This window comes from Acomys russatus, chromosome 31 (assembly GCF_903995435.1).
Source record: "Acomys russatus chromosome 31, mAcoRus1.1, whole genome shotgun sequence".
NCBI classification, from domain to species: domain Eukaryota; kingdom Metazoa; phylum Chordata; class Mammalia; order Rodentia; family Muridae; genus Acomys; species Acomys russatus.
In genome coordinates, this window is record NC_067167.1 from 579,801 (window position 1) to 651,203 (window position 71,403).

General features: G+C 50.0%; 2 protein-coding genes and 1 pseudogene across 2 annotated transcripts; 1 reads left to right on the forward strand and 2 right to left on the reverse strand.

Annotated features, from left to right (window-relative positions):
* Window positions 1-22,049: 22,049 nt before the first annotated feature.
* Plpp2 (phospholipid phosphatase 2) lies at window positions 22,050-28,465 on the reverse strand. Its single transcript, XM_051139779.1, has 6 exons — window positions 28,301-28,465; window positions 25,850-26,001; window positions 25,444-25,718; window positions 22,735-22,792; window positions 22,382-22,558; window positions 22,050-22,218 (listed from the first exon to the last, which is right to left on the reverse strand). Exons 1-6 carry the CDS (start codon window positions 28,350-28,352, stop codon window positions 22,102-22,104), a joined length of 831 nt encoding a protein of 276 aa, XP_050995736.1. The 5' UTR covers window positions 28,353-28,465; the 3' UTR covers window positions 22,050-22,101.
* A 6,766-nt stretch (window positions 28,466-35,231) lies between these two features.
* Mier2 (MIER family member 2) lies at window positions 35,232-54,162 on the reverse strand. The gene is made up of 14 exons (XM_051139652.1): window positions 54,133-54,162; window positions 49,071-49,161; window positions 48,346-48,488; window positions 47,947-48,072; window positions 47,473-47,596; window positions 47,050-47,138; window positions 46,646-46,715; window positions 43,496-43,647; window positions 42,468-42,549; window positions 42,297-42,391; window positions 37,446-37,570; window positions 37,253-37,341; window positions 36,512-36,920; window positions 35,232-36,198 (listed from the first exon to the last, which is right to left on the reverse strand). Exons 1-14 carry the CDS (start codon window positions 54,139-54,141, stop codon window positions 36,177-36,179), a joined length of 1,626 nt encoding a protein of 541 aa, XP_050995609.1. The 5' UTR covers window positions 54,142-54,162; the 3' UTR covers window positions 35,232-36,176.
* Window positions 54,163-63,755: 9,593 nt separating this feature from the next.
* On the forward strand, window positions 63,756-65,557 carry LOC127212625 (replication protein A 70 kDa DNA-binding subunit-like; annotated as a pseudogene).
* The last annotated feature ends 5,846 nt before the right edge of the window (window positions 65,558-71,403 follow it).

Genomic DNA, 71,403 nt, shown 5'->3' on the forward strand with positions numbered 1-71,403 from the left:
AAAGAAATAGAAGATATCAGAAAATAGAAATATCTCCCCATGCTCATAGATAGGTAGCTAACATAATAAAAGATGGCCATCCTACCAAAAACAATCTACAAATTCAATGCAATCCAATTAAAATCACAACACAATTCATTATAGAACCTGAAAGGACAATTCTCAGTTTCATCTGGGGAAAAAACAGAATAGATAAAATAATTCTGAAGAATAAAACAACTGCTGGAGGTCATATCATTCCTGATCTCAATGGTACTACATAGATACAGTAATAAAGACCACAGGGAATTGGCACAAAAACAGACACATTGATCAATTGAATTGAATCAAAAATACAGACATAAATATATACATATATGGACACCTGATTTTTGGTGAGGAAGTAAAAAACACAAAGGAAAAACAGCATCTTCAACAAATGGTGCTGGTCAAACTAGACATCTACTTATAAAAGAATGCAGATAGATCCATACTTGCCACCCTGCACAAAATTCAAGTACAAGTGGACCCAAGACCTCAATGTAAAATCAGACATACTGAACCTGACAGAAGAGAAAGTGGGGGATAGTCTTGAACTCATTGGCATAAAAGATAGCTTTCTGAACACAACACCACTAACACAAGCATTAAGATCAGCAATTAATAAATGGGACATTGTGAAACTGAAAAGCTCTTGTAAAGAAAAAGATACTGTCATTTGAACAAAGCAGCAACCAAGAGAATGTGAAAAGTATTTTCTACCAACTTCATATCCAATAGAGGTCTAATATTCAAAATATATAAAGAACTCAAGAAACTACATATCAAAAAACCAAATGATCCAATTAAAGTGGGATACAAAGCCAGGTGTAGTTGTTAGCATCTTTTATCCTAGCACTAAGGAGGTAGAGACAGATGGACTCTGTGAGTTTGAAGCCACCTTGGTCTACAAAGTGAATCCAAGACAGCCAGTGCTTTTATACAAAGAAACCTTGTCTCAAAACAAAACAAACAAAAAACAAAAAAAAGGAGGGATGTATATCAAAACAGAATATTTTCAATAGAGTAATTTCAAATGGCTGAGAAACACTTAACAAATGTTCAACATTCTTAGTCATCAAAGAAATGCAAATCAATACTACTTTGACATTCCATCTCACACCTATCATAATAACTAAAATCAATAACACAAGTGACAACTCATGCTGTCAAGGATATGGAGCAAGGGGGACACTCCTCCATTGCTGGTGGGAGTATTGACTTGTACATCCACTGTGGAGATCAGTATGGCGGTTCCTCAAAAAGTTAGAAACTGATCTACTTCAAGATCCAATTTTACCACTCCTGGACATATACCCATATACGCTCCATTCTGCCCTAAGGACAATTGCTCAACCATGTGCAGACTCAATTTTCTTAGCAAATATATTTTATTACAAACTTATTAACCAAGAGTACCTCGCTTATGACTTGACTAACCTAAATAGGAAAAGAAGATTAAAGAATACAATAACAAAACCATAAGGATATCAGTTCTGAGGAATTGTTCTCCTGGCGTAATCAGCAGGATATCTTCTGCTGGAACGTGGAGCAACCAGAACCGGGAACCTCAGCAGGAGCCAGGAGCCCCAAAGCCTTCCCTCAAGCTGTTCTCTCTAGGAGCATCTCGAAGCAAAGCAGTGAACAGCCAAAACTATCCCAAGTCTCCAAAGGCCCTGCCTCTTGTTTTTGGCTCACATTTATTCCTCCTCTCAGAATTTGTTCAAGTATGTTTTTCAGCTGGTTAATAACCAATCTTCCCCACACGGTGGTTCGACTTCTAAGGGGATAAACATCACCTGCTCTCTCCCAAGTCTTTTTCTCATCTCCCACTTGTGATCTAAACAAAAAACATGTTTATCTCTCCTTCAACCATGTTCATTGCTGCTCTATTAATAATAGCCAAAAATTGAAAACAACCTAGATACCCTTTAACTGAAGAATGGATAGAGAAAATGTGGTCCATTTACACAATGGAGTGTTACTCGGCTATAAAAAAAAAAAAAAAAAAGACGACATGAAATTTGCAGGCAAATGGATTGAACTAGAAAAAAAAATCATCCTGAATGAGGTAACTCAAACCCAGAAGGATAAACATCATATATATTTACTTATGTGTGAATATTACTCATTAAATAGATAACAAAGCTACAATTTATAGAGCCAGAGAGGTTAAGTGTGGTGGAAGGCACTATAAGAGACAAATGATCTCCCTGGGAAGAGGAAATGGAATAGATTTTAGGTGTGATCTGGGGGAACTTGGGACAGGAATAGAAGGAATAGTTGTGGGGGTTCATGGGAGGAACTCAGGGAGAGGTACTAGGATTAAAGGGCATTTGGGGGTGGTATGGAAACCTAGTACAGCAGAATCTTCCTAAAATAAATGAAGGCAATCTTCATGAGGTCTCAGAATAATGAGGGAGACAGAGTCCTGACCGACCATGTCTTGTCACCAAATGAAGCTTTCCGATATTGGGACTGTGTTGTGCCAGTTGAGTTGTTGCCCAAAAGGGTCCCATGGAAACTGTCAAACAATCCAGGCTGTAACAAGGACTGTAGGTTGCTCTCCACAAACTGACTGCAGTGCTCCATTTCTGAAGACAACAGAACACAACTCATGGAACATTGAGAGTTCACGCTGGTAGCTACATAAAACCTTCACCCCAGTGTCTTTGCTGTAGGATGGTCCTCTGCAGATAAAAAAAAAAAAAAGTCAATACCAACCCAGCCACAAAACCTTTGATCTACAGTGCTGTCCGGACTGCAAAATATGCTAGGGCAATGCTGGCACAAAATAGTGGGAGTAGCCAACCAATGTCTGATTTGACTGACTGAAGGCCCACTTGTGGGAAAGACTGTAAGCTTTGTCACAGGTAAAAGCAGTCTTTGTGGGTTTCATTCTTGGGCACCCCATGGATCCCTTGTGATAGACTGAGTGGAGCCATCCAGGGCCTGGAATTCAGTAAACAGACCTGGGGACTCAACCTGGACTATTGTTTTTCTAATCAACCCTCAATGGGAGAAGGAGACCGCCCTTCCCACATGACACAGGCAGGCGGGGAGGAGAGAACAACAGGTTGAGGTGAGGCTTGAGTGCACATGGATCAGGGAACAGGCTGGACCAGCACACAGGCCAGAGACACCTAAGACATCCCATGGAATGGATATCGGAAGGTTCACTCTTTTTTCCCTTTAACCTTTTTCCCCTCTTGTGTAAGCTAGTTGGGTTGTATAATAAAGTTTAATTGTTAAGAAACAGAGTCTACACCCACTCCACAAGATGGTACCCATACCTGACACTGATTGGGTGACCAAGAACAAGAGACTTGACAGCCAGAGACCTAGTACAAAACCAAATACTATTGGTCTTTTAAATTTAAAAAAAAAAAAAAGATAGTAGTAAAGTGACTCCTAATACTCCTAATAGTATTCTGCTACAATCATAAATCTGTGCCTTATTAGGCAGCAGCAGATAAGAACAAATACAGAGACCCAAAACCAGACATGCAGGGGTGGGGGGTGGCGGCGCCATGGATGACACAGCTTTAAATGGTTGTCTCCATTAACTCCCTTTTCTCAGAGCTCAGAGAAGCATGGAAGATGACTCAGAATGAGTGTGGGAGCCACAGGTAATAGAGGACACTGGGAAAACAAGTCTCTCTGAGTCACCTGAACAAGGCCCGTATGAACTCAGACACTGAAGCAGCAAGCACAAAGCTCATACAAATGTGCACCAGGTCCTCCTTCTGGATTCTTCTCCTTCTGTTGGTTTGTATTCGTCCAACTTCGATGTGATTTTATCTTATTGTGTCTTATTTTGTTGTGTTTTGGTATTATTTCTTAGAGGCCTGTTCTTTTCTGATGAGAGCTAGAAAGTAAGTGGATCAGGATGGAGAAGGAGGTGGAAAGGAACTGAGAAGAGTACAGGGGTGGGGACTCCAATCAGGAAATATTGTGTGAGAAAATAATCTGTATTCTATAAAATGGAAATTTATTATTATTATTATTATTATTATTATTATTATTATTATTATTATTATGCTAGTTTCATTAGGGACCTTTCATATATTGAGGGTAAAACTAGAGGAAATCTGCTCCTCTGGCTGCCTTTCGGGGTATACACTCCTTTCTACAGAAATAAATATCTTCAGTCTTCTAAAACTACATTACAGGGCAAAGTGTAAGGATTTTTAACACCCTATATGCTTTCTCTCCTGCCTTTGTTTACAAAGAAGCTTTTCCTACACAGTATCATTAATATCTTGCTGGTAAAAAGAGGAGTGAGAAAGTCCAAGAGAAGAAAAGTTTTGCTTGAAACACAAAACAAAAGCTTGGTGAATAGAAGTAAATTTGCAGCTGGGTGTGGTGGGGAATGTGTTTTATTCCAGCACTAGAGAAGCGGGGGGCATTTGGATCTCCCTGACTTTGAGGCCAGCTTGGTCTATGTATCAAGTTCAAGGACAGTCAGGGCTACATAGAAGGACCCTGTCACACACAAACAAAACAAAAATATGTTTACAGGTAATCTTCTGTAATTTAGATTCATCTCTTTTTAAGGAAACGAAATAAAAACATAATAAACCCAGGTGTGGTGGTGCACGCTTTTAATCCCAGCACTTGGGAGGCAGAGGCAGGTGAATTGCTGTGTGTTTGATAACAGCCTGGTCCACAAAGTGAGTCCAGGACAGCCAAGGCTACACATGAAACCCTGTCTAAAAAAAAGAAAGAAAGAAAGAAAGAAAGAGAATAATGAGGTGAGAGAAAGAGAATTGTTGAGAAGGAAATAAGTGGGGCTGGAGAGACAGCTCAGTGGTTAAGAGCACTGTCCGCTCTTCCAGAGGTCCTGTGTTCAATTCCCAGCAACCATCTATAATAGGATCTGATGCCTTCTTCTGGCATGCAGGTATACATGAGATAAAGCACTCATATACATTAAATAAAAAATTTGTTAAGCATGAGAAGGAAATAAGTATGGGAGTTATAATATTTGGTGAAATTTATTTAAAAAAAAATATTTTAGAAAAGGGTGTGTTTTCTGTAGTAAAATAATATTTTTGTCCTAAGAATAAGAGTTAAAATGTGAGGATAGAACAGAATCACAGAAGGTCTGAGTAAGATGTGTACTGTTTGGGGGGAGGGGAGTGGAACTTAGCGGTGATACATGTATAAAGTTTATTCACCTTTCTGAGGTTATACAATCAATCTGTAGTAACATCTTTCTGAAGTGGCCTAAAATAAGAAAAATGTGTGTGGCTTGTCCGTGCAACTTTGTGGCTTCTCCTTGTTCCCTCCTTTTACCCTCCCCCCACCCACACCCACCCACACCCACCCCCACCCCCCGCTTGTCCGTGCTACTTTGTGGCTTCTCCTTGTTCCCTTCCTTTGCCCTCTCCCCAATTTCATTCCCTATTCACCAGATAGGACAGGAACAAGGATGGAGAGGAAAGGAACGAGATCTCTGAGTAAAGTGAGAAAGTGGGTGGGGTTATTGTTAGACTACTTCTTGCTGATTAGGGTCATCAAGTTCCTTGGGGGTAAATTTCATTTTCGCTCTCACAATATCTGCTTTCGTCTTACTGTTTCTTCTTTGTCCATGACTACTTAATGAACCACGGCAAAAGATCAGTGATGGCTTCTCCAGGGCCTTGCACAATCTTTGTAAACTAGGTGGATTTACTCCCAGGCTCCTCCAGTTTGTCCCAAGCTCTTAAAGCCACTAAGCAACATAGGTCTACAGCAGTGCCATCAAATTGAATCTGTTCTTGTATATCACAGTACTGCCCTTCACCCAGCAACTGATATTTACCATATCCATCCCCCCCTCACTCTATTTCACAGTTCAGTATTCATAGCTTCTTCTCCCTACCATGTTAACCATTGCAACTGTGGGTCAGCCTCTAGGACAGCTTCCCTTCCAGTCTTGGAGAACAATACTATTTTGAATATCCCAGTTATTTAGAATTTGTTTCACACAAGGTGAGTGCACCCCATATGGTATCATGGCCTCTTTAAAACACCTTAGATTTTAAATCAAGTTTCCCATTTGGCCTATAGCCCATTTGGGCACCACTTGTAGCTGGTCCTCATAACTTTGTGGGTTCTTTTCCTCCCTTCCCCGCCTCCACCAGTTTTACCCCCTATCACTACAAAGGAGAGAAACAAGGATAGAGAGGAAATGAAAGACATTCTTGGAGAGCCAGGCGTGATGGCGCACGCCTTTAATCCCAGCACTCGGGAGGCAGAGGCAGGCGGATCGCTGTGAGTTCGAGGCCAGCCTGGTCTACAAAGTGAGTCCAGGATGGCCAAGGCTACACAGAGAAACCCTGTCTCGAAAAACATATATATATATATATATATATATATATATATATATATTCTTAAATAAAGTCAGAGTTTAAAAGGGGGCAACATTATTGTTATGCTACTTCCTGATAAGTAGGGGTATCAAGTCCCTTGGGACAAGTTTGAGATCTCTAATTTCTTATTGTTGCTTTTTCTTTGTGCATGACTACTTAACAAACCATGTCTGAAACCAAAAACTGTTCCACCTCTCAGAATCCTAGCATTTATGTACCCTCTGAAAAGTCCCCAGAATTCCAAATGTCACACAATCACAGAAACTATCACAGCTGAAAAAATCACACCCCAGCCAGATCATGAGAAAAATCATAGTCAGCCGATGCAAAGCTAGCCTCATATCCCCACACCTGGGATTAAAATGAAAACATATTCTTATGATAATTCTGTGTCTTTTTTAAAGAATTCAAAATTCCAAAATTCTCACTACAAATGTTCTCTGCTCCCCCAGATCCAATTGCCCAGCCTCATCTTCAGCTCAGCAGCAGAGCACCTGTGTCAGCCTTCCATGCCCCCAAACTCCCATTTCCCATGGATCCCACAGATTTTCCCTTTCTGACTGACCTCCCTCTACTCACTCCTGTATTGCATGCCCCAACTGCAGAAGGCACCACCTGATAACCCAAGGGCTGCCTCAGCCAGGGCAACAAGTAGGTGACAATGAATCCATGCTTCTTCTGCTCCTCAGATCCCCCAGGCTCATCCTTATCTCTGCAGCACAAAACCAGTCTCCAACAAAAGATCTCCCCCAAACTCTCTTTCCCCAGCTCATTCCATCATCCCAGCCTCCAACACCAGCATGCCTTCACTGTGAACACACAAGCTGAGCAGGCCAGGGAAGCAGGTAGATAACTGAAAACCTCCACCTTTCCCTCCTCTCTCTTATCCACATGGATATACTAGACCATGTAAGGTGACCTCTCTTTGCTGTCTCTTCACACTCCAAGGATAGTAAATAAGAAAATTCTAGTTAAACATTCTGTTCTCCTCCCACCTGTGAGCCACTCAGATCCCTATCCAATGCTCATTCCTAAGTGCCAGGCCCCAGTAGCAAGAAGCACACTTTACCTGGAATTGTTAGTGGACATAACTATCAGGTCCAAATAAAATTTCCTACTAGGAAATAAACAGATATCACATTCTCTGAAAATGGAGAGAGGAAACAGAAACCAAGAACAAAACATTTATCCAGTGAAGACAAATCCTGACATCAGCACCTAGACCCATAATCCTCCTGGTCCCAGATGCACAGTCACCAGCATAAAAGCAAAATCAATAACACCCAGGACAGTGTGTCTCACTAGAGCCCAGCTATCCTACCACAGCAGGCCCTGGTTATTCCAATGTAGCTGAAGCACAAGAAAAATACCTTAAAGCAGCCTTTATGGTAGGGGGTCCTTAAAGAAGAAATGAGTAAATCCCTTAAAGAAATTAAGGGAAACACAATCAAACAGTGGAAGGAAATGAATAAAACCATTCAAGACCTCAAATGGAAAACACAGTCAATAAAGAAAACCTAAACTGAGGGGATTCTGGAAATGGAAAATTTTAGGAATTCAAGTGGGAACTAAAGATAAGCTTCACCAACAGAACGGATGAGAGAGAAGAGACGAGAATCTCAGGCATGGCAAATACCACAGAAGAAATGGATACATCAGTGAAAGACAGTGTTGCATCCAAAACACTATTGAAACATACTTCTAGAACATCTGGGACACATAGATATGAAAAGATCATATCTATGAATATGGGATGAAGGAAAAGAAGAAAGGAAGAAAAGGAGGAAGAGGAGAAGGAGGAGGAGGAAGAGCAGTAGGAGAAACCCAGTTCAAAGGCCCAGAAAGTGTTTTCAACCAAATCATAGAAGAAAATTTTCTAAACCTAAATAAAGTGATGCCTATAAAGGTACAAGAAACACACACAGTCAGGCAGTGGTGGTGCACACCTTTAGTCCCAGCACTCAGGAGGCAGAGACAGGTATATCTTTGAATTCAAGGCCAGCCTGATCTACAGAGTGAGTTCCAAGACAGCCTGAGCTACACAGAGAAACCCTGTATCAGGCAAATGAAAAAGTATACAGAACACCAAATAGATTAGGCCCCCTCAGCACATAATAATCAAAACATTAAACATACAGAACAGAACAAAAAAAAAAAAAGAATATTAAAAGCTGTAAGGGAAAAATACCAAGTAACATAGAATGGCAGACTGATTAGAATTACACTCAACTTCTCAGTGGAGACTCTTAAAACCAGCAAAACTTTCAGCCTCCATAGATATTATTTCACGATAAAGCCAAATTCAAACAATATCTATCTACAAATCCAGCCCTACATAAAGTGATAGGAGGAAAACTCCAACCTAAGGAGGTTAACTATATTCATGAAAACACAGGAAATAAAGAATCTCTGTCCAGAAAAGTCAAAATAAGGAAAGCGTGGGTACACACATACACAACAACAACAATAACAAAATAACAAGAACGAACAACCGTTGGTCATTGATGTCTCTCAACATCAGTGGATTCAATTCCTTAATAAAATGATACAGACTAACAGAATGGATGCAAAAACAAAATGCGTCTTTCTGCTGCAAACAAGAAACACACCTCAGCATCAAGGATAGACATTACCTCAGGGTAAAGAATTGGAGAAAGATAGTCCAAGCAAATGGAGCTAAGAAACAATCTCATCAAGAAGAGATAAACCTGTTTTTGTTATGATCCCAAGTGTGGGATGGGGAACAGACTTGTGAGAAAAGAGGTGATGTTAATCCACTAGAAGACAAACCACCTCATCTGGGAGCTTGATTGTTGCCAGCTGAAAAAAATCCACGAACAGACTCTGGGAGGAGATATATATATATATGAGCCCAAAAGAGGAGGCAGGGCCTTTGGAGACTTGGAATTCTTTGGCTGTTCATCACTGCACTTCTCCCCGGCAGTTAGTGCTGAGAGTGCAAGAGTGTGTGCTCTGGGCTCAGAACACACATTTATTATTTTTTAAAAATAAAAAAAAATAATAATTTGAAAAAAAATTACAAAAATCCAAGTCCCCCCTGCCAGAGACTTTCTTTTCTTCCTCTTTTATAAAATAACCTGGAGAAGCAGCTGAGACTGACCTGCCTGCCTGGGACCCCACAGCTCCAAGCAGGAACACAGAGACTGAGGCCTTCCTGCCAGCCGGACCCAGCACCACCAGCCTCTCTCCCCTGGAAAGGTCGTGGCCTGCAGCCCCGAGATAAACCCCAGCACTCCCCAGCTACCCCATGGCCTCTCTTACATGGGGGACCTGCACCCCGACGTGACCCAGACAATGCTCTGTGAGAAGTTCAGCCCGGCCGGGTCCATCCTCTTCATCCGGGTCTGCAAGGACATGATCACCCGTCACTCCTTGGGCTACACAAAAGTGAACTTCCAGCAGCCTGCGGGGTCCGGCTGGCAGGAAGGCCTCAATTGAGAAATGCCTCCATATGAACAGACTTCGGGCAAGACTGGGGCATTTTCTTTACTAGTGGTTGATGTGGGAGGGCCCAGCCCACTGTGGATGGTGCCCCCCTTGGGCTGGTGCTCCCGAGTTTTATAATAAGGCAAGGTGAGTTACCCATGCAGAACAAGAGTAAGCAGCACCCCACCGTGGCCTCTGCATTGGCTCCTGACATTGGCTCTGCATGGTCGAATTCCTGCCTTGACTTTTGTCAGTGGACTGTGACTCAGGATATGGAAGCCGAATAAACCCTTTCCTCTCCAAGTTGTTGGTGGCCATGATGCTTCATCACAGCAATAGTAACTTTAACTAGGAAAAATAATTATAGAACAATGTTCAAGAGATAATTGGAGATGCCAGAACGATGAATGTTTGATTATTAAAGATAATTTAGTTAACCAAGAAGAGACTTGATACCCTATGAGCATATAAAGGGGGAGGAAGTCATAGGGGAGGGGAGAAAGGGGAAAATGGAAGGGAGGGAAGAATGGGAAGATATAAGGGATGGGATAACCACTGAGATGTAACAAGAATAAATTAATAAAAAATAAAAATAAAATAAATCTATTTAGGGAAGTTGAGAAAAAAATGATACAATATTAGGAACTGGGACAACATCAAGCTTTCTGTCTTTCTAGGAGAAGTCTGGGGAAGCTTAAATTTTTTAAATAAAAAAATAATGTGTGTATCATCAAAAAAAAAGATAATTTAATTAAAGATAATTTCACCAATCAGGCATAGTAAGGCCATATGACTGTCATATGAAAGAGCTCTTACATTTCCAAGACATACTAAAATCATTTATGCATGAAAATTTATATGATATATAAAATTGGCTTCAAAATTGGCTTCAAAATAATCTCTATGTGCAGAAAAGTGGACCTGAAGTCTGCACTAAGATGCAAGGAGAGTTCCATGCACAGCGGTCAGATTTGATTTGCTAATCCTATCTGTGGTCTGTTTCCACCTCCATGTCAGCACATTCACTTTGCTTTGAATCAAAACTCCCAGTGAGATCAGATAGGAGCCTAGTCCAGGACAGGCCTTGAAATGATAATGAACTAACCCCAAGGTGGTGTTTATATACTAGTAAACCAGTCCCAAGTTGTGAGCCTTGATAGCCAAAGCCACCACTCAATGAAATGATACAAAATTGTAATTGTGGAATGCTCTCTAGGATCTCGCTGTGGTGCTCACACAGATTCTGTAGCCTCTGCATTGATACCCATCAGTGAGAAGGCTTGAGACTCTGAACGGCCCTAGCCTCAGTGAACTTTGAACTTCTGACACCATCACAGGCCTGCAGGTCAGTGCAAGCCATTGGCCTCTGCTTTCGAGAATTTCCTGGACCTCTGTTAGTGCCATTCCCCGCAGCCTGCCACAGCTGAAGGACTTCGCAGTGGGCATGGATCAAGCCTGCAAGCTTCCAAAGCACCCTCACCAGAGAAGATTCCCCAGTGGAAGTCTTCAGCAGCCATTCTGCCCAGACAACTGTGTCCTGCTTGGTGAGATGTCTGCTTAACTTTTATATTAGCATGATACTATAAGGAATGTTTGTGTGAATAAACTAAGCATATTTGAAAGAAAAAATATGGGTGTGGCTGGTTATGACCCTGATAAAATGACTAAGGTGGTCGAAAGCCCATTTACCTCTGTTCAAAAATCAGAATTATATGCTATCCTATGGTACTGTTGGATTTTTCTGAATCTCTTAATATAATCACTGACTCTCAGTATGCAGAAAGAGTTGTTCTGCATATAGAAACTGCTGAATTTTCTTCTGATAACTCTGAATTAACTACATTATTTATAGAACTGCAACCGGTCATCTAAAGTAGAAACTATCCTTTGTATATTACTCATATTAGATTCCATACAGGTTTACCAGGGCCATTGGCACAAGGAAATGAGGAAATCAAACAATTATTAATAGGGAATGTGCTCGAAGCCTCAAAAATTTCGTGAAAAACATCATGTTAATGGTAAGGGTTTGAAGAAATGTTTTCCTATCACTTGGCAACGAGCCAGAGAAATAATCAATAGGTGTCCTACATCTTCTTTGTATAATCAAAACCCTTTACCTGCTGGAGTTAACCCTAGGGGTACAAAAAGGAATGAAATCTGGCAGATGGATGTGTTTCATTTTGCAGAATTTGGAAAACTAAAAAACATACATCATACTATCAATGCCTATTCAGGATTTAGATGGGCAACTGCCCTAAGTTCTGAAAAAGCTGATTGTGTAATTACTCATTCATTGGAAATAATGACAATTCCGGGAATACCTGCACAAATAAAAACTGATAATGCTCCTGCATATGTGTCCCTTAAGATGAAAAAATTCTTTACATGTTGTAATATTAAGCATATTACTGGTATACCACACAATCCAACAGGGCAGGCAGTTGTTGAAAGAGCTAATCATACCTTAAAAGAAATGCTTATTAAACAAAAGGGAAGGGTAAAGACCCCCAGAGACAGAGTAAACAATGCTGTGTTGACTTTAAATTTTCTGAATGTTGGTGCATATCTTGCATATTCCATATATAAATATAGAAAAATACTTATACTAATACTTGTAAAAGTTTGGTTATTTTCAGAGCAAAAAATAGATAATTATGAAGACAAAACAGGTAGCACGGGAGATTCAACATGAAATATTGCTTCAGCTACTGTTTCCTTAAGAAATTGTGTGCATATCAACTTTTAAAAGGGCTTACTGAAAGGATCAATCCCAAAAAGACTGGACAAAAATAGATACAGCTAGCTCTTCCAGATATTGGTCAATATCTTATTTTGCTAAGGGTACCCAAAAGATGCTTTTACCCCCAAACGGCAAAAAGTAATTTTAAGAGAATGACACCCCCATTCCTAAAGGTGGGGTGGCTGTTTTTGGTGGGTTACCAATGTTCATTTTTGCCTAGGAGGGTTAGTTATAAGTTAATAAAAGTTGCACTTAGGGATTTCTTTCTTCTATCCTTCTTTCTGTCTTATCTTTCTACCCTATCTAACATTAGGGGAAAGGAGGAGAATAAGGGAAGGATATAAGGGATGGAGAGAAGGGAGGATATAGATTTATAGAATAAAAAGTAGATTATTGAATCTGCTGGCCTGAAATAATTTACATTGGTACTCAAATATTTCACATTGGTATTATAGATTAATGAAAATTTAAGACTATTTTTTCAACTTTTGCTTTATGTATTGTATTTGGTATGTTGATGGAAACTTAAACTGTATATTTTATGTTGGTTGAAATTTAAGATCATTTTGTTCAATGTTTACCTAATGTATTATACATATACAACTTATTTTAAAAGGTGAAAGATAACTGTTATAACTTGTGCAGGATGGTCGGAGATAGAAATTGGTAGTTGGTCACTTATAAGTTTTACTAGATACTAAATTGCTTAACTATAGATTAAGCTTTCTTTAGTTTTTTGTATATGTTTTCAAAGGAATAGATAGCTAGTGGATAGGATAGATAGATGGTCTTCAAACACTTCAGAGATCCACAGAAAATGGTATTTAATAATAAAGGGCTTCTACGGCAGAGAGATACATCCATTCCTGGCAGCACCTCCAGTTTAATTATGAAGACATCAAGAAACAATATTGGCAGAATAGCCACTGGACTGAGGATCTCTACTGCTGATGACAGATTGACCGTCTACAATGATCAAGCCTGATGCTGAGAAATTGGCTGCCCAGCCTTGCAGAGACTAGGTGGGCCAGTCCTTCAGGATTATGGCTTCACAAAGCAGTCTGTGGGATTTTGGTTCTGTGGGCTGAAGACTGGATGCCCTGACAATGGAGAGGAGCCTGTGACTGTCCAGGGAGGCAGCTCTCTCTGTCCTGTCAACACGTTTGGAAGTTGTTTGTCTGCACTCCCTTCATATTAGATAGTTTTTCCTTCTGGGGTCTCTAATGGGGTTGAAGACTAGATAGCCATAGTATTGCTATAAGCTTTAGCTTAAGAGTAAAAAACAAAAACAAAAACAAAAATTTGGACATTAGGATAAGACTCAGTAGCATAGGCTAGATAGTGGAATAATTTCTCCAAAATTGTCAACTACAAATGGTCCGTCTGGTCCTTGTAAATGTGACTTACTGAATAATTCTTATAATTAATTTTGTTGTATATCACTTATTTTATTTTTTAAAAAGGGGGAGATGAAGGAGAGATAAATCTGTTTTTGTTATGATCCCAAATGTGGGATGGGGAACAGACTTGTGCGAGAACAGGTCATGTTAATCCACTAGAAGATGAACCACCTCATGTGGGAGCTTGATTATTGCCTGCTGAAAAAAAATCCGTAAACAGACTCTGGGAGGACATATATATATAGGACCAAAACAGGAGGCAGAGCGGTTTTGGAGACTTGGGATTGTTTGGCTGTTCATCGCACCCCTTTGAGATGCTCCTCAAGAGAACCGCTTGAGGGAAGGCTTCCGGGCTCCGGCTTCGGCTGCTGCTCCGGGTTCCAGTTGCTCCAGGTCAGAAATTCTGCTGACAATGCCAGGAGAATCTTTCCTTGGAACTGATACCCAGACGATTTCATTTTTGTGTTCTTTAATATCCTTTTCATCTTGTTTAGGTTAGTCGGGTTATAAGTGAGGTACATTTAGTTGATAAGTTCATAATAAAATATAATTGTTAGGAAAATTGAGTCTATGGGCTGGAGAGATGGCTCAGTGGTTAAGAGCACTGTCTGTTCTTCCAGAGGTCCTGAGTTCAATTCCCAGCAACCACATGGTGGCTCACACCATCTATAATGTGATCTGATGCCCTCTTCTGCAGATAAAGCACTCATATACAATAAATAAAATAAATTAAAAAAGAAAATTGAGCCTATGATCTGGTGTAGCCACTTTGATATCTTGTTAAAACAGACTTCAAACCAAAACTAACCAAAGGAGATGGGTAAGAATAGTACATGTTCATCAAAAGAAAAACCCACCAAGAAAATGGCACCTTATTTCTTATTATCTATTCCCCAAACATAGGGCATCCACCTTTGTAAAAAGAAACACTATAACAGCTTGTGTTACATACTGACCCTCACACACTGACAGTGGGTATCTTAGTATAGATTACCATGCTGTGAAGAGACACCATGACCATGATAACTCTTATAAAGGGAAACATTCAACTGAGGCTAGCCTACACTTCAGAGGGTTAGTCCATTATCATAGCAGGAATATGGTGGCATCCAGGCCGACATGGTGCTGGAAATGAGCAAGAGAGTTCTATATCTGGATCCTTAGGCAGCAGGAGAAGACAGCAGTCCAGTGGGCCCATCTTGAGTTTCTGAGACCTCAAAGCCTGCCCCTAGAGACACTCTTCCTCCAACAAGGCCACACCTCCAATAATTCTACTCCCTAAGAGTCTGTAGGCGCCATTTCCATTCAAATCACCACAGTCAGATGTAGGCGTAATGGTTCTCTGTACTATGCAAAGATTCAAATGCTGATTTCTGTGCCCCTCGTATCTGGTTGCAGTCCTTGTTCTGAGACTCTGCTGTCTCAATGTTGTATAAACACTGCTCCTCCAATTGTTCCCTGATATGTCAATAAAGAGGCTTGACAGTCATTGGCTGAGCAGGGGAGAGAATGTGGTTGGACTTCCTGCCAACCAGGGGAGGAAAAGATAGACAGAGGAAGTGGGGACTGAGCCATAGGCAGAGGGCCAGGAGACATGAGGAGAGAACATCTGGCAAAGAGAAAGGCATAAAGTGCAAGTATCTCTGGAATTTACCCTGAGAGGAAGGCAGACTAGCTTAGAGGTTAAGAATAGATTAATACTGATCAGTTCTTGTGCCAAAAATCATGTTAAATAAAATAACATACCTCGGCCTCAATTCTTTGGGTGCTATCTGGGTTTAGAGAGAAACCATAACACACAATTTTAAAACAGCCATTGACAGAGACTTCAACACCCAATTCTCCCCAGTGGATAGATCATCTAGACTTTTGTCTAAAGAGAGAAATTCTGGAGCTAACAGGTATTTACAGAGCATTTACCAAACACAAAGGAATAAACCTTTTTCTCATCACCTCATGGAACTTTCTCCTATATTGATTGCATACTCGAACACAAAGCAAGTCTCAACACATATAAAACAATCGAAATAACTCCTTGTATCATATCAGATCACCAAAATTTAAAGCTTAGCTTCAACAACAACAGAAAGCTTACAAATTCGTGGAAACTGAACAACTCTCTATTAAACGAAAGATGGGTCAAGACAGAAATAAGAAAGAAATCAAGGACTTTCTAGAATTCAATGAAAATGAATACACAGCCTATCCAAACTTATGGGATACAATGAAAGTGGGGCTCGGGCAAGATCATAGCGCTAAGAGTGTACATTTTTTTTTTTTAATCATCAAGATATCTTATACCAGCAACTTTACAGCACACCTGAAAGCTCTAGAGAAAAAGAAGTAAACACACCCAAGAGGAGTAAATGGAAAGAAATAATCAAACTCAGTGCTGAAAGCAATAAACTAGAAACAAAGAGAACAATACAAAGAATCTACGAGGCAAAAAGTTGGTTCTTCACTCGGGAGGCAGAGGCAGGTGGATTGTTGTGAGTTTGAGGCCAGCCTGGTCTACAAAGTGAGTCCAGGATGGCCAAGGCTACACAGAGAAACCCTGTCTCGGAAAAAAAAAAAGTTGGTTCTTTGAAGAAAATCAACAAGATCAATAAACCGTTTTCCAAACTAAGTAAAAGACACAGAAAGAAGGGCCCAAATTAACTAAATCAGAGATGAAAAGGAGGTCGCTACAAAAAACACCAAAGAAGTCCAGAGAATAACAAGAACACGCTTTAAAAATCTGTGCTCCACCAAACTGAAAAACCTAAAAGACCAACTAGTGTAGGTTCAAGAGATATATCCAAGGCAATTTCATACTATCAGAAAATGGCCTTGGAGGCCCTGCCTCAGGGCCCTGCAGCAATAATTTGGGGCCATTACAGACAAGAGCAGCCGAGAGTCCCAAGGTTATAGAAAAAACTATGGAATTTAATCAGTCTATATACTATAAAGATGTGTTGACATCAAAATGGAAATCCATGAAAGTTTTGCATTGGGGACAGAGGTTTGTTTTTATTTCCTGTGGAAATATCAACAAAACTGTTAGAGATTAGAATTGAGCAAAACAGGTCTCCTGAAAACCTTGGCCACTGATCCAAAAAGTGTTTATTTCGCTGACAATGTCTCTGTTTATAATTTCCCACTGCATACAGTATAATAAATGCTTAAACAGAAAAGGGGGAAAAGTAGTGAGAAGACACCCCTTTTCCTCTCTAACCTTGTTTCTCTCCTACCCTGTGTTAGGGTGTTGAAAGAAAGGGTGGAATGCATGGTAAAAAGCAGGAGAAAGAGGAACTCACAATATAGCAAATGCCGGCTACACCCAACAAAGAAAGAGAATTATAGACCAATTTTCTTTATGAGCAAATATAATCAATAAAATACTTGCGAAATGAATCCAATAATATATCAAAAAAAATCATCCACCATCATCAAGTAAGCTTCATCCTAGAGATATGTGGATGGTTCAATATTTTTTTAAAAAACCAATAAATGTAATCTACCATATAAACAAGCTAAAAGGGTAAAAAATGCATGATCATTTCACTTTTGGTTGTGAGCCTAGCCTTAATGGCTGAGCCATTGCTCCAGGCCACACATGATCATTTCATTAGATGCAGAAAGACCTCTGACAAAATCCAACATTCCTTCATAATAAAAGACCTGGAGACATCAAGAATAGACAGGATATACCTAAACATAATAAAGGAAAGCAATTGACAGCAAGCCAATAGCCAACATCAAATTAAATGGAGAGAAACTCAAAGCAATTCCACTAAAATCAGAAACAGGACAAGGTTGTCCACTTTCTCCATACCTATTCAATATAGTACTTGAAGTCCTAGCTAGAGCGATAAGACAACTGAAGGAGATCAAGGGGATACAAATTGGAAAGGAAAAATCAAAGTATCTTCATTTGCATATGATATGACAGATACATAAATTCCACCAGAGAACTCCTACAGCTGATAAAACAGTTACAGAAAAGTACCTGGATGCAAAATTAACTCAGAGAGAGAAAGAGAAAGAAAGAAAGAAATCAGTAGCCTTCCTACATGCAACTGACAAACAGACTAAGAAAGAAATCAGGGAAACAATACCCTTCACAATAGCCACAAATAATACAAAATATCTTGTGGTAACTCTAACCAAGTAAGTAAAAGACTTGAATGACAATAACATCAAGTGTTTAAAGAAAGAAATTAAATTAAATATCAGAAGATGGAAAGCTCTCCCATGCTCATTGCATAGCATTAATATAGTATTAACATAGTAAAAACAGCCATCTTACCAAAAGTAATCTACAGGTTCAGTGCAATTCCATCAAAATTACAACAAAATTCTTTTTTAAAACTCACTTCGCATGCCAGTGGCAGCCCCTTCTCTCCTCACCTCTCAGTCTCACTCCCCTCTCCCAACCCACCCACCCCAGCACATCAAGTCAAGCTAGGATCAAACATCCCTCCCTCCCTTTGGCCTGGCAAGGCAGTCCCACCAGGAGGAAGTAATCAAAAAGCCAGCAAGAGAGTCCATGGCAGGGAGAGCCCTGTTCCTCTCAAGACAGGACCCACATGAAGGCAGAGCTGTCCATCAGCCAGATCCCTGCAGGGAGCTTCAACAGTACTTTGCAAAGCTTGAATGGACAATTCTTAACGTCATCTGGAGAAAATAAACAAAAGCCAGGATATCTAAAACAATCCTGAACAATAAAAGAATTGCTGGAGGTGTCACCATCTCGATTTCAAGTTGTACCACAGATGTATAGTAATAAAAAAAAATACATGATCAATGGAATCTAACTAAATCACACATCTGTGAACACCTAATAAAGAAGCCAGAAAAAAAAAAAAAAAAAAAAAGACAGCATCTTCAAAAATGGTGCTGGTCAAGCTGGATGATTACATGTAGAATGCAGATAGATCTCAACTTATCACCCTGCACAAAACTCAAGTCCAAATGGATCAAAGACCTCAACACAAGCCCAGACACACTGAACCCAATCGAAGAGAAAGTAAGGGATAGCCGTAAACTCCTCAGCACAGGACACAGCTTCCTGAACAGAACACGGTTGGGATGGCTAGTCTCATGTCAACTTAACCCAGACCAGGGTCATCTGAGAGGAGGAGGCTCGGTTGAGAAAATGCTTCTATAAGATCAGGCAGTAGGCAAGCCTGTAGGGCACATTCTTAATTAGTGATTGACGGGGGAGGGCCCAGCCCACTGTGGTGATGCCAATCCTGGGCTGGTGGTCCTGGGTTCTACAAGCAGGCTGAGTAAGCCATGATGAGCAAACCAGTAAGCATCACCCTCCATGGCCTCTGCATCAGCTCCTGCCTCCAGGTTCCTGCCCTGCTTGAGCTCCTGTCCTGACTTCCTTCAGTGATGAACAGTGATGAGGAAGTGTAAACCAAATAAACTCTTCCCTCCCTAACTTGCTCTTGCTGTTTCTTAGCAGCAATAGAAACCCTAGACGACAGCACAGGCACTAAAGTCAACAATAAATGGTAGCTGGTGTGACTGGAAAGCTCCTCAGCATGCACAGGGCCTGCCGGTCTCTGTACCAGGTCCTCTGTGCATGTTTTCCAGGTTGGTGTTCTTATGGAATCTACGCATGTGCAAATGTGTGGGTCTCTGACTATTGTGACTTCTCTTTGGCTCTTTTCCTTCTATTTGACCTTTCCACCTCTGACATGTTAGGTTTTTTTTTATTTATATTATCGTATTTTATTTTATTATTATCCACTAGAAGCCTGCTCTTTTCTAATAAGAGACAGAAAAGGGGTGAGTCCAGACAGGAGAGGATGTAGGGAGACGCGCTAGGAGGGAAGGGGATGTGGTCAAGACATATTGTGAGAAAAAAAATATTTTCTTTTTTTTTTTTTTCTTTGGTTTTTCGAGACAGGGTTTCTCTGTGTAGCCTTGGCTGTCCTGGACTCGCTTTGTAGACCAGGCTGGCCTCGAACTCACAGCGACCCACCTGCCTTCGCCTTCCGAGTGCTGGGATCATGCCTGGCCGGGGGGAAAAAAAATGTTTTCAATGAAAGGAATAAAGAAAAATTATATTATATTATATTTTCTTTTAAGTGTGTGGGGTTGGCAGGGAGGTATGTGCACATGTGTGCAGTACTCATAGTGGCCAGAAAGGGGCATCAGATACCATTGAAAACGGACTTCCAGGCAGTCATGGGTTGTCATACACTCTAGCCACATTATTTTGTTGCTGCTTAGTAACTGTAATTTTTCTACTGTTATGAATCACAATATAAATAAATGATATGCAGGATGCCCGGCATGTCATCCCTGGGGAATCCACTCAGTGAGAACCACTGAGAAGTGTGCCATCCACAGACACCTACATTGGCCTATTTGGTGAAGTTCCAGGCCAATGAGAGACCTTGTTGGCGGTGAGGGGCGCGAGGGGGGTGGGGGAGTGGGAGCATCTAAGAATAGACTCCTTTGGTAGCCCTCTGACCTCCACATGCATATGCACCATGAACAGTCACAGACACGCATGGAAGAGTCATTCCAGCCCAGGCTGGTGTCACACTCATCATCCTCCCACCTCAGCCTCCCCTAGTGCTGCTGTCACAGGTGTGTGCCCCACACCCACCATCTCTGTGCTCGCTAAACTGAGTTCCTGGCCAGCACCCAGCACTATGTCTGACAGGCAGACATGGGTGCCCGGTAGAGGCTCAGCTAGAGCTCTACACAGGCGGAAGCTCACTGCGCTCGGGACATGAGCACACCGTCTCACCTGGACCTTCTGCCTCTAACAGCTGGTCCCTGTGGGGGCCCTGCTATACAGGATATTGGCTGGAGGATGCTGGCAGGTAGTCACGCAACCAGGATGCGCTCCCCATCTCCATCCCCATGAGGATGCAGACTGTGCCAGTGGCCATGTTACCTACCCAGCATGCTCTTCGGGTTGGCATGAACTCCATTGGCCTGCTAGGGCTTTCAGTGTCTGCCAGTAGCATCCAGGACCCAATCCCGGGGGTGGGGGTGGGGTCTTCTGACCATCGTCCCCACCCCCCATGCTCCAAGACCCTGAAGAGTACAGAAGGAGACTGCCCATGCCCAGAGAGAGACACATGACTTATTCTAGGACATAGTGATATAGTGTCACCACTCCTGCTGCCCCTGGGAGACTGGCCAGGCACCCTGAGAACATCCTCAGACATGAAGTGTCTGTGTTCTCAGGTGTACCTAAGGTAAGCGTCCACCAACCTGGAGGAAGGATGCGGTGGCTATGAGGCCTCTGTCTGGCCTCCGTACAAGATACCCAGGCCGGGTATCTGTCCTCCAAGTCTCTGCTAAGACTGACAAGTCCAACACAGCGCACTGGGGAGCAAGGTGGGTGTGGCAGCATCATCTATCTTACTAAGAGGCTTAAAAATCAACACGCAAGGCAGAAGCATCTGGTACAAGTTTATAACTCACCGTCCCATGAACAGTAGTAACTGGACGCAGTCCCAAAGCCTGGCTACGCATTTGGCGGGTATAGCCCACATAGATTGCAAAGGCCACCAAGAAGAACTGAACAGTGGGCCTCAGCAGCCGTGCCCTGTGGGCAGGGTGGGGGCAGGGCTGGACATCAGGCTTGAAGGAGAGGCTTAAAGCAGTAATCTTCCCAACCAACGCTTGAGAACATCAGACCAAAAGCCACACAGGACCTTTTAGGCAACCCAGGCTCCTGGGCAGCCCAAGGGTTGGCAATCCTCTTCACACCTGTGCTCCCTGCCCAAGGCTAAGGCTAAGTGCCCCACCCAGGCAAGCGAAGTGTTCCTCCCCCACAGGGCTGTCAGGGAGGGTGCAGGCTTTCGTGAACAGTTTCGGACCCATCCAATCCTGGGGCCGTGCAGGGATAGGCCTCCTCGAAAACCCTTCGGTTACGGAAGACAGCCCTCAGAGCAGGGCCGCATCCTTTGAGGCCATGGGACACTCGAGGAGGAGCGATGAGGACGGGCCGTGCCCCACACTCAGGGCCAGCCAGGCGCACTCAAGAGCCTGGTCCACAGCCACCAGCTGGGACCCTGGGGCAGCTCCAAAGCCAGTAGTGCCTGATCAGGACCAAGCGGCCAGTGCACGACAGGAGGCTTCCTGGCTTCCAAAGCAGGAAGAGATGGGGTCCTCACAGCAGCTAGGGTCGGTCACCGAGGGTCAGCGTCAGTGACAGACTGGGCTTGCGCTCTGGCTCCTCGTCCTCCTGGCAGGGCTGGGGCTGCCGGGATTTGAAGAAGTCTGAAACGTAGCGGACCTGAGGGAGGGAAAGGAGGTAAGTAGGGTGCCCGGAGCGGAGCCTTAGAGAGAGGTGGGGGAGGGGTGTAAAGTAGGTGGGTGGGGCCAATGGTGAGGGGCAGACCAGCAGGCAGAGGGGTCAGGCAGTGCAGATACTGTAGGAGGAGGCGAACAGGGCTCACCGTGAGGCAGGCCACCAGGGCTCCCTGCAGGAGGCCGACGAGGACGTCACTCCAGTGGTGCTTGTGGTCAGACACGCGGGTATAGCCCACATAGATTGCAAAGGCCACCAAGAAGAACTGAACAGTGGGCCTCAGCAGCCGTGCCCACTTCCAGCAGAGCCGGGCCTGCACGTACAGCTGTCGGGGCATCAGCCTGCATCAGTTGCCCAGGCCAGGGCAAGAGTCACAAGCCCCCCACTACCACACACCCCTAATGCCTCCTCCACATACCCCCTTTGTGCAGTGAGGAAGACCAAGGCCCAGGGAAGGGAGGGGTCCCCATGAGCATCTTGGGGAAGAAGGCGAACACTCACCGCCAGGAACAACATGCAGTACATGCCAAAGGAGGAGTGTCCGGAGTAGAAGGACAGCCTGCGGGGGGGCGGGGGGGGTGGAGACCGGGGAGGGGGGGCGGGGGGGGGGGGACAGCCGGTCAGCAGATTCGGGAGGCAGAGCAGAGGCAGGCGCAACTTTAAACTAAGGGAAGTGGGGCTGGAGAGATGGCTCAGCAGTTGAGAGCCCTGACTGCTCTTGCAGACCAAGTTCCGTTCCCAGCACCTACATCTTACTGCTCACAACTACCTGTAACTCCAACTCCAGGAAACCTGATGCCTCTGGCCTCTGGGGTACCTGTATCCATGTGCATATGTGTGCACGCGCACACACACACTTAAAAATAATGAAAACAAGTCATCTTTAGGGTTGTTTGTTTGTTTCGTTTGTGGGTTTGGTGGGGGTTTTTTTTGTTTGTTTGTTTGTTTTGGTTTTTGTTTTTTCCCCAAGACAGGGTTTCTCTGTGTAGCCCTGGCTGTCCTGGACTCACTCTGTGGACCAAGCTGGTCTCGAATTCACAGAGATCCGCCTGCCTCTGTCGCCCTGAGTGTTGGGATTACAGGTGTGTGCTACTGCAGCCGGCGTGTTTATTTTTATTTTACGTGTGGGTGTTTTGGGCTTCCGGCTGTCTTTGTACCACATGCATGCAATGCCTGAAGATGCCAGAAGAGGGCGTCAGATCCCCTGGAACTGAAGTTACAAATGGCTGTGGGCTGCCTTGTGGGTTCTGAGAGTGTATGTAACCCAGATCCTCTGAAAGAGCAGGCAGCGGTCCTAACCACTAAGCCATCTCTCCAGACCTAGACCTACCAAAAATAAATTTAACCTGAGGGAAGGCTTGCACACCAGACAGTCTGGTGTGCCCTGGGGAAACCAGCTCACCTCCTCTCTCTCAGTTCACAAATTCCAACCTTTGCCAGGAGCTCCTGAAGCAGCCATGGCCAATAGGTCCACATTGTCAGGGGTGCTAAGCAGCACCTCATCTTACAAAGATATTAGTCACTGCCGCCCTGGCACTCGAACAGCAGCCAAGGCCTCAGGGGAGCCGGGCACCCCCAATATGCTCCCAGAGCCACTTCACAATCTTGGAAGACAAAATAATGCTAAGGCAGAGCACCCAGCTCCACCCCATCACCCCAGCACCCACTCCTGCCGACTGCTCTGCTGACAGTGGACCCTCAGAACAACATGGAGGTCTACCGTTCCCTCAGGGAAGCCACTAAACAGAGAGTACACACTGTCCATTCTCTGTGGGTTTGATCTTCAGTACAGCCACAAACAGACAAACAGACAAAAACCAGTTTTGCAAGGAAAAAAAATATAGAAGGCACGGAGAGTAAACATACAAGCACACACATGGCGTGGCTAAGGAGCTGGGGAGATTGCTGTGTGCAAGCGTGTGCAAGCGTGTGCAAGCATGATGACCTGCACTACATCCCTAATCAGCGTGTAAAAAGAGGTGTTGGTGCAAGCGTGTGACTGCAGGGCCGGGATGGCGGGTGGAGACGGAAGTGGCCCTGAAGCTCGTCAGCCATTCTAGCAGAACTGTAGTAACTCCAGGGTCAGTGAGGGACATTGTGTCAAAATACAATGTGCAGAAGGACTGGAGAGGTGGCTCTGGGGCTAAGAGCACTTAGTGCCCTTACAGAGGATCCGAGTTCAGTTCCCAAGACCCACATAGCAGCTGACAACTGTTCAAGAAGATCTGGTGCCCTCTTCTGACTTCCATGGATTCTCACAGGAAGCTGGTGTACATACATACAAACATACATACATACATACATACATACATACATACATACATACACATGTTTTAAGAGGGGGAGACTTTTTGAGACAGGGTTTCTCTGTATGATAGCCCTGGCTGTCCTGGACTCGCTTTGTAGACCAGACTGGCCTCGAACTCATGAAGATCTGTCTGCCTCTGCCTCCCAAGTGCTGAGATTAAAGTGTGCACGAAGAAGACCCTTGCCATTGACTGAGCACTGGCCCACACACGTATGTGGACACACACACACACGAAGCAGTCCATGAGAGGGTACAAGCACCAAGCGTAGGACACTGCGACCGCTGACTTGAAACATCCAGACATGAGACCATCCATGAGGGCAGAATGGAGGGACAGAAGCCAAGCCATCCTAAGGCAGTCACAGCAGCACAGACCTGTCGCCCCGGCACTCAAGAGACCGAGGCAGAAAGATGAGGAATTTGAGGTCCTTCTGGGCTACATGCTGAGATCCTCTCTGAAAGATCTGAAAACACATAACGGATGTGAAAGCAGCAATAATATTCGAAGGGGAAAAGCACTGGAAGACCTGATGGCTGATGAGACAGAAAGGGACTCGGGAGACTAGAGTGAGACCATACCACGGACACACAGCAGAGCTCAGAAGAGTGGGACGCCATGAAGAGAAACTGCACTAACAGCAAACAAGCTCACCAACAGAGGACCTTAGAGCAGCAACAGCTCACTCCGTCACTGTAGGTACCTCACTACATGCCTCAAGGGACAGGAGGCAGTCACCCCCTGACCCTGCAGGGCTGGACACTATCTCCCCAGTCACATGAACCCTGAGAATGCCCACTTGCACATCTGCCCTGCCAAAGACACAGAGGGAGACCCATGGCCCACCCGTCTGCCTGCCTCTGCTGACAGGCTTTCTCCATCCACCAGGCCCCAGGCTTCTCACCTAGCCTCGGTGACATTGGCAGGGCTGCCCCTGCACACTTCCAGCTGCACGTACTCAGAGCAGTTGACCCGGCTCCAGTCAGGGTCACAGACGGCCAAGAAGCTGGGTCGAAGACGGCCGATCATGTACTTGGCCAGATCAGTCAGAGACTGGCTCACAGCAGCCCCGAACAGGAAGGTCCCCAGCACCTTATAGATGGCAGCCACATAGTTGTTGAAGTCAGAACGTGAATGGAGACGGTCTGTGTACACCAGGTAGGCCTCCCCCGATGAGACCTGCCAATTGAACGGCTGCAGAGCACTAGGCAGACACAGTCCCCACTGTGCCCATCCGGCTGGGGAGCTAGGCCCTGCCCAACTCAGGGCGGGGCCGACCCAGCCCCCACCCATGCACTTTTCTGCCTTACAAGGATGACGGTGGCTGTGATGATGACCCCGGCCATGAGTCCGTGGGTGATCGTGTCTGGACGGTAGGGGTACCGGATAGAGTCATCTCCGCAGTAGAACCCTCGCTTGTAAGGTGAGTTCACCAGGGTCAGGATGACGAAGGGCAGAGAGGCTGTGGGAAATGGGGGGGAGGGGGAGGCACATGGTTCTCCACACGGCAAATCCCTACTCTCAAGTCACCTGCACTGGTATCGCGGCCACTCTGCCTTGACCCCACTGGAAACTACTCCACAGGTCTACCCTGGCCTCACACCAGGCCTCCTTAGCCGCTGACTCAGCCTTTGCGCACACACACACACACACACACACACACACACACACACACACATGCTCCCATCTCACTCCAGGCCCCTCCTGTTGAGCCAGCCTTGGAGTGACTGTTGTACTTCATGGTTTCTGTACCCTGTAGGAACCACGTGGTCGCCTTAGCTACAGTTGACTGTTTGGGCACACCAAGGGCCCTGCTGCACTAGGGGTGGGACTCCGGAGACTGCTCACTGCGTGGACCGCAAGACCATCTAGCAACACAACGTGAGACTGTAGGGCCGTGAGGCTGTGTAGCTCACAGGCAGGGCACAGGCAGAGGGCCCATCCCTTGAGTCTTTGCTTCTTTATGTACTTTCATTCATAGTTCTGAGCCAGTGCCAGCTATCCACTGGACAAGATGGGCCCAGCCCTGGATGCAGGAAGTTTCAACTGACCAAAGCCCAGACATAGACACTCTTAGAAATGACTCGGCAGTGAGGGTGTGACCAGAGCTGCCATTGCAGCCTCCACCCAAGGGTGGCTGGGAGTGGGGGGTGAGGGGGGGAGCCAGTCTCCAGGGCAGCACAGTGGGCAGCCCACCCTGTTCCCCAGGCACAGGAACACAGAGGCAAACCTGGGCAAGTGCCCTTTGCCCTTGAGCACAGAAGCTGGGCTGGGCGTGGAGGGTGTGGCCTTCAGGTCCCGAAGGTTAGAACAGGAGAGGCGCCTCCCCTCAACATGCAGAGGGAAAATGCAAGGGGCCCAGGAGACAGTTCCTGACATGGGCTAAGCCTGCAGGAAGATGCTAACACCATGAAGCTGAGAGGTGGGGCTAAGAAGTAGAGGGGACAGCTTCAAAAACAGTGGTCAGAGAAGGTGAGCTGGTCAGAGAGCAGGGGAGAGGAGGGCAGAGGAGGGGCGAGGGGAGAAGGTGAGAGCAGGGGAGATAGTGAAAGAGAAAGCAAAGAGGGAAAGAGAAGGGGGAATGGAGGGTGTTGAGAGGAGAGGAGAGGGTCAGAGAGGGGAACAGAGGAGGTGAGGTCAGAGGAGGATGTGAGAGGTCAGAGGGAGCCCATATTTTATTCATAGGAGAAGGTAAAGTCAGAGGATCCAGGGACGATACCATCACAGTGACCCGTGACAAACTGTTAGTGAGTCAACGGAGTGGACATCCCAGGCAGACCACAGTCACAGGGACAGCTTGCAAGGTCTGGACGGCGCAGCTGTATGGCCAGGACTCTGGCTCCCAGCTGTGTCCACCTTCATTAGGTATTTGTAGGGGACGCTGTTCCAAGCAACAAGCAAAGACCTCCTTCATTCAGGCTCGTGGGACTTCGCAATCGCCTCCCAAAATGTGTGGACTCCAGTGTTCAGTGCTCAGACTAAGGAGACCAGCAGGCTGCACACTGGCCTCCTCCTGCTGCTGTGACTCCCCCCAGTTAGCTCCAGTTCTGGGGACCCAGGACTGGCCGAGGGGAAAAAAATGTAAACTATTTTCCAAGTCCTGTGGTGCCTGGCACACAGTCAGAGCAACAGAAATGGTTCAATAAACCCAGACACTTAAAAAGGGGGTGCCCACGGCTGGGGGTTTGTCCCACGGAGACTCTCCCTGCCAACCTGCGTAGCTAAACGGAGTATCTTTCCGGGATAAGGAAGCGAGAGAGAGATGCAGAAAAGGGGAGGACAGAGACACCCGGTCACCGCCTTCGGGGTAGAATCCAGCCACTGTCCCCTGGGCCCCAACAAACACTTGGCCTTTGTTCGAGCCTGGGGGGTTCGGGATGCTCCTCCCCGCGGCCCGAACCGGACTGGCAGGTTTGTCCGTGTGAGCCTAGCCGTCCCCGCCTCCCGGGGGCACCGTGCTGGACCTTGGCCACCGGTCACTGGCCTCCAGGGTCCTGGTACAGCCCCGCCGGTGTGAGTCACGTCGCTCGGCGGCACTCGAGCGACTTCCTGCTGCCAGGACCCCCAACCCGGGAGCAGCCACCGGTAGACAAGCAGCCCGATCCCGCCAGGCACCCAGGAGGACTAGCAGGGAGCGCACAAGGAAGTGGGGAGCACAGGTCACCGTCGTCCGCATCCCGAACGCAAACTAGCCAGAGGGACGGACGGTGGGAGCGTGCACCTGGGAGAGAGTCCCCGCACCCGGGTCCCGAGGTTCTTACCGACCAACAAGCACAGCACGTCCAGCAGCACGAAGACCCACCTCCGCTCCATGTCGCCCCCGCCCAGGGACGCCCGCGACCCCCGCTTGTCCCAGCTGTCCCGGCGCGTCCCGACAGCCCCACGATCACATGGCCGTGGCAGTGCCCGGCCCAGAGAAAGGGTTGGGCCTGACGAAAGGGCCCGGGAGAGGCGGAGGCGGGACCGGGGGAGGGCGTGGCGTGGAGAGAAAGTGCGGAGGCGGGAGAGCAGGAGAGGGAGGAGGCCCTTGAGGGGTGTGTTTGCCACCTTGACCCGGGCGTGGAGGGGCGGGGGCTTCGGTGCTGGGAGGGGTCTCGGGATAAAATAAAGTCTTAGCGGGGAGGGGTCTCCTCCAAGCTAGGATCTCGGAACCTCAGGGCTGAGAACATGGCTCAAAAGTGCCGCAAAGCTTGAGTGGGGTCTCCCAGCTGGAAAGTTGTCTTCTGGCTGGGAGGGGCCACCAAATCTCAAGGCTGGAGGTCATCCAAGTGTCCTCAACTCTTGGGCAGGGTTCTGCCGTTGTAATGCAGAGGCGCAGGGAGGGCAAGCCGAAGACAGCCTCCTGGGCAGCACGGAGTTCACACACCTGAGGTGATCCCTTCAGCCTTTCCGGGGGAGGGCTCCTGCGCTGGACACCCTGACGCCTCTGAAACCAATAAGTATGTTAGCACAGGGGAGACGCACCTTCCCTCTAAGTTAGCAGCTTGCAGTCCCTGGCAGGCTGGAAGGATCCTTGACATGTCGTGATGGGAAGGTCAGGGTCAGGATCATGCCCCTGAGCACAGGCTGTGTCTACTCTAGAGAACAGCACCGCAGAGATTCCAAGGTTGACCCACACAATCGGGCCCCAGCCTACCCTGATCCAGAGATGACCTGGAACCCTGGGCCAGGGATGCTTGGAAGCCAATGGCATATTGAAAGAAAGCCCAGGCTCAGGATCACAACAGCACACTCTATCCTTTGGGCTGTGGCTCACTAAAGGTGCAGGCGGCCACTCACAGCTGGGAGGGAACCCTCAATTTCAGAGGTCACAGCTCCTTGAGGCTGCACCAAGGACACACTCATGGCCACGTGGCATCGGTCCTTCTTCTACCACAGGGTTGAGTTCAAGATGGTTGAGATTTGAGAGTACGGGAGGTCAGAAAAGCAACAGCTCCTGGCCGAAGGTCCGAAAGACTTGCCCTGGCTCGCTCCTGCAGCATGTGGACTGGGGCAGAGCTGTCTTGAGAGGTGCTGAGAGAAGCCAGGCGCCTGAGCTTTGGTGGTGGGAGGGAGGAGCGCACAGGGGTCTGTTCGGGGGTAAGGGAGGGGCCATGCACCCTAGAAGTGGCCTATAAAGTGGGCAGGCAGCACTTTCAGTATATAGCAACCTGCCCTGCATACAGGCCTAGATGAGGCAGGTTCAGAAGCCTGGCTTCAGGTCTTCGTCTGTGTCCATCTCCCACGTCCACCCCACACCTATACAGCAGGCTGGGCTCTGGTGACAGAACTCTATCTGAGGGCACCCTGAAGAGAGGTTCTCAGTTCCAGCATGTGCGCGTGCATGCACATACACACACACACACACACACACACACACACACAATCCATCCATCCATCCATCCATCCATCCATGTCTAGAACATGTGGACTCAGGGGTGTCAGGGTTATCCTACATTGTGTGTGGCATGCCAGACATACAGTGGCATCCTTACTGCTTCCCCCACCCCCATTAACCTCTGTTTCCTGGGCCCTAAGGATAGGAAAGTCTTAGTGGGTCGGGGCAGCACTGGCAATTGTGTAATCAATATGTTGGGTCCCTTACTGAGTGCCTACTGTGTGCAGAAAGGAGAGCCAAGAAAAAGAGGGTGATGAAGGAAAACAGGGCACTGAGCAAAGGGAGAGAGATGGGGCAGGAAGGCTCCTGAGGAGGAGGAGGAGGATGCAGCTGCAGGAGAGAAAGACTGGAGGAGGAGGAAGCTGGAGGAGGGTGAGAGGAGGGATGTGGCTGGAGGAGGGGGAGCAGGAGGAGGGGGAGCAGGAGGAGGAGGAATAGGAGGAGGGGAGCGGAAGGAGGGGGAAGCTGGAGGAGGGTGAGAGGAGGGATGTGGCTGGAGGAGGGGGAGCGGAAGGAGGGATGTGGCTGGAGGAGGGAGCAGGAGGATGGTGAGAGGAGGGATGTGGCTGGAGGAGGGAGAGCAGGAGGAGGGTGAGAGGAGGGATGTGGCTGGAGGAGGGGGAGCAGGAGGAGGAGGAATGGGAGGAGGGGAGCAGGAGGAGAGAGGAAGCTGGAGGGGGCGGGTGGGAGGGGAATAAGCTGGAGGCTGGATGAGGCTGAAAGCAGGTGAGGATGGTGAGGATGGAGATGGAGAAAGTGAGGCTGAAGGAGGGTGAGGCTAAAGGGGGCAAAGAGGAGGAGAGATGAGATTGGAGGAGGGCAAGCCTGGGTAAGCAGGAGGCTGTGGGGGAGACGAGCCTGCATGGAATCTTTCTCCCATCCTTCCCCTCTTGGGAGGATTTGGGTCAGTCATTAAAAATCCTTGGGTATATTAGCACTAAAACCTTATGGAGGTGGCAAAAATGAGGATTAGGGTTAGGATTGGGGTCATGGTTCCTAATCTGTTACCGGCGTGGCCACACGGTGAGGAACTGCACTGACAGAATTCTCTCAGCAGAGCACATTAGCCTAAGCCACCTCTCCTGCCTCAGGGAGCCTTGACCAGTCCTGTCTTGTTGACTTGGCCAGGAGCTAGATGTGGCCCTGGGGACTCCTGGTATTGAAGCATCAGTGCCTCAGAAGGGATGCTGCAGACAAAGGATCCAGGACATAGGCAGAGGGATGTGCATGCATAAGACACCACACACAGCCTTGGCTCTCCATTTCTCAGTGCCCCAATCCCCGAGAGTCAGGGTCAGGCTCCCACATGGATCTGATGCAGGCAAGGTGCAAGTCCAAGGCAGGAAATCTGGGTACATCCTGAAGACAGATGCTGCCACCTATGGCCATTGGGAAATGGCAATTTGAAATTGGGTCATTGTCACCAGGAAGCACCCTGCAAGCAGAGGGCAGCCTGGAGGACCCAACACACTGCACAACTGGCCTCCTGACTATGGTGAGCTTTCACCCCATGCCCGTCAGCTGCAAGACCCAGGCTGGGCATCTATCTGCCCACTGTTTAGCTGCCCTCCTGAATGAGCCCGGGAGGCAAGGCTGGACAGTGCACACACCACCCCAGTACAGGGGAGTGGGGATGGTTGAGCAGGACACAAGTGTACTAGCAGCTGTGGGTAGTGGGATGGTGTACACAGCCCTCACACGCAGCGGCCATGGGTAGTGGGATGGTGTACACAGCCCTCACACGCAGCAGCTGTGGGTAGTGGGATGGTGTACACAGCTCTCACACGCAGGTAGTGGGATGGTGTACACAGCTCTCACACGCAGCGGCCGTGGGTAGTGGGACAGTGTACACAGCTCTCACACGCAGCGGCCGTGGGTAGTGGGACAGTGTACACAGCTCTCACACGCAGCGGCCGTGGGTAGTGGGACGGTGTACACAGCTCTCACGCAGTGGCCGTGGGTAGTGGGATGGTGTACACAGCTCACACACAGGAGAACACCTGTTGCGTGAGTATTAGCTTTGATCCCTACACAACCTTTTCTTCAACAGGGCACCCTCCTTCCTGCCTGGAAAAGAAACGCGCCAAAGGGCCAGGCAAGGACGGCTCCAAGGCAGAGACTCCAGGATAGAGATGAGGGGCTGAGCACTCTGGAACCTGAGGTAGGGACACCTTGGTGACCCCATTGTCATTGTTCATCCCTCCTGACATGATTCGTGTCTCTGATGGTCAGAGCAAGGAGTGGTCTCACCCCCAGTGCTCACCTCCGTTTGGAGGCTCCCCCATTCAAGTGTAGCTCTGGAGATCTACACTGAGGCTCTGTGCATCCCCTTCAAGTCACCAGTTCTGTCATGCGTCATGCCAGCCCCAAGGCCTGGGTCCAGACAATGCCACCGTCCTCCACCACTGCCCTGGACAAAAGGCCCAGAGAGTCTGAAGACCAGCAGACAACAAGCCGTTATTAAAGGAAACAGTCCTCGGCAGTGCAGAAGACGGCGTGGTGTTAAACAGCTTGTCTGCCAAGGCAACCTGAATTCCCTGCATCTAACCTGTGGCTCCACCAAGGACCTATAGACCAGGAGGCTGAGGACCACTGAGAAGAGGTGAGGAGAACTTTGGACAAGTTGGGTCAGGCCTTGGCCCCCCCTCACCTCAGAGCTCTGACCAAGCCAGGGAGCCCCAGGCTCAGGGCAGTGGCAGGCCCAGATGCTCCAGCCCTGGGAGGCTTTCTCCCTCCTCGAAGGCTCAAGACGCCCCATCCAAGTTCTCCCAAGCCAACATCCACTTGCTCAGACCAGCACAGGCTCACACACTTCGTCATAGAGAGACGAAGAGAGAAATCCTGAGAGATTTCCCAGCCTGAGGTCTGTGTGGGGACACCCTGCAGCACGGGTAGGAATGACCTAAGAGAGTGTGAAGTCACGAGGGTGACCCAGCACCTGCCCAGCTGCAGACAGTGGGGCCCGCCAGGCCAGCTCTGCTCCCCATTTTCAGTACAAAGCAGAGACATGGACGCTGACGCCATGTGCAGCAGTCACCGTCGGTATGATGCACAACTTGGGGTGGCTCCTCCTGACTCCAGCCCGCCTCAGCCCAATATACTTCTGTAGCAGCCCGGGACCCCCCAAGGCTCTCTACCACCTCTCTGGCTTCTTGTCCTTCAAGTGTTCCCTGGATGAGCCCATGCTCCCCAGAACTACACCACGGACAAGGTAACGGCTCTCCTCCTACTCTCAACTGTGCCTGCACCCTCAAACAGAAAACGATACCTCACGATGGCCACAAGACCCAAGAAATCTCACCCAAAGTCTTCTTCTCAGAACAAAAAAGAGGCACACCTTCCACGGGGAAGGGCCACAGAGCTGTCAATCAAGCGAGGCAGCGCAGGAACAGCGGTGCTCCACCCCCGCCAGCCTCCCGAGACCCATTAGGAGACCCATTATGCACACCCTCGGAAGCAGGGAGACCGGAAGCAAAGCTGCCTCGGCAGGAAGTGTACTGAGGGGCTGGGAAAGTGGACACAGGCTTCTACCACCTCAATCAGCAATCAGCTTGTCTAAAACATGCAGGTATGTTGAGCATGGTTGCTCAGGCCTGTAATCGCAGGACTCAGGAAACTGAGATAGGGGGATTACCAGAAACTCAAGGCCAGCCTGGGCTACATGGTGAATTTATATATATATAAATTTTTTTTTTTTTTTTTTAATTAAAACAGGACCAGAGAGATGGCTCAGCAGCTTGCATGCTGTCAAGACTGATGACCGGGGTTTGGTCCCCGGGACCCATAGGATGGAAAAAGAGAACCAACTCTATCAAACTGGCCTGTGGCATCCCGTGACACTCATGCACCCTCTGGCAAATATATATACAAATAAATAAATATTTAAAAGAGAAAAAACAGCGATAGAATAGATATGTCCATGGTAGAAGAACTGAACCTATCTGTCATGTGCAAAGCCTTGGGATTCATTCACAGCACTGGGGGCAGGAGGACCCACAGCCCCAGGCAGCCCGATGGCAGGTTCACTGGGGGCGAGAGGACCCGCAGCCCCAGGCAGCCCAATGGCAGGTTCACTGGGGGCGGGAGAACCCATAGCCCCAGGCAGCCCGATGGCAGGTTCACTGGGGGCGAGAGGACCCGCAGCCCCAGGCAGCCCCATGGCAGGTTCACTGGGGGCAGGAAGACCCACAGCCCCAGGCAGCCCAAAGGCAGGTTCACTGGGGGTGGGAGGACCCACAGCCCCAGGCCGCTCCATGGCAAGTTCTAGACCAGCCTAGTCTCAAATCTGAGGCATCTTAGGCTACATATCAAGATCTTGTCTGAAAACAGAAGAACCACATAAAATAATACAACAGTTACAACTTCAGAAAATAAACAGACAGCAGATACATGTAGAGCTTTAGCAGAAAAACAGAAAGTCTTCAGGACTGTGGATGGGGCTGGACTATAAGAAAATGCCAGTTAGCTCAGTGTCAGGTTTACAGAGGAGTGGATGCGAACAGACCCGCTGCCCTAAAACAAGCTACCCAAAAGAGAAGCAGCCCCACAGCCTGGGGATCCTCAACTCGATGCTGTCCCTCATCGCTCCCAGACTTACCACCTTCTTTACTCTGCCTTGGGCCCCACTGTCTGGGCCACAATCCCCTCATGGGAGACTACCCAGTCACCTGTCCCTGCCCAGCCTGTCTGCAGTACCCAAAAAGTGATGCTAGGTACAAGTTTCCAGTGGTGGCCACACACAGAATACCTTCCCGACCTCCTGCCCCAGCAGGCACCGGCCTTGCCACGGCGCCTCTGCCGCCCCCACAGGCACCGGCCTTGCCACGGCACCTCTGCTGCCCCCACAGGCACCGGCCTTGCCACGGCACCTCTGCTGCCCCCACAGGCACCGGCCTTGCCACGGCACCTCTGCTGCCCCCACAGGCACCGGCCTTGCCACGGCACCTCTGCTGCCCCCACAGGCACCGGCCTTGCCACGGCACCTCTGCTGCCCCCACAGGCACCGGCCTTGCCACGGCACCTCTGCTGCCCCCACAGGCACTGGCCTTGCCCACGGCGCCTCTGCTGCCCCCACAGGCACTGGCCTTGCCACGGCACCTCTGCCACCAACCCAGAGCTCTCTGCCCTCAGTGCTCCCTCTGCCACTGGCTCCAGGCAAAGCCAACCACCCACCCGAGGCTACATGGGCTCTATGCTGTGGGGTCTTCTGTGCTCTACCGCCCTCCTACACCTCAGCTGTGTTCTGCTGTGCAGTCGCTCTTAACCAGAGTCCTTAAGGGGTGACATGGACATGCTAGGCTCCCCAGGCCGTCAATCCAGCATGAGACACCCCGGGCTTCAAATCAAGTTTAATAAATAAAATAGCGCTGGGCGAAGGCAGTCTCACATCACAGTGTCCTCGGTGGGGCAAGGGACGGTCGAGTCCAGCCACAGAGGCTCAAACAGCACCGCTCTGCCAACACCGGGCGGAGCTGCCTGCCCAGGGACCCCACTCCGAATTGTAAACACCAACATAAATAAAATGGGGGAGGCCGAGGACAAGATGGGCCCAGCCATCCTGCTAGGAGCCTCCAAGGAACTGAGACCCACAGAACAGGCAGTGGCAGGGTGGTGCTTCCAGAGCTGTGCCCCAAGGTGTCCCAAGGAGAGGGGCCGGAAGGTAGCGGGCCACCTGCTCCTCACCCGCCCGGGCTGCTGAGGGCCCACCACGGCGCAGGGTGGGGGTGCAGGCAGGAGGCAGTTGGGATATAAAGTGCGGCTTTTCCTGAAGTGGAGACGGCAAAGGGCCGAGAAGGGTGGCCACAGGGCGAGGTATATGGCTCTGTGCCCCAGGGTCCCACGCTGAGCAGAGGCTGGCGGCCACAACCCCGCTGTGGTGGGTAGAGAGCTGGCCTATGGAGGGTGCCCGGGCAGAGGCTGCTGGTGCGGGAGGAGTCCTGCCCAAAGCCCCAGGCAGCACCGCCTGCCAGCCTCTGCTGGCTGAGGGGTCAGTGGCTGGCTCCATGTTGGGACTGGCCCTCTTTGAGCCCAGCTACCAGGGTGACGCCATGGCGTGGTGGTGGCAGCCTGGGGTTCCGGCGGTGCTGGGTGCTGAGATCTGGGGTCTGTGTGGGCCTGGCCACCTCACTGAGTCCTATCACGTTCTGAAGCAGAGAAGGCATCACACAGGCCTGCACGGGAGGGGGCCAGGAAGACTGACGGGCAGGCCTGGCAGTGCTGCCATGTCCATTCTGAGCACACATGCCACAGGCGACCAGGGATCAACAGGTCATCACATTGCACCTATGGGAAACCAGAAGCAAAGGTCAGTGGCCAAGTCACCCAGGCTCCGCCCATCCCAACCACTGCCCCATGAGAAACACAGTTCTGTTTCTGCCAGGGTAGACTGAGGCAGAGCAGGGAGAGGCCTGGCGCCTGCACCCACTTGCAGCACTGTGGACATGAATAATGAGAAAATATTGCCAAGGAGAAAACTAAGGAAGCCATAGAGGAGGTGAAACAGGACAACTGCAGCCCATGGAGGCAGCTGTGGCCCTGGGTGCTGCCAGCCTGCTCTGTCCTGCAGCCTGAGGAAGGTGCTAAGAGTGGCACTCACTGTGACAGAGGCTCCGAGCGCAGTGTGGAGGCTGGGCATGCTGGGTGGCCGGTTAGGAAGGGATTCACATCCCCGATGCCAATGAGTCCAAATTCAGTGACTGACAAGGCCACCTGTGCGGAAGCCATGGGCTCTGCAGTGTCCTCGCTCAGATCCACAGGGCTGGATGAAAGAGGCAGCTCCTCGGATAGGGCAAGGTCCACAGACAGCCGGGGGCTGCTGCTCGGCTCAGGGACGGGGGCAGCCAGTGGGAGCTCAGCTGGGGCAGCCAGGCCGCTGGGCTGCTGGAACGAGGGCATGGCAGGGGGCTCATCCAGCTCCTGGAACAAACACGCTTCTGGCTCCGAGGATGGGCAGCCCACTCCAGGCTGGTCAAGTCCACCAGCTGTGATGTCCACACTCAGAGGTTCTGAAGAGAGAACAGTGGGAGCGGTGTGAGCAGAGACTCAACTGCCCACAGCCAGGTCCACAGCTTTAGAAACAAAACATCAGGGCTCTGTGGGGAGGGCAAGCACTGGACGCCAAGCACAACACACGGGAGAGCCGCGAAGACATGAGGCCTCCGCCAACAGACCTAGGACGAGGAGAATACTTGCTCATGTCTCCTGCATGAGTGCACTTCTGTCTCTCCCGGTCACAGGGTAAACAGGGTTGGCACCTGGCAGCAGGGCCAAGCAGGCCCACTTGCTCACAGTGAAAACTAACTATCCTCACCCACAGCCACACCGCACGTGGACTCACCCACGGGCACTCCTGCCTCAGACTCCTGGTCAGAGCGCAGCCGGGCAGGGCCATCAGGGTCGAGACCATCCAGGTCCTGTTCAGCATCCCTGTAGGAAGAGGGCTGTGAGGAGAAGGCAGACAGGGAAGGAGAGCCCCACTGGGAGGGGCTGCAGCACACCCCCCCGGCCAGATGGCTAGCACGAGCACATACGTGGTTCCAGAGGAGACGAACTTCCTCCGGCCGAGCCGTGTCTGCTGGGCAAAGCCGTCGTAGCGTTCAGACTTCTTCCACAGGTAATAATACTCCACGCACTCACCCACTGACCGGGTGCGCACCTGTGTGGACCAGAGGCGTGCTCACTGCTGAGCTAGCTGAAGGCCACAAGAAGCCAGGGAAGGCTCCCCTAGGACCCCATAACACCTCCCCTACTGCCTCTACTCCCCAGCAGCCCCATTAACTAGCCAAGGGCATTCTTTCCCTGACACCATGAGCACCTGCCTCCCCCGTCTGTGTTCCTCTGCATATGCAGCCAGCTAAACACAGGTGCCAGGCAGCCTCGACCCAGAGGGCAGCGTGTGCCCAGGTTACTGGCTGCCACCATCAACAGGGACTTGGAGCTATCCTGAAGACACAGCTGAGGAAATGCACTGCAAGGGGGCCCAGTGTGTCTCATCTGTACTGCCGACCCCCAGGAGACACACGTCAGCCATGTTTACACGGCGGTTCCAGGGTTCACATGAGAACGCCCACACTGCGTATTGGTGGGATCCAGGATAAACTGAAAGAGGAAGCCAGCCAGCCGAGCACCCATACCTACCACCTTGTTGACAAGACACCAGCCACCTCATGTTTCCATCACCAGGGTGACTGCACTCTCAAATCACAACCAGTAACAGACATCCTTAAGGTGTTTGTGGCCAGAGGTTTGGTCACAGCAATGTGACTAATACAGAAAACGGGTGCTGAGAGGAGGTGCTGATGCATGGACAGACCAGATCATGTGGCCCACAAATGTCTGGAAGGACCATGGACGAACATGGAGCTAAGAGGTAGAAGCTCTAAGAGGTAGAGCTTCATGGCCACTCATGGGCGGAGTGTAGAGAGGCACGGCCACTCATGGGCGGAGTGTAGAGAGGCACGGCCACTCATGGGCGGAGTGTAGAGAGGCACGGCCACTCATGGGTGGAGTGTAGAGAGGCACGGCCACTCATGGGCGGAGTGTAGAGAGAGGCACGGCCACTCATGGGCGGAGTGTAGAGAGGCACGGCCACTCATGGGCGGAGTGTAGAGAGGCACGGCCACTCATGGGCGGAGTGTAGAAACACAGCCACTCATGGACGGAGCGTAGAGAGTTCACACAGCGGACACCATGCACTTCCTAGAGGGAACTAAGGCCACTCGGGCTACGGTTCTGGCAAAAATTCCAGCTGCCTCCTGTGACTCCTGAACACTAGAGTGGAGCTGAACTCAAAAGTAACACACAGGGATGGGCATAGCGGCACACACCTTTAATCCCAGCAGTCAGGAGGTAGAAGCAGGTGGATCTCTGTTCCAGGACAGCCAGGGACACACAGAGAAACTGTAGCCCATCTTTGCTACACTGCCTGTGGCTTCTTCTCCCACCCCTCCCCTCCCCTGCTCCCCTATCACTAGACAGGAAAGGATAGAGGCGGGAAAGAAATAGATCCTTTCTTCTTGTTTCTTCTTTTAGTAAATCTACTAAGAAATCACAACCGATACCCCAATGACCACAACCACCAACCCCGCCTCTCAGGGCTCTAGCATTTTTAAACCCTCTGAGGAGTTCCCAGAATTCCAAACTTCCCACAATCGCAGACACTATCTGCAGCTGGCAAAACCACAGCTCTACTAGAGCACGAGACAAATCACAGTCAGCTGCTGGGGACAGCCCAGAGTAGCCCCACATCCCCACACCTGGGAATAAAATGAAAACACATTGCTGTATCTGTGTTTTTTTAAAGAAACGAAAATTGCAGAATTCTCACTACAAGAAACTGTTTTGAAAAAACAAAACAATAACAAAAAAGTAACAGGCACAGCAGCTCCGAGGGAACTTCAAACTGGGACGTCCTGCTCCCTGTGCCCTGCGCTGTTAGAGCCACAGCGAGACAACAGTGCAAAGAGCATGTGAAGTTCGGTGGGGGAGACAGACGTCAACAAGCAAGATCCCAGGCACAGATGAGGCTCCGACCTCGGCTTCCAGCATTGAGGCCCTGAGCTCTGCACTCCAACAGCGGCTTCCAGCACTGAGCCCCTGAGCTCTGCACTGGGGGATGCAGAAGGCACAGAAGCCCCGACTGTGAAAACTCACATTCATCTGAAAGAAGAGTGCTGGGCTGAGGTCACTGTGGGGCCTTTCTCAAAGCAAGTGCCCAGGGAAATGAGTCCCCAGATGCAGCCAATGTGAGGAAACCACCGCAGCATGGCCACAGGGGCCATCACATGCTGAACTGGCAAAAATAAAAAGGCGGGGGGGGGGGGCTCCAGGAATGGCTCAGAGGCTAAGAGCACTGCCTGCTCTTCCAAAGGTTCTGAGTTCAACTCCCAGCAACCACATGATGCCTCACAGCCATCTATAATGATATCTGATGTACATGCAGACAAAACACTGTATATATGATAAATAAACAAATCTTTAAAAAAAAAAATTCTGGCGGCACCAAACATGTCTCTGGCTTTGCAGAAGCAAAATGCAAAACGGAGGCTTGCACCAACATTCTGGAAAGCCATGTGGACCAGGTCACCCTAAAAACCGGTGACAGTAAAGCCCAAGTTCCCATGGAGGCACCAGGACGCTGGTGTGTTCTGTGCCAGAACCGTAGGACATCTGCCAAGGAAAGCTGCAGGCCTGGGTGGAGCTGTACGCAGCACAGCTCCAGTGGCGACACTACCTCAGGCCGCTGGAGCCCCAAGCCCAGCATGAGCAGGACCCGCGGCGTGGCATGTGCCCAGTGGTGTGGGACCCGCGGCATGGCATGTGCCCCAGTGGTACAGGGCCTGTGGCGTGGCCTGTGCCCCAGTGGTACACGGCCTGTGGCGTGGCCTGTGCCCCAGTGGTGCGGGACCCGCGACGTGGCATGTGCCCCAGTGGTGCGGGACCCGCGGCGTGGCATGTGCCCCAGTGGTGCGGGACCCGCGGCGTGGCATGTGCCCACTGGTGCTTTAGCTCCTCCATTGCTCTGCAAAATCAGCCTCACCCACCGCTGTCCAGAAGTGCGGAGTTATAGTTTTCCTTTGGTTTATTTGAGGTTTTTTTGTTTTTTCAAGACAATATATAACCCTGGCTACCCTGTAACTCACTCGTAGATTAGGCAGGCCTTGAGCTGTCTCCTGTGTGCTGGGGTTAGAGGCATGCCCCACCATGCCCAGCAACTTATTTATTTTGTGTATGAGCTTTTGCCTGTGCGTATGTATGTGCACCGTGTGTGTGCCTGCTGCACCTGGAAGTCAGAAGAGAGTGTCCAGCCTCCGAGAACCGAATAGTAGACACGGCGAAGCACCACGCAGTGCCGGGAATCAAGTGGGGGCCTCGGCAAGGGCAGCTCGTGCTCTGAACAGCAAAGCCCTCTCTCCAGTGTCTCCAGCCTATAGCTGGCATTCAGACTTTGCATCAAGCCTCAGATCACACTGGGCAGTGCAGGGCCAGGGGACAGTGAGGTACAGGGAGAGATTGTGACAGTGACTCTCATCAATTTGCCCGGATTTGCAGTTACCTAAGAGACACAACACAGCTCAGCTTGTTAGCGTCTCCAGAGAGATGTGACTGTTACAGAGAACACTCCCTGGATGTAAGATGGCGCCATCCCATAGGTAGAGGCCTGAGCCAAGAACAGGCCAAGAATCTATGCTCACATCTCTGCATGCAGCTGGGAGGTAGCCGCTACCGCGTGCTCATCAGGCCCTCCCTGTGCTGAGAGGGGCTACTTCTAAACTGTGAGCCCAACACACGCCCTCCGTAAAGCCCTTCTCGGCCAGTATTTCACCACAGTGACAGCAAAGGGCTGAAACAGGACACGCGTACAGCCACAGGGAAGTGATGCACAGGACACAGGTGTAGCCACAGAGAAGTGACAAGAGTGACAGGACACAGAAGTAGAAACAGCAAAGTGATGGACAGAACACAGATGCAGTGACAGGAAAGTGAGAGATGATACAGATGCAGGATCCAGGCTTCATCCATGGTGCACCTGGCAGACTGAGGCACAGATGGCAAATCATCCCACGGCCATCAGCTCCTTCTCTCAGGAAGCCCATGCACCTGCAATCCCACAGCGGCGCGAAACTAAAACCTGAGGCACTCTTACTTCTCTGTCCCCAGTGCTGTCCCACCACACTCACAGGTGCCCTCCCACCTGACATCCCCCTGCCCAGAATATAGCATTTTGCAGACCCAGTGTCTGGACCCTGCCCTGCCCACAGGTCAGGCTGCCTCTGGAGGGCAGGCCGTGGTGAGAGGCTACACAGGCCCTTTGTGCCTCGCTGCATCCTAAACAGCATATGCACAGTCCATCACCAGAGGAGCCACCAGCCTGACCAACCCCTGGATTAGCAGGCGCACCCCTGGCTTGCCAGTTCAGGGCTGAGTGCTGCCTCTAGCCAGCTGGAGTCACGGTTACACCAAGCAACATCCCGGTGGCACCCCAGACCCAGACCTCACCCCTGCACCACCACTCACAGACAATGACACCAATACTCCAGTAAAAACGGGTCCCCAACTTTGACAAAACATGACAAGCAGCAGGGACAAGGGAAAGTGCAGAGAGCCGAGGCCAGCAGGAAATGGCAGCCCAGAGCAGGGCCACTTCCCACAGAGACTCGTCGGGTCTGTGAAGGGAAGAGACTTGGGCAGTTCTTGTCTTGGTCAGCAAGCCCCACTGAGGAACAAAGGGCCAAGCAAGGTGTGGGGTGGTTCGGAGCCTCAAGCACAGGAGTCTTGTTTCTCTAGGGGAGGGAACTGGGCCTGATGGATATGGTCAAGACCAGAGGGAGCCACGGACAGGAAAAGTAGGTAGGTCTGACAGGAGAATGCGCCTCACCCACCTTGTTGGCCTGAATCAGGTGGAAGTTCTTCCCATGAACACGGAAGCCATGTTCAAAGTTCCTGCACTCCTCCTCGCTCCAGGAGCAGAGCCCATCTGCAAACAGAGGTAGGGGTGCTTAGCCAGCTCAGGGGCGGCAGGGACAGAAGGGGAGCCCAGGGCTGTAGCTCACCTCGAATCACCTTTACGTTGAACCTCAGCCTGCGCAGGGCCTCTTCCACGTTGAAATTACACTTCACCAGCTCATACAGCGCCTGAGGTAGAGCGTGGTTTACCTTTCCACCAGTCTACCAGAGACAGCAGAGTACACCCACACCACAGCCACAGGGCCACAAGCTGCACCCACACCACAGCCCCAGGGCCACATGCTACACCCACACCACGGCCTCAGGGCCACATGCACCCACACCACAGCCTCAGGGCCACAAGCTGCACCCACACCACAGCCCCAGGGCCACATGCTACACCCACACCACAGCCCCAGGGCCACATGTTACACCCATACCACAGCCACAGGGCCACACGCTACACCCACACCACAGCCACAGGGCCACATGCACCCACACCACAGCCACAGGGCCACAAGCTGCACCCACACCACAGCCCCAGGGCCACATGCTACACCCACACCACAGCCCCAGGGCCACATGCTACACCCATACCACAGCCACAGGGCCACACGCTATACCCACACCACAGCCACAGGGCCACAAGCTGTACCCACACTACAGCCCCAGGGCCACATGCACCCATCACAGCCCAGGGCCACATGCACCCACACCACAGCCACAGGGCCACATGCACCCACACACAGCCTCAGGGCCACATGCACCCACACCACAGCCACAGGGCCACATGCACCCACACCACAGCCCCAGGGCCACATGCTACACCCACACCACAGCCCCAGGGCCACATGCACCCACACCACAGCCACAGGGCCACATGCACCCACACCACGGCCCCAGGGCCACATGCTACACCCACACCATGGCCCCAGGGACATGTGTTGCACCCACACCATGGCCCCCAGAGCTACAATGGCGTCTGCACCTTGGCCTTGACAGGCATCAGGAGTGCCTGCTCTGTCATATCAGCACTGACACCACTGTCCTTCACAAGTGAGTTCAATGTGAACTCCATCCCACTGGCCACACCGCCTGGCCATTCCCCAGTTGCTGCCCAGCATGTGGCCCCTACCTGCTCACTGTCCTTCACCACCTCGCCCTCTGGGATCTGGGGGCCAGCCATCTCCTGCCACCTCCGCTTCACTGCCCTGTACAGGAAGTCCTCCACCTCCCGCTCTGGGAGCACACTGGGGCTCCACAGCAGCTGGTCTTCATTTTCATAGACTGTGGGAAGAGGTGGAGTCAGATGTGACAACAGCCACCCACATGGGGGAGTCAGGGCAGGTGCTTCAGCGCCTCCCAACGAGTGGCACCAACTCCTGACATTGCAGCTCAACTTTCACACATGGACCCAAACTGGCTATGGGCACTCAGGGAAGAATTAGGAGGCGCTGGGGAGACAACAGACCAACCAGCACAGGTGGTTCTGGAGCGGCTGTAAGTACTTCCTCTCAGGGGGTCACAAACACCAGGGACACATGGCAATCCTCACGGAGACAGTGCCACTCGGTGTGCCCATCTGCCAACAGAGTTTTAGCACACAGCAAACACGGGCAGAAACAAGAGGAAAGCACAGAGCATGGCCAGGGCAGTGGCATTCACCTATGGTCCCAGCACGTGATGGTACTGGCCAGTCTCTACACAGAATGTTCTAGGCCAGCCTGACTGCACGAGGGCCTGTCTCAACAAAGGAAAGAAGCATACAAACAAACAGCGACAAAAAGTGACACACAGACTGAAGTCCATGAATAACCAGTGGAATCTGTCACTTAAAAGTTCACAAAAAAAAAAAAAAAAGTTCACAAAAACCCAACATAATGCCATCTTTAATCCCAGCACTGGGATGCAGACAAAAGTGGATCTCACACTCGAAACACAGACTTCATGAGCAAAAACACTTGCGGACCCTTCCCCGCGCTCCAGAAAGGCAGCTTCAACCCTTCCACAGGGCAGCAGAGCCCTGGTGTTAACACCTGGCAAGGAACAAAGGCCCTGTGACTGCAGGCCACTGCCCCATGAGCAGGCACAAGCTTGTGCAAGGCAGCATGGAAGCGAAAGGCCCTCATGTCAGTCCTGTGCCATGCCGAGCCCACAGAGCTCTCTTCACTCTCCATACAGACCCGGGGTCCCTGGACTTGCATTGCTTACTTACACTTCACGTGCCTGGGGGTTCACTATGTAGGGTCCCCCTCAGACACAGGCCAGTGTGTCTTCTGATGGGTCACCAGCTGTACAGGATTTATAGGTGTGCCTGTGAAGGTTACACCTGGCCCCCAGTCCTCACCTCACACTGCTTCCTGTCTACCATGAGACAACCCCCTCTGCCAGGGGTTCCCCACCCCATAATCTTTTGCTTGGGCCCATGGAGCCCAACAACTATGGATCAACCCTCTGAAACTGTGAGAAAAGAAAAGATCTTTTGTGACACACACACACACAAACACACACAACACACACACAAACACACACATATACATATACACACTCACAAACACACATACACACAAATACCCACACACAAACACATGTACACATACACACACACACTCACAAACGCATACATGCGCGCGCGCGCGCACACACACACACACACACACACACACACACACACTCACTCACTCACGAATAAAGTCTGAAATGAAGCCTTATGCTATTTCTCCCAGGCAGTTGGCCACAGCAACAACAATGAAGCTCACACACTATGGCTGATCTGACCCCACTTAGGACGCTGTCCCACGAGTCTCCATGAGGCATGCAGTAGCCTGCATGGATGACACCACTCCAGCTCCACAGGAGCAATTAAACAGCAAAAAGTGCCAAACGCGAGCACAGGGCACACAGCTACCAGGGGAAGGAGCCGGACCTCCCTGCCACTCACAGACACGCTAGCAATGACCGGAAACAGCGGCAAACGGCAGCCCATCAGCAACCTGTGGAGGACACCCTCGCGTCAGGGCTGCCCCAGCAGCTGTGAGCCAGCGCTTGACGCTCTTCACCACCCCAGCCTGATCCAGGGCGCACAATGGACAACCGAGGTCAGCAGCTGGACACAGGGGTTCTTTCTCTGCTGAAGTGTCAGCCCTGAGCACAGCACAAGTGAAGACACACTTCATGGTCACCCTGAAGAAACGAGATGGCTTAGCAAGTAAAGATGCTTGACGCCAAGCCTGACTACCGAAATCTTAGCCCTGGAGCCCACATGGTAGAATAATCCTGCCGGCAGGTTGTTCTCTGACCCCCACATGCGCACACATACACAACACCTATACACACATAATGTATATAGCAGGTATAGATAAAACTGTAAAAAAAGAAGCTAAGCTGTCCCCAGCGAATGACATAAAACATACACAACAATCCACAATGCATCGGCAGGCACTGCACAGACAGACAGAGGATGGAGGCCATCCTGACGTTAGGAAGGCAGGCCACAAGCGGGAGACTACTAGGAACAGACGTGCCCCACGGTTGTGTCCCAAACACCCAATAACTCCTACAAACCATAGGTCGCAGTACAGAGTTAGGTCCCAGCACGCAGTGCTGACAAGGCAGGAAGCACCTGCGATGCGTGCACACTGGGGACTCTCCACCCAAGTGAGGACAATGTGACACCAACCAAGAGATGAATGCACAGCTAAGGACTACCTGGCAGCCACCACACAGCAGCACATTGCATGGCAGTCCACAGAGGCACTGCTGCAGGAGGCCCATGGAAGAGCCTGGATGACATGAGGCTGGGTGCACAGCAGGTCTGGGCTCAAGGACACAGTGGGGTACGTGTTTGTGTTGTGTTGTGTAGGTGTCTCTCGGTCCCACCCTGGGTGTCCCTGAACCTGTAGCTAAGTGGGCTAACCCTCTACGCAGCCCACATTCCGGCACTCAGCCTGACAAGGTCTCTGGCCCCTGCTGCTGGGCAGTCCTGACTGGGCAGGCTGGGGACAAGAAGTCCAAACAGGAAAGGACCTCCCAGATCAAGGAATAATTAGGGGCCCCAGAAGCAGCAAGTATATGGTTTCCGGGCCAGGCCCGCTCAGGGAAAGGCTCTGTTGGTAGTGTCAGCAGAGACAAAGGGCAGTGGGAACCATGGGGCAAGGCCCACTACCACAGAGCTGGGCTAAGAATAGTGAAGTCCACCCACGAACAGCAAGCAGAAGCTTTTGAAGGTGCCACTTACTCCCAGGGACCCTAGACAGGACCCCACAAGGCCCCCTGAACCACTTACTCTTGTCACAATGTCTGTTCAAGTGCAGGATGTTGAGGTCAGCTTGGAACTGAGGCCCCACCATGATCTCCTGCAGAGGAAAGGTCAGGGTCAGGAAGTGACCAGCAGACACGAAGCAGGACCCCACAGGCACCACGTGCTTTAAACAGAGGTTGTCACGAGAGCTGTGGGTCTGCCTGACAACGCCCACTTCCGCACTCTGGTGGATAAGACGGAACACCCTGCTGCCTGGCCCTGCAGACCACTGCTGCCAGACACTGAGCCACACCACCAGCCCACTCATCTCCAGAGCAGCAGAATCATGGCCCAGGTCCAGACACACAGTGGACCCCACCCAACCTCAAAGCCACAGGGCCACCCCACCTCTGGGGGGTGGGGCATGGGGTAACCGCATAGCTCCGCACCTTCTTGCACTTGTTGGAAGGGAGTGCATCCTCCTCAGCGTCGGAGGAGGCCGAGGAGCCTGGGCCATTATCATCAGCCAAGAACCGGGCTGCAGGAAGAGAGGCAGTGAGGGGCACCCCCCAGGGGCCCTCGATAGACACTCATCCTGCAGCTCCCACCCTGCACCATGGCCCCCCAGTTGCTAGAAGCTGGCGGCCTGGAGGGTACCTCTGACTGCCTGAGGCCACCATGCCTGAACTACTAGGCAGAGACCCACTCCTGTCTCACCCAATCCAAACCCGCCTGTGGCAGCTCACACAGGCCAGGGCTCCCAACCCCACCCTGGGCCACTATGGCATGTCCCTGAAAAGCCCCGGAGACCAGGCCATGCACGTGTGCCTACATGTCACACAGCCATGATGGAAAGGGCCAGTGACACCTACACCCACTCTGATGAGGAAAGAGGTCCGAGGCCTCATGGGAGGTGACAGATGGGGTGAGGTCATCAGCGGAGGACTGCGTCTCTTCTTCTTCTTCCCCAGAAAGCAAGTCCTTGGCTATCTGCTCCTTTGAACAGGACAGTAAAAATAAGTGTGGCAACTGCTTCCCCAACACCCAGCACCAAGACAAAAGGCCAAGCCTGCCGGGGGAAGGGGACAGAGATGGCCAACTCAAACCACCAGCCGTGTTGGGCCGAGGTGCAGACTCCACCTGCCCTCTGTAGCTCTAGCTCCTCTCCCAGCCACAGCTCCCCAGGACGGGGTCCATCACCCAGACTAGAACGGCCAACCCAGGGCGGGGTCGCCATGGGTGTCCCAACGAGGAGAGCAATCCCGAGCCTGGCCTCCCTCCCGCTCCCCTCCTGCTGACAGCAGCCTGGTGCCTCCCTGGTGCCCTCTCGGGGAGACGCCACTCACCTTGTCCAAGGTCATGTCCGGGAGGGTTGGGGCTGTGTCACCGCCCTCGCTCTCCTGCTCAGAGATGGGGTCTGAAGTCTCGTACCCATAAAGCGCGAGGAGCTCATCCAGGGGCATGTCGCTGCTCTGGAAGGAGCGCAGAGCCCCTCAGAGCCTGCCGTCTAGGGCTCTGCTGACCTACACAGCCAGACCCCCTCGCTGCTCCTCAGCAAGCCCCCGAGGCGCAGTACACCTGCATCAGGGCCACTAAGGAGTTGAGCTGTGCAGAGATACAGCAGGCTCCAGCGTCGCCAAAGCTTTGGGGAACAGGCAGGCTAAGGCTGCACCAGCAATGCAAACCACATATGCATGGGCGGGACCCCACGGAGCCAGGGAGAGCAGGCTGGCCAGGCCCCATACCTGGTCGATGAAGTCCTTGTCCAGCTGCTCCTCCGGCTTGTCGGGGCACTGGGGGGCCTCGGCACACCCCTCGTGGAGGCTATAGTTCTGCGACAGGAGCTCAGTGAGGTTGAACTGATGGTCTGCAGAGCCCATGGACACCACTATGGGAGAACGTGGCAGGTAGACAGGGTGTGGGGACTGAACGGGGCAGGCCTGGAGAGGCCCACAGGCTGGGTGGGGTCAGGGCTGGAAGGCCATGTGGACTAGATGGGAGCAGGAGACAGGAGAAGGCCATGGTGGGTCCAGGTCTGGCCCCACAGTTTCCCGGTATACATGGGGTGGGGGTGGGGCACAGGCAACAGCATGCAGGTCACTGCAGGAACACCAAGTTCTGCTATTTGCAGACCCACATCCATGTGATGTTTATGGTGGCAGAAACCTGTATCGGTTCACCTTCACGGACCCACAGCAGAGGACCAGCACACTACTAGAGATCGTAAAGCCACCAGGCAAGCTGCCACCTCAGAGAGGGTCCTCCTTGGTCACTCTCAGGTAGCTAACCACCATCCCACAGCTCAAAGGATAGGGAATGTCCTGACCATTGTGCACACCTCCAACTGACTGGGGACACTGAGCCTCCCTGGGGGACACTGAGCCCCACCCCCCGGACTCTCGCCTGTGCCTGCTCAGTCAGGCCGAGGACAGTTCTGTCTGTGGAGATCTGGGGCAGCAGGGGGTAGTACCTGCCGTGGTCTGCAAGCTGGGCTCCCGGGGGCACAGGCTGTGTGCAAGGCAGGAGGCCACGTGAGGACTCTGCCTCTCCAGTGAGGAGGCCTGCAACAGAAGGCAGGCAGTGCTGGCTCAGGAGCCAAACCCACCGGCAGACCACACACAGCCCCTGAGGCTCGGACAAGAGCCTGGCCACTGGGCAACCTTGAAGACTGCAGGGGAAGCAGCCTGGGGACTAGCCAATCACAGCGCCAGTGTGGAGGGACCTTGAAGACATGGGGCTAGGTGAAAGATATGGACACAGAAGGATACACTTGTAACACTCTTGACAAAAAAGCCAGAGCAAACAAAGCAGAGAGTGGAGCTGGACAGGAGGGTCCCAGTGGCTGCACAGGTCCCACTGTACCCAATGGCAGTGGCAGCACACTGAGGCTCTCTGCAAAACCAGGACCAAGGGACACAGGGGCTGAGCCTGAGCATGCCCCCCCCACATCTGTGCGCCCCTCATCAACACTGGCCAAGGCGCCAGTGTCATTGCAAGAGAGTGAAACAAAGGGCGAGAAGATAGACACCTCTGCCATCTGGTGACACTGACTTAGCTCAGCAGCGCTAAACGCCATCTTGTTCCCACACTCCAGCAATGGACATCCCCTAAATTAAGGAACGAGCCCCACTCCCAGCAGCTGGGACATACACAGCACCTGCGCTCTAAGAAGACAGCCATGCTGACAGAGAAAAGACTGGTAGCAGAGGAAGGAGAGCCAAGTTCCCGGCCAAGGTCCCCACACTGGAAGATGGATAGAGACCTTCTAAGGTGTCTTAGCCAACACCGAATGAACTGTAGAAACTGGCAAGCCAACTCCAAAAGCACACATGGAAACTTGGGGGACCCAGAAGCGGTACAATCGTCCTAAAACAGGTGTTCCTGCTTTCAGAAATGACTAGCATCACAGACATCTCAGCGGGGTGGTGTGGGCCCACAGACAAGCACAGGTCAGAGGCACATAACTGGGACCTCAGAGCCAAACGCCCGATGGCCTGGACACACAAGTCCAATACACATGACCAACAAACAGATCGACACTACAAGTGACAGAACTCACAGAATGGGGAAGAATCTGTGCGTGTGCAGAGACCGCTCACTGAGCAAAGAGAACACCGCAAAGCACACATCTGTGTGTGTGCAGAGACCACTCACTGAGCAAAGAGAACACCACAAAGCACACATCTGTGCATGTGCAGAGACCGCTCACTGAGCGAAGAGAACAGTCCAGCTAGCAAATGTCGCAGGCTGTGAACACATCTCTCCAAAGACACGCATACACTCAGAAGACGCCGAGTTCCTCTCAGAACGGAGTTCAGCACAGCCCACAGTGGGCATCAGAGCCCACGTGTGCAGCGCCCAAGACAACAAAGACCCATGACCCTGAGGTCAACACCTGTACTCCAGGAGAACAGAAGACACGCAGGAGAACCACTCACCTCAGGCAGAACAGATGAACAAACAAAGCCAACACCGCAGAGCATCACACAGTCGCTCACGAACAACACGCCACCAAAACAAGGAGGGACCTTGCAAGCAGTGCAAACAAACGGCCACACAGTGTCAGGGCACCGAGACAGGAAATGTCCCCCATAGGTGAGTCCAGAGACTGGAAGTGGGTTTGTGCTTGCTAGGCACTGGGAAGGGGACAGAGTGACAGTTCATGGGAACAGGGCTTCCTTTAGAGGTGACGGAATACTCTCAAAGTGACTGTGTTGGCAGTCACACAACTCTGAAAATACCAAAAGCTACTGAATTGTACACACTACAAGGGAGAGAGCACAGGGTGTACCTCGGCAAAGTTGGGGGGAAAAAAAGAAGAGGGGTAGAGACAGAGGTGAGAGAACAGGAAGGGGCTAGAGGGATGACCAGCGGTTCAGAGCACCAGGCTAAATTCCTAGCACCCCCATGCAGCCCATAACCAATTAACTCCAGTTCCCGGCTATCCTGCGCTCTCTTCTGGTGAAACACTAATACACAAAACGAAAGATAAACACTCAAGAGGCAGAAGAAGCAGGCGGATCTCTGTGAGTTCCAGGCAAGCCTCGTCTAAAGAGCAAGTCCAGGTTCGAGAGAAACCTCATCTCGAAAACCCAAAAACAACAACAAAAAAAGATATATATTTTTTTTAATTTTCAAAAGTTAGATGTTATGGTTTAAAACTTAGAGGTGGGGCACTCATTTACCCCGAAAGAGAAACAAGAAAACTAAAGCCAAGAGACATCAAGTTATTTACCCAAGCAACACCCAGCAAGGACCCCAGAAGCCGCGCAGCCAGGTCCCTCCACCGCACCTTGACACCCAGCAAAGGGGTGACAGGAGGCACAGGGCTGCATCCTCCCCAAAAGATGTGCCACAAAACCCGCAAGGTTCTAGTTCAGGAATGACCACAGCCCAACTGGATTTGAGGGTGCCTCCCCACATGGGGACAGAGGACTAAGACAGCAGAGAAGAGGATGAGGGGGGCCACATAGGACAGGGGCTAGAGGCAGGGCAGGAGCACGGCACTCAGGCAGGAGTCAGGCATCTTACACTTTGTACCAGGTGCAGTGAGGCAGGGCACCCTAATCTTGGAACACAGGCTAATGACAGCCATGGGCTGATGCAAAACCACCCGAAAGAAGCCCCAGTGTCCTAGCAACCATGCCCTGTCCTGTCTGGCTCCCTATGGGTGGCTCTGCCCAGAGACCAGCATCTGTCCCTGTAAAGTCAGGAGGGGAGACACCACCGGACACTGCAGTTGCACGACAGGCTAGCAACAGTCCCACAGTCTCATGATCCAGACAGATGAGAATAACCCATGCTTCAGGTCAAGGGTCAGGGGTCAGGGGTCAGGGCTCGTCAGTGGGGTCAGACAAAGGGGAGCTGAGAACCATGCAGCCTGCTCCCTGCCAACTGGGCCAAGTTCAGCTTCATGTGACCTCAAAGTCCACAAGACTGACTGACCAAGGCATACATACAGACATGGTCACTAGACAGCCAGGCATATTACTTCCCCAGGTTCAGAAAACTCAAAGGCCACCAAAGCCCCCTCAGATTTGTGGCAGAGGAGTGGTTGGGAGGTTAGCCTAAGATGATCTGGATGACAACAGGACAAACACACTGGAGGCTGATCCCCAAGGAAGAGGCCAGAGGCAAGCGGGTTAGCATGGACGCCATCACCCCGACTTCTAAGAAGCCTGGACATAATGCAGGCGGCACCTCACTGGCAGGTCTCCCAGTGAGACACAGGGGACCCAGGATCCAGCCAGGCTGAGACTATGAGGAAAGACAGGTGCTAGCCTCGGAGGCTGCATCCCAGGATTCCACCGAGCATCTTCTGAGGCACAGTCTCCGTGCTGTGGGGAAGCCCAAGCCCCATACATACACAAACACACACAAGACCGCATGTATATACTGCGGCTCACAGCCCCCACCAGGTGGAAACTTTAGCATTAACTCCAAGTCCAGTTACCTACAAACTACAACCCACAAGAGGCCAAGAGAACCCCAAGAATTATGAGAGGTCACAACAAGTGAGTGCCAAGGAGTTAAAAGCGCATTCCCAAGAGGAATGACTCAAGAGATATGACCCACATCCACACCCAGGCAAGGGCCCCTGAGCCCCTGGTGTCCCAGCCTCACCCCTCCACTGTGGCAGCCAGGACATCCCGAGAGACGGGTTCAGCCTGTCTCCACCCACATGGAGCTAGGACACAAGCTGGGGACTAACCCAAGGCACAAGAATGAAGAAAACAAGGTCGTGGCTGGGCAGCGGGGATCGGAGATGGCATCCTAGGGGCCAGATGAAGTGGGACAACTGACAGGCAACTCCGTGGGAATTCGGGGTACCTGAAAGGAACCCAGGTGCCGGGTGGTCTTATGACGACTGCAAAGGGTAGGCACGTTGAAGAGATGCAGCTTATACTAAGAGTGGGACCAGCCACTCCCACAGCCGAAAGGGACGGCAGTTTCTGGGTTCCACCTTCCACTGAGGCACAGACTAACCAAGAAGCTGACACTGAGGACTTCTAGATGACCGTGGCCACTCTTATGAGTTCAAAACATATGCACCCCAGCCACGGGAGAGAACGCGCGGCAAGATCCCACCGGCCCTCTCTCGGTTATGGGAAGACAACACCAGGCTCCCACTTGAGATGAGGAAACTGAGGTAGATCCAGGACAGCACACCGACACAGGCTCGGGAGTCTCCACCACGCAAGCCACACAGGGCAGAGCACCCTCCCTGGGGCCAAAGAGCACCCACTCGGTCACCATGCCCCGAGGGGTATCAGTTCATCTGTCTTGTCTTCATAAGGTCTCAGTTTCCCCAAAGCCCTAGCCGCCCCCCACCCCCGCCCCAAAAAGAAGGAACTAAGCCCGTGAGAACCCTCTGAATCAACCAGCCAGAGAGGTCCAACAGGACCCCCAGTCCCCGGCCCTGGAGCCCACGCGCGGGCCTGTTGCTGCCCAAGCGGCCCCACTCGCGCACCGTGCCGAGTTCCAGTCCCGGAGTGACAGGCTCGCGGCGCGTCGATAGGGGCTGGTCCCGGAGTTGCGCGTCTGCACCCCGAGGTGCAGGTCAGCTCCGGGCTGAGCACCGCAGCCCCGCGCCCGCGGGGAGGCCCGTGCCCTCGCACCCACAGCCAGACGAACTCCACGCGCGAAACTTTGCGCTCGCAGAGGAGTGCCGCGGACTCCGCGCCCTGCTCATCCCCCCAGCGCGCGCGGCTGCAGTCCCCGCGTCGCCGTCCGGGACGCCAGCGCAGCCCACCCACCCGGTCCCAGGCGCCCTCCCGCCGCGCGGCCCCGGGTCTCGGCCCGGCACCCGGACGCCCGCGCCTCGCGCCCCTCCCCCCCGCCCGCGCATGCGCACCGCGTCCGAGATGGGAGGGGTCGGGGGTGGGGGGAGTCAGGCGCCCACGGGGTTCACGCTCCAGCCGCGGGGGTTGGTGATGGGGATGCTCGAGGCGCTCGGGCTGAGGGAGCACAGGCCGGACCAGGTCGGCCCAGGGCAGCGTGTGGGAGGGGCCGCTGCCCAGCCGCTCACTCACCTCCGCCATGGCCGAGCGTGCGCGCGGGAGGCGGCGGCCGCGCGGTCCCCGGATGCGGTGCCGCGCGCTTATTGGCGGAGGCGCCGGGAGGAGGTGTGGGGCGGGGCGCGCGGGTGGTGCGTAGTAGGTGTGCTGGGGCGGAGTAGAGGTCTGGAGCCACGGCAGGGTGCGCCCCGCCCCGATATCAGCCAACCAGCTGATTCCTGTTTGGATACCCAGCCACCAGGCGGGGACTGTCCACAGGTGAGGGAGATGGCGCAAAGGAGAGGGGAGCAATCCACAGGTGAAGGAACAGTCTACAAGTGAAAAGGTCCCACAGGTGAGGGGACAGTCCAGCGATGAGAGGGTTTGGTCCTAAAGTGAAATGGGACGGACTATAGGCGTGCTCCAGGAGTGGTGGAGGATGGACTAGAGGTGAAAGGCCATAGTGCATTGGTGAAGGGGGATGATCCTGAAGTGACGGTCTAGAGAAGGGACAGCCCACAGGTGGCCTGGGGGGGAGAGGGGCGGAGAAGAGGGGCTGGCTCTGAGGTGAAGGATGCAGGCCAGGAGATGCAGGGAGCACGGGGTCATGGGAGCTCCAGGAACACGTGCGCAGAGCTGGGTTTTGCTGTCAGGAGGGTGCAGACAGAATGGAAGACACTTGGAGACGCACCGCTGGACGGACCTGGGTTCGCTGAGGTGCTTTGGATCTACACAAGTCACCGAATGACCCCCTCACTGGGGCCAGAGCAGCTGAGCTGGGGAGGAGAAGGCCCCACGAGGGTTCTCGGACAAAGGTTATGCCCTATGCCCGCCGTCCTGAGGATTTGCCAACCCAAGACAGGATGTCTGCCTCCTGTCCCCAAGCCCCACCCTTAGTTCACCTGCCATCACATCTGCCGGGGCAGTACCTTCTGTGGTTGAGATTTCTCAGGAAAAGGGGGGGGGGAGTGGGTTTCATTCATTCCTTGAACCAAACACATGTACTACACAAGTGAAGCCAGCAGTCAGGTGAGGCTAGAGGCGCCTCAACAGACACACGATGATGCTGAAGAGGAGCTGTGAGTCCACTAGAGAAAGCCATGTGGTACCTCACAGTCCTAACTCCAATGACTGAGAGACTGAGGCATGAGGTCACTATGAGGCCAGCCAGGTCGACATAGTGAGACCCTATGTCAAAGCAGACAAACAACGACAAAAGCAAGTTAACCAATCACCAGAGGTTAAACAATTGGATGGAGAAAGATTCTTCAAGATCTGGACTTTCTTCCCTATGAAACTGAGAGTTTCGATGGAGGACCGTGGCACCTTTTTGGCCAGGGGACAACCCTGAGCATCACTAGCTAAGGGCAGGTGGACACTGTGCTTCCCAAGGTGAGGCCTGGACAGTGTCTCATCCAGGCCAGAGTGCAGAAACTATTGGCAGAGGCTATAGACCAAGCCTCAAAAGGAAAGCCCTGGTACGTGGTGGGGACTGTGTTCCTCAGAACTGCCAGGGCACTGCCCGAAGAGGGCGAGCTGTAGACGTGTCCAGGCTCCATCAGCAGCGTACGGTACTGAAGGGAAGTGCCACAGGCGACTCTCAGACGTGCTTGACAGAACTGACTCCGGTGTAAAGAGTTGGATTAGTGTTGACCTTCCCAAAATTGATGACTATCTTACAGGAGTCTGTAGGAGAATAATCTCACTTAGAAATCCACAGCGAAGCCGGGTGTGGTAGCTCACGCCTGTCATGCCACCATTGACTAGGCTGAGGCTGGACGGTCGCTACAAGATCAAAGCCTGGGCTGCTCTGGGAGTGTTTCATTCTGTATCGCATGGTGAAGTCTGTGTAGCCCGGGCCAAGTTCCATCCCTAGTTCCCACATAGCAACTCAAACACACGTACACTGTATACATACATACACAAAAAATAAAAAGTAAGTCCACACACATGCACACACTCACGCAGGCACGCATACACACACACACACACACACACACACACACACATACACACAGAAATGAAGGAATGGCTTCAGTGGTTAGGAGTCATTTGCAGAGGACACAGATTTGGTTCCCAGCACACACATGGCGGCTCACAACCGTCTGTGACTCCAGAGGCTTTGTCACTGTGGCTCATCTTCCTCCATGTAGCCCTACGTTTTCATCCTTCAGCCCAGTGCCACATAAACTTTTCCTAGGGAGGAGCCCACAAGCAAACTGCTCACCCTCAGGGCTCCCACACCAGGCAGAGGTGCCATTCCCCTGAAGGCAGTGATTTGATTGCATTTACAGAGTGCACGTGATCCCAAAGCAGCTGAACCACCAAAAAGGGGCACCTGCCATGGATGATGACTCCCCCACAGCTCTCCCGAGGCCACAAGAAGGCTGGGATGGCACATAGCTGGAACTATGCTGTAGGAAGGAATGGCATCTCAGATGAGAGCGTAATGAGACTCACAGCCCGTCCGTCCCATGAGGGGAGGGAGCATTGACCCCAGTCTTGAGGGTGTCTTACAGGTCATCATGACTGCGCTGATGAAAGTGGTAATGGCCATTAACAGCGAGGGAGGACAGCTTCCACAACACCCAGGCTGCCCCCACTGGTGGCCTTGGTGTGTTCCTGCCCATAATGCCTCCAAGTCCATTAGCTCATAATATGGCTTGAGGCATACTCTGAAAGATTTTTAAATAACTGAAAGACTGCCTCGCTATGTCTGTATGGCTCTAACTGACTACTAACGCCGAGGTGGAAGATGTGCACGTCTTTGGTGTTCAGGAGTCCCAGGCAGGAGGTCATTTGAGCCCAAGAGTTCAAGGAAAATCGGCAGCATAGCAAGAAGTTTGAGTTACTTTTAAGATGCTGTGACAAAACATGACCACAGCAACTTACAGAAGAAAGCGTTTAAATTGAAGCTTACAGTCTGGAGGGTGAGTCCACGACCATCATGGCTGGGAAGTGACAGGCAAGCAGGCAAGGTGCCGGAGCAGTAACTGAGAATGAGCATTTGAACCCCAAGCCCAAGACAGACAGACAGACAGACAGAGACGGACACACACACACACACAGGGAGAGGGAGAGAGGGAGGGAGCGCAAGAGCGCACACTAACTAGGAATAACGTGGCATGCCTCCTCCAACAAGACCACGCCTTCTAATCCTTTCCAAACAGTTCCACCAACTGGGTACCAAGTGTTCAAACACGTGAGCCTGTGGGGGTCATCCTTACTCAAACCACCACACAAGACATATCTCGAAAATAATGACGCTACAAATGCGTTAAAATAAAGGACATAAGTTAAATCTGGCGTAGTGAGCTGGGTGGCGGCGGCACATATGTTGTGTCTTGACATGGTACAAGGGGGAAGGGGCAAGTGAACAGCCCACACACCTCAACTTCAGACCCTTTTCTAGGGTGCTGACTCTGCCCTCCTGACTCAATGCCCCTCCACAGCGTTATCCCTCTAGTACAGTGCCCAGTCACTGGCACAACATCCCACAATTACCTGCTGTGTCCCACTAGGTTCTGGGGCATCTGGTAGCATAGATGCCGTACCAGACACAGCCTGGCTACAGAGACTCCCATTTTGGGAATCAACCATCTCCCCATCCTTATGCAGGTCATACTCTCTCTAGAAAGCTGCCTTGGCTAGTTTTGGGGGGGGTTCTGTTGTATTGGGGTTTTTTGTTGGTTTTTCAAGACAGGGTTTCTCTGTGTAGCCCTGACTGTCCTGGAACTCTCTCTGTAGACCAGACTGGCCTCAAACTCACAGAGAGGTGCCTGCCTCTGACTCCCAAGTGCTGGGATTAAGGATGTGTACCACCATTGCCCAGAGCCTTGGCTAGTTTTTTGTTTATTTTTTTGTTTTTGTTGTTCTTTTTTGGTTTTGGTTTTTGGCTTTTGGAGACAGGGTTTCTCTGTATAGCCTTAGCTGTCAGCTGCAGATATTTTCTACAATTGTGTGACATTTGGAATTCTGAAAACTTCTCAGAGGTATATAAATGCTAAGGCCCTGAGAGACAGCGTTGGAGGTTGTTGGTCATTTAGGTGGTTGTTGGCAGTTTGTTAGTACTTGTGCTCAAAGAAGAAAGAAATTAGATTCAGGCATCTCCCCCTCTCCCATGTCTGTCTGGTCTGTCTGTCTGTCTCTTTCTCTCTCTCTCTTTCTCTCTCTCTCTCTCTCTCTCCCTGTCTCTCTGTCTCTCCCTGGCTGTATCTCTGTCTCTATCTGTCTCTCTCTCTCTCTCTCTCACTCACTCTCTCCCCCCCCCCCATCTTTCTTTTCTACTGTCTAATGATAGGGGGTAAAACCGAGGAATAGAGGGTGGGAAAAAGAAAAATTCGCAAAATTGCAAAGACCAGCTACACTCAGCCCCTCACTGGGGGATTCTAGGCAGGGGCGCCACCCTGACCACACCCCCAGCCCCCTCATTGAGAGATTCTAGGCATCATCGGTTCTACACATGAACTACACTCCTGACTGTCTTTTTACTTATTTTGAGACAGAATCTTTTCAAGTTGCCCAGGCTAGCCATGAGCTTTTAATCCTCTTGCTTTGGCCTCTGGAATACTAGAATTATAGGAATGAACTACCGTGTTTGGGTTCTAGGCAGTTTGGTTTTTTGGGGTTTTTTGTTTTTTGATTTTTTAATATATAAACGTAAGTATTTCTCATTCCATTATTTTGCCTCTCTCCGTTGAGGGTATCATTTTTATGGATGTGGCATCTCTTTGTTCTTACCAAGTACATTGTGTCTTCCTGACCCTTCGCCATGACCCTCGCCTTATCTAGCTGGTCCTCTCAAGCCCTGCCCTCTGTGTCCCTTCTTGCTCTCTTTGGCCCTGTCTGGTCTCTTTAAAACTAGTTCACACTGGACTTGTCTCCACCTCAGGCAACTGCAGACATAGCTGCCGCTTTTCACTTTTCATTGCCTTTGCTCTTCCCACAACTGTGACCTCTTGTGTCGCTTTCCCAACCTCCCATGTTGACACAGCTGTTTCATTGACTTATTTAAATTCCTACAGAGCTGAAGGAATAGCTCAGTGGTTAAGAGCACTGGGTGCTTTTTGTCTGCTTGTTTGTTTGTTTAGGGTTTTTGGAGACAGAGTCTAACTGTGAGTCCTGGCTGACCTGGAACTCAACCCTGTAGCCCAGACTGGCCTCAAATTCACAGAGGTGCACCTGCCTCTGTCTCCTGAGCTGGGATTAAAGGCACATGCTAACCACTGCCCTGCTCTTGCAGGGGACCTGGGTTTGATTCCCAGCACCTACCCAAACAGCAGCTCACAACCACCTTCCCAGGAAATATGATACCCCCACCCCCAACCTGTGATCACCCCCACCCCCCACCGGTGATCCCACCCATGATCCACCCACCCACCCCTGTGGCTTGCAAAGGTATCAGGCCTACCCATGGTGCACAGACACACAGCCTGACAAAATAATCATGAAAGAAAAATAAGTGATTTTGGGTTTTGGTGTTGGGTTGTATTGTTTTCTTTTTGTGGCAGGGTTTCTCTGTGTAGCCCTGGCTATCCTGGAACTCACTCTGTAGTAGTCCAGGCTGATCTCAAACTCACAGAGATGGGTTCCACAAACCACAGGCAGGAAAAAAAATTAAAAGAAACAAAAAATAAGAATATCTTTTTTTTTTTAATCTTTAAAAGAATGTGGTATGTTTGACGTTTTTTGTTTTACAATTTTCATTTCATCTGTGGTATCTCATATGAGCTATATCCTTCAGTGTCTCAGTTCTGAACAGGTACGGGCCTTCTGAGATGTTTATGCGATGCTGGCTCCAACCCACCCCGTGGTAGGAACTCCACTCAGGACAGCCTGTGGTACTGGCCTTTGGTTTTCTCCATGGATGGCCAAGCTGGAAGCTAGCTGCTCAGCAGACAGCGCAGCCAGTTCCAACTTCTGAGGGTCCCGCTCCCTGCGTTCCTCATTCAGCCCTGCACCCCTGTTCTCCAAGTTCTCTATCAATATGAAAGTTTCTGACACCAACCTTCACCCCAGTGCCTGGCTCTGTGCTGTGGGTCCTTCTGTTTAGTACCTTTTCGTAGTTGACCATAAGTCACAGTGAGGATTATGCATGTCCTCACAGCATGAGCGTTTTTCTAGTCAATAGCCAGGGGAAATTGTTAGATTATAGATAATATGCATTTGTAAAATTTAAACTTATTGGCCCAATGTGGTGGTGCAAACCTTCAATCCTAGTGCTCAAGAGACACAAGAAGAAGATCTCTGCAAGTACAAGGCCAGCCTGGTCTACATAGTGAATTCCAGGCCTGCCAGAGCTAAACAGACCCTATCTCAGGAAAAAAAAAGGTTTTTAATTAAACACATCAAATGGCATTCCAGAGCAGCACTGAGAAAGAAGGGGGAGAAAAAAATGGAGAGAGACACACAGGGAAAGATGGAGAGATGGAGGAAGATAGAGGCGTAGAAACAGACAACGGGAAGGGAATCGGACCAACGGGAGAAGGGAGGAGGGAGGGGACGGGCATTTAATCAGCAAGTGCAGAATTCTGCTTTTCAGTATAAACCGAAGAAGAAACCAAAACCTGCATACAATCAGGCCACCAAACACCCACCCCAAGTGAAGTCCCACAAGTCTCTGCTAATAAGGGCCACAGCATCCCAGTCGCTTTGTCCAGAGATGCATTTGACTCCCCGGATTCCCAGGCTGAATAAGGTAGCTTTGGACAGAAGTGCACACAGCATTTGAGGCAACAATTGATTCCAACATTGTTTTATTTTGTTACCCCCTAACACACACACACATGTACACATGCATGCATGAAGGGTCATATTGTGTAGATCAAGCTGACCTTGAACTTCCAGAGACCAGCCTGCCTCTGCCTCTCAAATTCTGGGATTAAAGGCGTGCGCCATCACTTCTTGTTTGGTTTTTAGCATTGCTGGCATTGCTCAGCCTCTATAAAGAGATTATAATGGGATTTTCTCTGTACCCACCCGATGGGATAATAACACACAATTGTATTTATTTATGAAAGCTAAGGCTTGTTCCCAGCTAGTTCATATAACTTAATTAACCCTGTCTACACTAGTCCACGCATGCCATGTTACCCCTCCTCAGTCCCGGTATGTCCGACTTTCTTCATGTCTAGCTGGCAAATCTCCCATGCTTGATTCTTTTCCAGAGCTCCTATCCATACCAGAGGTCCCGCCTTTCTCTCCTGCCCAGCCATCGGCTGTCAATTCTTTATTAAATGAATCATAAGGTGAGGGAAGTGTGTTTACAAAACACTGAGACAGGTGATGAGCAAAAAAAAAAAAAAACAATGCCAAAGTCCAAACAGTGCTCATCTCTCTTCCAGTACAGAAATCAACATTTGAAATAGCACAAATAACACAAAGACAACCTCTACACAGTGCCCAAAAAAGGAATATGCCACTTTCTGCTGGATTCCGGCTGCTTGCTGCCAAAACAGGCAAGTTCATGAAACCCAGGAAAGTGGTGCTGGTCCTGGCTGGACGCTACTCTGGACACAAAGCAATCATCATGAAGAACATCAATGATGGCACCGCAGACCGCCCTTACAGCCATGCCCTGGTGGCTGGAATTGACCGCTATCCCCAAAAAGTGACAGCTGCCATGGGCAAGAAGAAAATCGCCAAGAGGTCAAAGATCAAGTCCTTTGTGAAAGGTTTTTTTTTTTAATGATTTATTTATTACTATGTATCCAGTGCTCTAGCTTGCATGTACACCTGCAGGCCAGAAGAGGGCATCACATCTCATTATAGATGGTTGTGAGCCACCATGTGGGTGCTGGGAATTGAACTCAAGACCTCTGGAAGGGCATTCTGTGCTCTTAACCTCTGAGCCATCTCTCCAGCCCCCTTGGTGAAAGTTTATAACTACAATCACCTCATGCGCACCAGGTACTCTGTGGATATCCCCTTGGACAAGACTGTTGTCAACAAGGCTGTCTTTAGAGACCCAGCGCTCCTGAAACACAAGGCCAGGCGGGAGGCCATGGTCAAGTTTGAGGAACGATACAAGACAGGGAAGAACAAATAGTTTTTCCAGAAGCTTCGCTTTTAGGTATATTTTCGTTTCCATCATTAAAAATTAAAAAAAAAAAAAAAAGACTATCCCAACATTTCCCCCTTTTAGTCCAATAAATGCCTCTTTCTCTAACATGAGTGAGCTATATACAACAAGAATAATATGGGTACCATCAGGTAAGAATTACATTCACAATGTCCACTCCACTCGTATTTGGCAACCTTAGAGAAAGCACTCTACTAATTGTCCTACCTTGGAGAGTTCAAAGTTCTGTACCTAAATAATTTTCCATCATAACTTACATTTATCAACCTAACACATCTTTTTAGACCTTAAAACGCTTTCTTAAAGCCTAAACTAGTGTTATACGTGAGAGTGTATAACTGTCCAGTCTTCAACTTCATCAGGCACCTGAGGATAAATATTACCTGAGTAAACAGGAAGTGCCGAGCAAACAGCTTCCAAAACTATAGAAATGGCAGAGAGAGAGTTTGCTGCCTAGATAGTAACTCAAGGATCCTCTGTAACATTGGGGCATCAGCCTACAGGTGTAGACTATCTGACAGACTTTATTGTGAAGCAGGAATTATGAAGGACTGGCCTACCTTGTCTTGGCAAAGCTTGGTAGTCGACTGCCCAGTGTCCTGCTCATTCAGTTTAGACAGCATATCATTAGAAGTCGAGGAAAGGACAGTTTTCTGCCCAGTGGCTAGCTTTGCCACTTTTGAAGCAAACACAATACGGAGGTTCTTTGATGTCCATCATCTTCAGAGGAGAATGGGGATGCTGTCAGGAGCTGATACGTCTCACTGTCATGAGAAGCCTTGTGTTATTAAAACATCTTAAATGCTATATTCTGTAGGTCTCTGAAGTGTTTGAAGACCATCTGTCTATCTAAAGTATATCTGAACAGGCAAACATTGCTTATGTCTAGCTATTTACTATCTGCTTAACTTTGAAAACATCTACAAGGAGGTTAAATAAATCTCAGTTTTGTAATTAACTAAACTAGTATCTAACATGGCCACAAGTTTGAGTGACTGACTACTAACTTGCATTTCTTAATTATCCTAAGCAGTGTGTAATAGTAGCTTTCAAAAGGACTAGAACTTTACATAACATTTTTAAATTTTAAAAAGTGTGTGTGTGTGTGTGTGTGTGTGTGTGTGTGTGTGTGTGTGTGTGTGTTCTATCTGCATGTACACATGCACACCAGAAGAGGGCACTGAATCACATTATAGATGGCTGTGAGCCACCATGTGGTTGCTGGGAATGGAACTCAGGACCTCTGGAAGAGCAGACAGTGCTCTTAACCTCTGAGCCACCTCTCCAGCCCTTTACATAACATTTATAATGAGTTGCATAAATACAATATCTAAAAAAATAGTTGAAACATATATGCAGTATGTTGCAACAAAATTAGCCTTAAATTTTTACCAATATGCAAGAATCCATACCAATGTAAATATTAGAGATTAGTAGTTGCTTTTTAGTCTAAAAGTAGATTTGATAGGTGGGGGTTAGCGGTGCAGCCATGGTGGGGCACTTGAGGAAGGGGGCTATTGCGGCCGGTGCAGCCATGGTGGGGCACTTGAGGAAGGGGGCTATTGCGGCCGGTGCAGCCATGGTGGGGCACTTGAGGAAGGGGGCTATTGCGGCCATAATGCAACAGAGAGATACATCCATAAAGCCCATCCTTCAAGTTATTAACACCCCGTCCCATTACTACAGGGAACAGTCCGCCCCGGGATCGACTGCTCATGAGTGATGGGCTGAACACGCTCTCCTCGTTCATGCTGGCCACACAGCTGAGCCTTCTTGTTGAAGGGGAGCAGCTAGCCAGCAACTATATTTGCTAGGTCAAGCGATTCGTTGTCAACACCCTGAAAGATGGGAGGGGAGCAGTTATTTTGGTGGACTTGGAAGTTGTGAAATCAGTGGAAGCAGTTGGAGCAAAGCTTGGGGACCCAGCGCCGTATAATGAAGGACATGGGCAGCAGCCAGCGGTCCCTTCTCCAGCCCCCACGGCCACACCACCAGCCAGCAAGCCCCAGCCACAGAATGGGGGCTCGGGAACGGCTTCCACTGTGCCTAAGACATATGGTGCCTCTAAGCCATTTGCAAAACCTGTTGGCATTGGCCCGCTACAGCCTTCAGGCAGAACACAGTCCAAAGTGGTACCCATTGCCAGCCCCACCCCTTACCAATGTAAGTGGACTATTTGTGCCCGTGTCACCAACAAAAGTCAGATCCGTACCTGGAGCGATACCCATGGGGAAGGGAAGCTTTTCTCTATAGAACTTGTAGATGAAAGTGGTGAAATCAGAGCTACTGCTTTCAATGAGCAGGTGGACAAATTCTTCCTGCTCATTGAAGTGACCGAGGTGCATTGTTTCTCAAAAGGCGCTCTGAAGATCGCAAACAAACAGTTCTCAGCTGTGAAAAATGACTATGAGACGACCTTCAATAATGAGGCGTCTGTCCTTCCCTGTGAAGATGGACATGACTTACCCACAGTGCAGTTTGACTTCACGGGGATCGGTGACCTAGAGAGCAAGTCTAAAGACTCCCTCGTAGACATAATTGGGATCTGCAAGAGCTATGAAGATTCAACTAAAATCACAGTGAAGTCTAGGAACAGAGAAGTCTCTAAGAGAAATATCTATTTGACGGACATGTCAGGGAAAGTGGTGAAGGCAACTCTGTGGGGAGAAGATGCCGACAAGTTTGATGGTTCTGGGCAGCCTGTAATGGCCATCCGACTTTGGTGGGCGGAGCCTCTCTGTCCTATCGTCTAGCCCTCGCGTCGTGAATCCTGACACCCCAGAGGCCTATAAGCTCCGTGGATGGTTCAACTCAGACGGACAAGCCATAGATGGTATTTCCATCTCTGACTTCAGGAGTGGAGGAAGCTCAGGGGGCGACACCAGCTGGAAAACTTTGTATGAAGCTTGGGCCACGGCGACAAGGCGGACTACTTCAGCCTGTTTCTTCGCAGAGAAAACTGTATGTACCGGGCCTGCCCAACCCAGGACTGCAATCAGAAAGTGATTGACCAGCAGAATGGGTTGTGCCGCTGTGAGAAGTGTGACCGGGAACTTCCCAATTTCAAATACCGCATGGTCTTGTCTGTAAACAATGCAGACTTTCAAGAGAATCAGTGGGTGACGTGCTTCCAGGAGACTGCGGAGGCTATCCTTGGACCGAACACTGCACACCTTGGGGAACTGAAAGAAAAGAGTGAGCAGGCGTTTGAAAGGGGTTTTCCAGAATGCTCATTTTCGATCTTTTCTGTTCAGAATCCGAGTCAAGCTGGAGACCTTCAACGATGAATCTCGAATTAAGGCGACTGTGGTAGACATGGAGCCGGTGGACGTCAGAGACTATAGCAAAAGGCTGATCATGAACATCACAAGGAACACATGAAGGGAGCAGGTAGCACTGACAGCCAGAGCTGGAAAGCGAAGAACAGAAACACAATGGCTTTCTCCCACTCTCATGTGGTGACCGCACAGTGCAGAGCCTCTAGGGGAGACCGGCAGCTCGCAGCTCGACTCAGCACTCTTGGGACTCACTGGTAGGCAAAAGAGAACGTGCTCAAAGGGCTGTGCGTAGGTTATGAGTGCTGTCTGCTCTTCCAGAGGTCCTGAGTTCGATTCCCAGCAACCACATGGTGGCTCACAGCCATCTGTAGTGAGATCTGGTGCCCTCTTCTGGCCTGCAAGCCGAGCGCGGAATACAAAATAAATAAATAAATAAATAAATAAATAAATCTTTTTAAAAAAGAAAAGAAGTGAATGACGCTTTACAGCCAGCTCTTAGCTGGCAGGTAACATAGCAGCCGTCCCTTCTGTCTCCAGCTTTTGTAGGATTTACCAAGGTTTTGTTATCTTCAAGCAGGAATTATGTCACAAGTAATTGACTCTACTCTGTGGATAATGAGGTAAATTATGTAACTTGGGCTTTGCTTTTCCAGTGGTGGCACCTTTATGTCTTGGTTTCCTCCTGGGGCAGTTTTTAGGGTCTGTTATCTTTCTGGAATCAAAGGCTCCCTCTTTGCAGATGTACCATGTGGTGGTTAATGCTTGGCATGGCAAAGAATAGAATTATTAATCAAAGGCCTATCGTTAATATCTGAATATCCTTCCTTCAGAGTTTAATAGATTTAATAGACTGAGTTGGATGGGTCTGATATTAATCAAAATTGTCTCTTCTGAGGACGGCTGATAAGTATTGACTTGCTGTCCCTTAGGGACATCCAGGCAACTACAAAGCATTGCTTGAGTTTTCACTGAAATTAATGTTGCATTTGGTTGCCAGGTGCATATGTCTTTACCTGTATATTGTTCTTTGCATTAGTATATTTCATTTTTCATTAAAGCTTTGTTAAATAAAAAAAGTAGATTCGATAAATCTACCCGTTTTATTCTATCATCCCTATATCCGCCTTCTTTTTCTTTTCATTCTCCTTCCTGCTCCCCCCTCCCCCCCCTCCAGACACTAGATAGGAGAGAAAAGATAGAGGAAAGAAAAAGAGAGAAAGAAATCCCTGGATCCAACCTCTCTTACTTTGTTTCCTCCCTAATCATGACCAACAAGTTGTAACCAGCCTCCCTTAAATGCCATCACCCACTGGATGACCAAAAAACCACCACCCTCCCCACCTCCTGGGAATGTGTCATGTCCTTAAGACTGATTCCTACTGTCTGAGGACAGCATCTCTTTTGGAGATGCTAAGAAAATCGGAATATTGGCCAAGCTGTATCACTTGCTGTCCCGTCTGTGGGTTTGGAAAGTGCAGGGCTTAATTGAAGTCCTGGATGGAACAGTCTGTGAGGCTGGATCATCTTAGCTAGCCGCTTTGGAACTGTGCTGGATGCAGACTTCTGAGGAAACAGCTACTGAGGCAGTCTTTGAGGCTGAATCATGTGGGATACTTGTCTTCATTGGTGTCTGGTCCTTTTGTTCTAAAAATACACAAACTTTTAAAGGTAATATACATTTCTGCACTGACACATGCATGGACTGTGCAGCGTGTACAAATCAGCTAGAGATGATTCTCTGTTCTTTGAGCAGATGAAAGGCAGCAAACTTTATAAGTCCGTTTGTACTGCACAGCCAAACTGCAGTATAAGTCTCCACTCATGCCACATGAAAGGCATTAGGACTCTGTACCCAAGAGATTTATTGGCTGTCCAGAGACATTCATGTCTCAGCCAGTCTCAGAGTTGTTCCCATGTATAGGACTCAGCATTTATGTCACTTGTTTTATTGTTCTTGGTTTCTTGGTCTGCAGCCAAGATTTTCAGGAGGTGTCCCCTGGTCACATATAATCTTTATTAATTTTTGAAGGAGTCCACCCCTTTTTTGCTTCTTGTTGAAACAAAGGCAAAACCTCTGCCCCAACACAACAATAAAACAAAGACACAACCTCTGCCCTGACACAACAATACAACAAAGGCACAACCTCTGCCCCGACACAACACATTGCCAGACTTCCATGCTGAAGTTAGCACATCCTTATAAAATATAAATTGGTTTAACTCTGCAGTCCTTTCTAAAATCCAGTTTTTCAGCAGCTGTGCTACCTGTCTCATTGACATTTAAAATTTTTAAAGTCAGTAGGGCATTACTTAATCTATCTCTGGGAGATCTCATATCTCCCTTCTGTTCTGTGAGCTAGATCCTCTCACAGTTGCCTGACCTATAGGATTGTGAGACATATCTCTCTCTCTCTCTCTCTGCCATAATGTCTTTTTTTTTAATACTTTATTTAATGTTGAATTTATGTGCTTTGGTATAGGGGTGTCAGATCTTGGAGTTACGGACAGTCATGAGCTGCCATGTGGTTGCTTGGAATTGAACCTGGGTCCTTTGGAAGAGGAGGCAGTGCGCTTAACCACTGAGCCATCTCTCCAGCCCCATGTCTTTTTTTTTTTTTTTTTTTTTTTTAATGTTGCGTTTTACTGCATACATGTGCTAGAGCAGCATCGGCTTCCATCTGTAAAGGCATCTCTAAGATGGCCACCATCTATCTCTACTAAATACAATTTCAGAATTAGCTCTCTTAGAATTTAAGACAAAAGGTCCACCGAAATCCTTAATAGGGATCAATTATATGATGTGTTAACACTTACACATACTTTAAATTTTCAAACTCTTACAAAAATGAAACACATAAGCTATTATATGACATTTCTCCAATGTGGCAGCATCAGATAAAATCTGTATTCCTAATTCAGAATACTGCCCTTCACATAGTAACCGGTCCTTGACAATACTAATGCACCTAGTCCTGTTCTTTGGCTCCATAATTGAAACCTCATCTTTTCACCATGTTAGCCAATGTAGTTGAGGGCCAAGTTTTAATATGGCTGTCATCAAATCTCTCAGATATTTTGTAATTATATGATTTTGCATGGCCCAGCCATTAAGTATCTGTTTTACAAATGTTAAATACAAACCATAAGACATTATTGCTTCTTTAAGTCTAGCACCTCTACAGGCTGCCATCCAAATACCTCAAGCTTCTGTGGACATCTCTCACCTTTTCTGCTGTCACTACCATTTTTGCTGTCACTGTAGGCTCCAGATTGGATTCTTTTGAAGATTCTTTATTCTGATTTAAAGAATCCTCTAATCTCTGTTCTGTTGCCTTTAATCTCGTAATCCACTCCTCAGTCCTTTCCTTGTCTAAGTCTGCTTTATTTTGATTTTTCTTAAAGAAGATATAGAAAACTGTAATAATTGCCAAATGTATAATTATTTTTTTAAGATTTTATTTATTTATTGTATATGAGTGCTGTATTTGCATGTACACCTGTATGCCAAAAGAGGGCACTATATCACATTACAGATGATTACAAGCCACCATGTGGTTGCCGGAATTGAACTCAGGACCTCTGGAAGAGCAAACAGTGCTCTTAACCCCTGAGCCATCTCTCCAGCTCCCTGTATAATTATTTTATGATGACAACCAAAACAAAATTATAAGAGAACCTAGTGCCCCTTGCCATCTTTTAACACAGAAAATATTCTTTTTAATCTAACCCTCTTCTGCCTTTGTTATTTTCAAACTATGTCTTTTTATGATTTTTTAATGCCCAGTGTCTTTTCATTTTTAATATTTTCAAACTTAATACATTACCAGCTCAGAAGTTTGGAGCATCACAGTTACCCTTTGGCTCCAGGAAAATGTTCCTTCTGCCCTTCTATGCGTCTGCAGGCTCCTCAGGCACGCACATGTCTATAGCAGTTGACTCCGTCTCCTCAGCTCAAGTCTAGCAGGCTGGTTTGGGGGCTGGAGCTGCTGTTTGCCCTGCCGTGAGAGCTGAGCCTCATGCCTGCAGGTACTGGCCAGGAGTCCTGCCCTACCTCTTCCAGCTGCCTGTGTTGTTGCTGGGCCTGTACCTGTGGCCCATATACTGAGGCTCCTGTTCCCCGTTTGCTACCTGCTGCTCACAGGGCTCTGCTCTCTCTCTCTCTCTCTCTCTATCTATCTATCTATCTATCTATCTCTATCTCTCAGCTTTTTGAGACAGGGTTTCTCTGTGTAATAGTCCTGGCTGTCCTGGCCTCACTTTGTTGACTAGGCTGGTCTTGAACTCACAGAGATCTGCCTGTCTTGCCTGTTGTGGTGGCCCATGCTGGTAGGATTTCATGAAGGAAGCAGAAGTGGGAGGATCACGAGTTTGAGGCCAGCCTCTGCTCTCTGTCCCACTGGCTGGCTCAGTTAATAAAGCACGAGACTCTTAATCTCGGGGTCATGAGTTCAAGTCCCACATTGGGTGCCATCTCTGGACAGAGTTCTTTGCAATGCCAAGTGGTGGAATAAAGACAGGTAGAATTCTTATTTATGAAAGCTTAGGCCTTAGCTTAGGCTAATTCCCAACTAGCTCATATAATTTAATTAACCTGTTTATACTAGTCTACGTTTGCCCATTACCTCTCCTCAGTCCCAGGATGTCCAGCTTCCTTCATGTCCACCTGGTGAATCTGTGCCTCTCGGAGCTTCCCACAGTTCCTATTTCTACCCAGAAGTCCAGCATCTCCTCTCCTGCCTCGTTATAGATGGTCAGATCTTTATTAAACCAATCAGAAACTGAGGGAAGTGTGTCTACAAAACACTGAGACAGGCAATGCTTCATAAAAACAGTACCAAAGTCCAGACAGTACTCGGCTCTCTGTCAGTGCAGAAATCAGTTTGAAAAAGACATACACCCCCTTTACACAGATAGATCACTCCAGCAAGAGACGTCCCCTGAGCCCCCACTGCAACCACCCACACCACCACCCCCCAACCCAGCCTAGCACTTTCTAATCTGTTTCACCTGGTGCTACATCAAAATCACATATCCAAGGCTAAAAAGGACACCCAAGCCACACGTGGTGGGATGCACATCATCCCTCTCTGGAGGCTGAGACAGAAGGATAGCATTGAGTTCAGCCTGGATTACATAGTATGGTTCAGGCCAGAGTGAGGCCATGCTGGGTACCGGAGATCAGAACGTCCCTGAGCAGGCAGACATAGAGACCACCGGTGCTCTGGTCGCTCCCCCTTCTGTGGCCCCTCCACTGTGTTCATAGTGACCGTGTAAGGACTGACACCTATAGGCAGAGACAGTGGAGCTTGCCAGGAACCTCACTGGGGAACCATCCCTACAGAGGCGGGTTCACTTCCGTGAGATTTTACACTTTTCCCTCCCTAAATTCCCCACCCCTAGTGCAGTGCCTGGGAGTCATCATGAAGCTGGTCCGGCTCCGCCAGATGAGGTCAGATGGGTCAGATGAGGCCTGACCCAAAAGAAGTATTTCTTTTTCCCTCTAATGCCTTTCCCCCCACCCCCCACCCCCAGATGCTGGCCCGGAGCCTCAGCATGCTCTCACACTGGCTCCCTGAAGAAGAGATAAACCTGGTTTCTTGCTCACAGCAGTGGCAGCGGTAGCTGCCACAGCAATGGCAACAGCTCCCTAACACTGTGAACGTCTTCCTCCTCCCGACAACCCCCCAAGCATCCCTGCCACCTGAGACTGCCTTCTGCCAGGTGGCTGACCCCCACTCCTCTGAGCCCCACCCCAGTTTGTGGCCTGTGTTCGTCCTCATCGTCCTCCCTGCATCCAGGCAGCTGCGAACCTCGCCTGCCCTCAGGATTTCCTTTGAAACTCTAACCAGCCATCCTCCAACTTCCATGTGTGGCTTCTGACATTGTTTTATCAATGGGACTGAGAACCCCAAAAGGGGACCCTGACTTCCCAGGCATATGATGGGTCTC

What these genes read in the sequence shown, in the direction of transcription:
- Plpp2 (XM_051139779.1), bottom strand. Translation starts at nt 28,352, where the DNA reads ATGGAGCGGAGGTGGGTCTTCGTGCTGCTGGACGTGCTGTGCTTGTTG. An exon ending in GCCAATGTCACCGAGGCTAG is followed by an intron (nt 22,793 to 25,443) that starts GTGAGAAGCCTG and finishes GCCCCCCCGCAG; the next exon opens with GCTGTCCTTCTACTCCGGAC. An exon ending in ACTGCATGTTGTTCCTGGCG is followed by an intron (nt 22,559 to 22,734) that starts GTGAGTGTTCGC and finishes ATGCCCCGACAG; the next exon opens with CTGTACGTGCAGGCCCGGCT.
- Mier2 (XM_051139652.1), bottom strand. An exon ending in CTTCCAACAAGTGCAAGAAG is followed by an intron (nt 46,716 to 47,049) that starts GTGCGGAGCTAT and finishes TTTCCTCTGCAG; the next exon opens with GAGATCATGGTGGGGCCTCA. An exon ending in TGGTGAAGGACAGTGAGCAG is followed by an intron (nt 42,550 to 43,495) that starts GTAGGGGCCACA and finishes GCTCTACCTCAG; the next exon opens with GCGCTGTATGAGCTGGTGAA.